Source organism: Lissotriton helveticus (genome assembly GCF_964261635.1).
Source record: "Lissotriton helveticus chromosome 1_1 unlocalized genomic scaffold, aLisHel1.1 SUPER_1_unloc_6, whole genome shotgun sequence".
NCBI classification, from domain to species: domain Eukaryota; kingdom Metazoa; phylum Chordata; class Amphibia; order Caudata; family Salamandridae; genus Lissotriton; species Lissotriton helveticus.
This window is the reverse complement of record NW_027611703.1, coordinates 153,474-225,562: the sequence shown is the minus strand read 5'-3', so window position 1 is coordinate 225,562 and position 72,089 is coordinate 153,474. Positions and strand designations below refer to the sequence as shown.

The window sequence follows — 72,089 nt, the reverse complement described above, 5'->3', positions numbered from 1 at the left end:
AATGCTTTCGAAGTCCCAATCATCAGCAAATGAGTTTGGTTTTGCAAAGTCACTCAAGGAGATCTTAATTTGGTGTGGATATTTCAGGATCTCGACCGGACCATACATTTCATAGTCAGTGTTGTCCCAGGCTACCCCACCAGGTATCGGATTGGCTGTGAAGTTGGCTGAAGAAAGTTCTCTTTTCTCGACGTGTGAAGATGTGTGTGGTTTGAGGACCAAGTTGATGTTCTGACTTGCTGTGTCCATTTTAGCATATTTTCCCTCAATGAAGCGTCCCAAAGTTAATACCATGATGAGCCAAAGTATGAGGATAAATGCACCAAAACCCACCCAAAATTCAATCCATGGAGAAATCAGATATGTTTCTTTCAGTTGGTTCAAAAGTTCTTTAGCTTTGTCTTTAAAGGATTTCGATGATGGCTGTGTCTTTGATTCACTGAGGCTTTCAGAGGAATCATTGAAGTTGATGAAGTAGCCGGATGCAGTTCTGTCAATTGTTCCAATTGCTTCAGGATTTTTGTTTCTTGCATTTTCACTTGGTACTTCATTATAGATTGGTGTGTCTCTGCTAAATGTTTTTATTTGGGTTTTCAGAGGTCTGAGTTCTATTGCATTGTTGCATAGTCCTTGTTGTTCTTCTGTAGGCGTTTCGAATGTGATGAGCCTCTTCGTTAGGACCTCTGTACTGGTAGCAAACCTTGGTGTTCTGCTACTTATTGGGAGTCCACTTGGCCTACTGTTTGTTATCGGCCACATGTTGTGGTTTTACCAGGTCGATGGATACAACTCGGTTCTCCTTTTTTCCAGCAAGTGGCGGTAGTACAACTGATCTTGTCCCGTTGATAGACAAGACAGGAACTGCTTTTCTGTAAGAAGGCCCAAATTCCTTCTTTACCGCGATCTTCTCCCTGACTAGATCCCCGACTTTTGGAATCCAGACAGGTCTTGCTGGGACAGGTGGTGATTCTTCAGTGGTTGTTGGCTGTTGTTTCAACTGTATGTTGCTCAGGTCTTTTCTTATTTTGTTTAAGTCCTGCAAAATAGCCAAACGGTCTTTGACATCAAAGCTTTTTTCTTTAACCACTGAAGTCTGACTGTCGAGGTCAGAGATAATCATTCTAGTTCCAAATAATAATTCGTACGGACTGAATCCCTTCAGAGAATTTCTTGGCAAGTTATTTAGACTACGTTGGACACTTATTAGATGTTAGACCCACCCAGCTCCCGAACCTAATATCCTTTCCATTATAGATTGCTTTCTGCCTTGGTTTTTTCTTTACACCATCCCGTACCCTCAGGAAGGAAGTGAGAAGATTCCCGCTGGGCTGTGCTCATTTGGCCATGTTTCCCCCCAGGCTGGTGTGCCTGAGTGAAAACAATGGTCGAACGTAGCATGCTCTTAGCGTATATGCCATTTAGACTTGCAAATCTCTGTATAATAGTCCGGACGTCAGCCGAGTGCTGGTGATCTACATTATAAGTGGAAACTAGCCTGTATATGTTAATCGCAAGCCATTCTTTTTACTGGTGATGTTATCTGCAGTCAGATTCCACCGTATTATATTTTTTCTCTCCCCACTGCGATTTCTGTTGCAGTTTGGGCAGTTTTTTACAAACATGGTATGATGTAGGCTCATGCCTGGCCACCAGTACCGTAATTGTAATTCTTCCAGAGAATCTTTTAGTTTGAGGTGTCTGAGACCCTCGCCCATATGTGCGTCTGTGATTAACAAGCTTCTCCTGTCCATGTTTGGAATCACTCTATCCCCCACTCCAGGGATTCGAGCAAAAGGGACGGAGTTTGCATCGATTATGTATGTATAATTGAGTGGATAGTTGATCGGTAACGCTGAGCAGTCGCCTTTTGATGACGTTTTCACCGCCAGCACTGTTTCACCGTCAATGTATTTTAATGTACGCTTTTTTCGAACTACGGGAGCCGATTTAGTGGCTGCCTCTGCGGCTGTTTCAGCCAATGAATTCCCTACAACGTGAACGCCATCACGCTGATGACTCAGTGAGTGAGTCACGTGAGTCTTTGGTAGTTCTTTTTGTAAAAGAGCTATTTGTTCCCAGAGCAGTTTCTGCTTTATTGGGGCATCTGTATCATCTTTGTAACCGTTTTGAATCCATGTCTGCAAATCGCTGTTATATGATTTGACGCAGTAATATGAATCTGACACTATAAGTGTCGGGAATTCGCGATCCGCATTATCTAGCGCCATTTTCAATGCTATTATTTCAGTTTGTTGTTCTGAATTAGTTTCAACTGAGGGTTTTTTTGTTAATAGAGGTCTTAGTTTACCTCCGCGCCACACTTCTTTTGTAATCTCACATGTGGGGTTGTATGCTTGTTCTCCCCAAACGGAGGGTTGAGCATGTCCGTCTGTATAGATTACACAGGCGTAATGTCGTAGAGGCAGAATGTCGATTGGCAGAGGATATGTTTTTTCATATTCTAGATTTTTTAATTCTTCTAGTTCTGGATCAAAGTAGTGGTATACTTTGTCCGTTGTGATTGAATTCACCCATTGTATCCATTCCGGATTCAATGTTGTTGTTGGTAAATTACACGGTGTTGTTAGTGCCTCAAAGGCTGATTCAGCTGTTCTGACTGTGATATGTCTACCGTCAGCTATGTCTTTTTCTCTAGCTATTGCGGTTTGAACTGCGCGAATGATTTTTTCTGTATTACTGAATTTCTGTTCAGCTTTCGTGTACAAGTGTGATTTGAATGCAATTGGTACCTTTTCTCCCTCATTAGAGGTCAGGTATGTGAATCCGCATCTCCCTGGGATGACTCGAATCACAAGATTGCGTGTGTTATCACGTGTTTCTAATTTTGTTTTAATTAGCATGTCTGTTTGTAAGGATCTCAAAATTTCTGTGTGTGTTTGAGTCCAATTGGATCTTTTAAAGTCTGGTTTAATTAGATCATAAAGGGGTTTGACCCTTTCTGCGTAATTTGCAATGTATGTTCTTCCGAAATTTAGGAAGCCTAGAATTGACTGTAGGTTTTTTAGTGTTTTAGGAGCTTGGATTACGGCACATTTCTCTAGGAAATTGTCTGCCAGGCTTTTACCTTCACTTGATAACTCATATCCTAAGAATAGGACTGTCAGATGGGCAATTCTGGATTTTTTGAAGTTGAATTTGTAACCCTCTGCTGCTAACCCAAGTATTATGGTGTTCACTCTTTTCAAGTGAGTCTCCAAGTCATCGTCTGTTAAGTAAATGTCATCTACATAAGATAATGCTTCATCATCATATAGTTGTAGTAATTCTGTTACTCTCGCTGAGAATACCCCCGGGCTGTTCTTGTACCCCTGGGCTAACCGACAGAATTGTTTTTGAGTGCCATTTACTGAGAATGCAGTTAAATATCTGCTCTCTGGTGCTATATTTTGACAAAAGAATCCGTTGGAGATGTCCAAGGTAGTTTTGTATTTTTTGCGCACTATGTTATTCATTAGTGCAGCACTGTGTGAGTTTTGCACTGCAAAGGTTTTGCAACATGTGTTAAGGTGTCGGTAATCCAAAACTAGACGATATGAATTGTCTGGTTTGGAGACCGGAAACAAAGGATTGTTCATTTGTGAGGTGCAAGTTTCAATCACCCCCTGGTATTCTAGCTGATCTAGTATTTCATTTACCTGTTTTTTAGCTTCTTGCTTAATTGGGTACTGCCTTTGTGCAGTAGGTTGTGATTTTAACTGGATTTTGTGAGGAGGAGAGTCCTCATCCCATCCCACGTGATTTTTATATAAAGCAGGAGCTAGAGCCACTGCCCATTTTCTGGCAAGTGTGTATTTTTTATGAATTGGAATTTGATTCGAGAAGGCAGGCATAATTACTTCTTCGCCATGAGGGCACTCCCTGACAAACTCTGGTGGCCAGTCTTTTTCAGCTAGGAGGATATCATAGCCCTTGGAGAGATTATCCCAAAATAGTCCCCTTATTTTCCTAGTCTTATCTCCCTCTATACGTAATGTTATCTCGTATATCTTGTGGGGTTTGCTAACTCTGGTGTCTGCAGTTTCCACTTGAAGATATTCATTCGTGTCCACTGTCTCCAGATGATTCATAAGGACTTTGCGAGCTATGCTCACCTCTGCTGCACTGTCTAGCATTGTCTGAGCCCACTCTCCGTTTTTCAGTTGTGTCCTCAGTATTCTCAGCATTGTTAACTACCTTGATACTGGCTACCTTCTTTTTTGGAAATTGTAATTTCTTTTTTAGTTGAGCAGGTTCCTTGTCTTTGGACTTGGCGTGCTCTTCTCTTTGTTCTGATCGTCCTCTTCTTTCCGATTTCTGCGAGGAATTCTGAAAAGATTGAGAGGGACGTGTATCAATGTCTTGATATCTATCAGGTTTTTTAATATTATCCCTATTTCTAAGGTTATATCTTTTCCCAGAGTGGTCACTCTGGGGTGACCTGTGTTTCTGGTTCGGAGATTTCTCCCTTCGCCTAGGAGACCTTCCTCTGGACTGGAATTTCTTTTCTTTAGGATTGGATTGTTTATTTCCATCCCAGTTCTTTTTTGGTGAATTGTTATTAAAAAATATTTTTTCTGGACTTTCAGTCAGTTGCGGTTTTACTGGTATTCCACCTAAACTATCTCTACCTAGTTCTTCATAGGATTTTTCTATGATTCTGGCAATCTCAGCTGGTTGGTCTGCTATATCTGTCTCTTTTAACCTCTGGCGGATCGCCACGTTTGCTGCTTCACCTTTTATATTGGCTAATAATATAGCCGAGACCTGCTTGAAGTCTTTTAGTAATTTCATACCAAGAGTTAAAGCAGGTTCTGGACCATATTCGTCTTGAATTTGTTTTAGCACATCTGGTATCACCGAAATGGATGGAACACCGTGCGTTTTTGTGTAGATGGAAGCAAAGACTGTACCCCAAGTGTCACAGTCCTCTATGTGTGGTGCAATTCCCATTGGGAGACATATAGTCAGAATCCTGTGTTTTTCTAGCGGGGTGGTGTCAGGAAACACCGCCTCTATTTGGGTGATTTTCTGTGCCAACCAGAATGGTATTTGTTCCCATTTAGCCGGAACTTTACCTAGGCAGGATTGGATGTTCTGTGGTGTAATCTTATTTGTGTTCCCCTGGTGAGGGGTCAGCTGTGGAAGTTTAATCGCTGGCTGAATTGTTGAAGTCCGCATTACATACTGGACTAATTGTCTATGAATTTTTAGTAATTGTTTTAGCTGTATTAACAGCTCTCCTGTAGACATCCCTTCGATGTCTGGGTGTGGTGTGTATCCGGCTAAGACCGGCCACGTTGCTCCTGGTCTACCTAAAGGACCGAGCCTGGTGATGTGATTATTGTGTTTTAGGGCGCCATCAAATAAGAGCAAATGCTCTTGGAATTTGAGTGGTACTTCCACCTCCTCGAAAGGAGTGTACTCATTAGGAGGTTCCTCTATTTTGTAATAGTGGAAGTACTTTGTTACAGCATTTGCTGCTGGAAAATGTATCCATGAATAGTATACCTCTGTCTGCCGATATTCGTGTGCCTCAATTACGAATATGACTGTGCCACCTCTAGGTGTCAGTCCATTTTCTATAAGTTTTAGGGTTATAGATCTCATTTTGATGACCGGGATGAGTATTATATCCCCGTCTGCAGCCTGCATGGTAGCATCAGCTGCTGCGAGTTCAGTTGCTAATCTAACTGCCTCTCTTTCTTCATCACTTTCTGACATTTTACTGTTAGAAAGGTTATTCTTTTTGTTTGCAGATCAGGTTTCTTATGGAAACAGAGATTAGATGCACAATATTTTGGAACAGTGTATCCTTCAACGTTGACTATACCAAGAACCATACATAGGAGTTCCCTCCTGCGAGGTTTTAGAGGATATTACCTTTCACCCACTCCAGACGTCTTTGGAGTATTTGGGAAAAGGGGTCTGAGTGAGAAAGCACGACGGAGTTACTCTAAATGTCTTACGTTAGTTTTATCGCCCTTTCCAAACGCGTTGGGCGCCATGTAGTGTAGTTCCTATCTTCCCAATAGGCTCTGCGCATTGGAATAATACCTACAGCAGTAAAGGCCTAGGCCAGACGTTAACTAGGTCTACTACTGTCGATACTAGACTTAAGTTTTGGGTTTGCCAGCGTAGCTCAGAGTTCGCTAGAAACTTTCTCGAATGTTCAGGAAAGAATTAACTCCCCTGATTAGACAAGAAGGGATTTAGTTTCTGACAACCATAGAACATGACAACTTTGCTCTCCCCTAATCAAGAGTCAATCTCAAGAGTCGTGTGAGCACAAGGCAACTATTTTACTCAGTCAGTACGTGCATTCTTAGTCTCATCAGATTGTAGAGAAAAGGAAGAGACGGGCGTATTCAATAAAAAGGTGTTATTTATTGATCAGTCTCTTTTCTCGTACAAGAGAAATGGATCGATATTATTGCAATACTTATAGTTAAGTAAAGTGCATACATTAAAAGCAATAGTATAAAATAATACTGTAAAAACATTGATATGGTTTCTGAGCCATATGATGTTTAAAATGATTAAAATATATTTACATACACATATACATTTGACTAAACGTACTCAACTGGTGTTTCTAAATACGCCTACCCCGTGTACCTGACCTAAGTCTAATGCGTGGGCGGGAATAGAAAGTTACAGTTTAAGTTAAGTTTGTTTTTGCCAAGTGAATAACTAAAGAATTCTCTGTGAGGGGTTATTCAGTTCTGTACCTGGAAGTTAGGATGAATGAGGAATGGTATCTCTTTCTCTGCTCTCGATATTCCAGGCTGCCTGCGAGGGCTGCCCGAAAGCGTCGGTGCTGGGTCTCTCGGCAGGAGATAGCAGCGCGTCTCTCAGCGCGTCAGGAAGGCGGGGCTGCTGCCAGCGGGGTCTGCTCTGCTTCTGGGCTTCGGCAAGTATGGCTGCTCCGTCTCGTCACCACGCGTGTGTTTGCATAGGGCAAGATCGGCAATATTTATACCTTAAAGGTGCCGAGATTGACGTAAGCATGGACATAGATACGTCAATAAAGATGTCATACAACTTGCTCGTTAGCACATTCTTTACTAAAGTTCTCTGTGAAATCAAAACAATGGCCGCACGGATTTTCCAGGTTGTCATAGGTTTGATTTGTTATGAGAACGTCGTATGCCTTATCAGGGGCTGGAGGAATGTCGCTTGTCTAATTAGATCTCAAGCGTTATGACCTAATCAGATAACACGTTCCTGTGCCGTAGTGTAACTGCGTCAGATAACGGTATCTGCATCATGGGGGCTTTTCTTGCCTCATGGGCTGACTGTTAGTTAACTTGATAGTTAGTTTAACCAGAATAGGGTCAGGAATAGGGGGATTGATTCAGAACCTATAGGAATACATGACAAGCTTTGTACTGGCTTGTGCTTGTTATGTTTATCGTTGCCTTGGCGTGTAATTGTTGCTAAAGTCACTTCGATTCATCACACTTCTTGGTGCTTGTATCAGTGCTCGATGGTGCTCAAGGTCGTCTTTGTTGGTTACTTGTGCTTGCTCGTGCTTGCTTCATCTGTATTTCTTGCCTTTACCAATGCTTGTCGTGCTTACTGTTGTCCTTGTTTGCGCCTGTTTACATATTGCACTTCTGGCATTTATTCGTGCTTGCTTGTGTTGGCTCTTGTGTTTGCTCGTTTAGCCTCTTGCATTAGCTTGTGCTTGTGTTTCTTATTTCACCTCTTACATTTGCCAATGCGTGTTCTTGTATCTTTGCCAGGGCTTGTTCCTTCACGCTTGTCAACGTTCGTGCATTTGCCTTTGCCAGTGCTTGTTTGTTTATGTTTATCAATGTTTGTCCCTTTCCATTCGCCAGTGCTTGTTTCCTTGCTTTCTCTCTTACAGTTGCATGTGCTTGTTTCTCTCCTTGCCGCCTGACCTTAAAATGGCCGCTCACAGTCCTCACATAGGAGATGTCGGTGGCTGCCTGACCTAAAGATGGCCGCCGCTGTGAAGTCTTGGCTCTCACGAGACTTGGCTTTCTCCCCAGTGTTTCAGTCTCTCGGCCCCCTCGCCACACTCACCGGGTGCAGGGGCTTCCTTTTGGATGCAGAGGCTGTCGCTGCCTCCGCCGCAGCAGCGAACGGCACAGGTACGACCGGGGTGAGCTCCCGACGTCGCGTCCTCTGTCCCTTCTAAGACTCACGCTTCGGGGGTGAGCTTTGAATTTCTTTTGGCGCGCGATCGCGCTAGCTGCATTCTTCACGGCACTCACTTGCAGCGCGCCACGCTCCACGCAGCCTCCACAGCCACGAGGCTTCAGGACACGCAGGCAGTGTTCCTGGTGGCTCAGTCTTCGCCGCGGTGCTTCCTTTCGTCGCGGTGGTCGCGAGGGCAAAGTTCTCACTCGCGCCACCGGGGACAGGGTCATGCAGCGTCACGGGATCATCACTGATTGCACGATGTGCCCGATCCCACCCTCGTCGCCAGCTGTAGTATCCTACTACAATAATGACGCTACACATGTATATATATAAGAGCTCTTTATTAAGCTTCCTCTATGGTCCCTGTCCCTACTCTAAGTGTGTCAGTTCCTGTCCCCCGGCTCCTCCCGTTCCTGTTCCTCCCCTTAACTCCACCCTAACCACTAGACTGTATCACGCTATCACACATATGAACGGAAGTGACGTGCTCTCTTTATAAATGCATTTCCATGTAACCAGAAAAAGCATAGGGCAGACACTTGATGAATTTTAGCATAGAGTGAGAGCCGTCGCATGTCGAGTTTGTTGGCCTAAGTGCTGTCAGTATAATAAAGCATAGTTTCGATTTGTTAGGTCGGAGAAACATGTAAACATCAAAGCAGTCATAAATGACCTAAGTCGTTATTTGTGCTTGTACTAGCTTTATTTCTTTTAAGGGGCGTTGAAGGCAGCGTGTCCTTTTTTTACCCGTTAGGCTCATACGATCCTATGTAAATATGGAAGCGCTCGGACTCTACAACAGTGGTTTGCATTACTTGGTAAAGCCGTTGAATACACGATGCCGTGTCTCAGTGGCACCCTTATACTGGCATATTGAAAAAAATGCACCATCCACGACTAAAACAATGGAGGTCACTTGCCCGCGCTCACCAAAGCCTTTACTTTGCATTTTTTCTGTATGTTTCAGATGTTCTGGATTCGTAACATTATATGCTGTAGCTCACAAACTACCCCACCACATCCACCAACACCACCACATCCACCAACACCACCACATCCACCACCACCACATCCACCACACCCACCACCACCACATCCACCACCACCACATCCACCACTTCCACGACATCCACCACCACAACATCCACCACCACAACATCCACCACCATAACATCCACCACCACATCCACCACCAAATCCACCACATCCACCACCACCACACCCACCACCACCACACCCACCACCACCACATCCACCACCACATCCACCACTTCCACGACATCCACCACCACAACATCCACCACCACAACATTCACATCCTCCTCCACATCCACCACCACATTCACCACCACATCCACCACCACATCTACCACCACCACATTTACCACCACCACATCCACCACCACAACCACATCCACCACCACAACCACATCCACCACCACCACATCCACCACCACCACATCCACCACCACATCCACCAGATCCACCACCCCCACATCCACCACATCTATGTGTGTGTGTGTGTGTGGCTCTGTGGGTGAGGCTCTGTGCGTGTGGCTCTGTGCGTGTGGCTCTGTGTGTGTCGCTCTGTGCGTGTGGGTGCAAATGCAATAGGTCTCGCATTTGCGAGAGATTAAGCTATTGGCATTGTAAATGACAATGCCATTTATTTATCTGTTTTCAAAACCAGCACATTAATAAAAAAAATTGTCATTTACAATGCCAATAGCTCTAACTTTTGCAAAGGCTAGACCGTTGCATTGTATATGCTTGTTTACATTGCGGCGGATGATACAGCCAGCAGCACCTGCTGCAATGTAAAAGATAGGCACTGCGAATGCCATAGTGGTGGTCGCATTGTAATGCCTATCGTGGGGCCGCCACGTTGAAGGCCAGCGGTCCCATTCCTCGATTCAATGGCAGACAGACTGAAGTCTGCTTGCTATCATAATCAGCCCCTAAGTTTGCAAACTTCATGGTCTCTGCTTCATGCCCAAGCACTTTTAACATGTGCAGCCTGCTTTCGAACCACTGGAGTTATGCAGCAATGGAGGCCAAAAAGATGTTGCAGTGTTGACTAAATTATGTAACAATAAAAAGGCTGCAGCGTAATGCAGTGCATTTTATGATAATTTATTATTTTCACATATTTATACATACTAACAGCCTCTGCAAAGCTTTTGCCTCATTAGTACCTGTGTAACATACAAATGCAGCAGTGGAAAAAGTGACCAGTCAACCTTTGCAAAGGGCCTTACACTTCACAGCAACATAAGTCACATTTATCTTATTAATTTTTGATCCGTTTGAGCAACAAAATTGTTTTGGGTCAAATCGTTAGATTAAGCAGCAGATTATGTATTATGTGGCAAATATGATATAGCCATAGTTAAGTGAAAACATTTTTCCACTTAACTTAATTTTGCCCCAGCATTGTAGTTAATCAATTTGCAAGTTCCCCAAACCCAAAAGTCGAGTTTGGGCACAATTTGCATTTTAAAAGCAGTCCTACAACAAAGGGCTACTTTTAAACTGACCTCAGGCTTCAGCAGTGCACACATGCAAATGCAGAAAGGGCTGCTGGCCTCAAATCTGCCATGCCCTATTATATTCTAGGGACTTAAAGGTAGTTCGAATCCCCTGCCCTTGTACTAGGGCCTTATAGGAGAGGCCATGCCAATCATAGGAGTACCCTAACCCATAGTGCACCCTAGTGTATGTAGGTGTTTTCACAGTATCTTTAGGTGTCTCTTTCAGAATAGCACTGGCCCTGTGCCTGTTCAGGCAGAGGACAGGGTCAGTCAGGGTCAGGAGTGCCCAGGGCAGAGGATGGCTTTGCAACACTAAAGAAGCACAAACTCAGAATTTAAAACATAACACCATGGTTGTGGGGTTCCCTTTAATAATCAGAATTGATTTCTATACTAATGAACCAATTTTGCAACATTAGGATAAGGAAAGACTGGGGGAAAATCATAACGTTCTAATCTATACCTTGAAGTTTTCATGCAGTTCTTTGATGATGGTTAATAGCTCACTGTTTTATGTTAGGATTTTAACTTATAAACTGCAAATACCAAAAGAATCTCTCAGACAAAAGCAGTAACTCACTGACCTATTTACATGATATACATTTTGTGATCTACGTGGTACACGTTCTTTGCAGCAGGCATATTAACACATTGTGGCTACCTTACTAAGAGTCAAAACTTCCACTAGACAAACCTCCGATCTCTCTCAATAAAGGACATTGATCACCAAAGTTATCTTCACATTTTTATTGTTGCCTGAAAATTGCTGGAGACCAGATTCATATACATGTTTTTTTAACATTTGGCCTGATTACTATATGAAATAACAAAGAAGCCTACATGCACACTGTGACAACATACCTGCTTTTCTTAATATTTCACTTTGAAAGTATGCGATTGTATTTGTTGAACGGGCGGTGTTTTGTATAGGGTCAATGGGAAGTCCACAAGGCTGTGCCTGTCCCCCCCAGAATTTTAGTGTCTCCTACGCCCCTGGATTGGAGGACAATATGAATGCGGAATATTAAACCTCAGAATAAACCTTTGAAAAGGTTTCACTTTAAACATATTTATGAGGCAGCATAACTGGTGGTAAGTATTCTTTTTGACATGATCCCACCCGGATCATATTGGGGATATGTTACCCTCCCACTGGCCTGGATTACAGTAGGTGTATATGTTTTCTTTCCTGGCTATTATTGGTGGGATATTACCAACTCCGAGTACCAGGAAGTATCTGGTTTTGATTAGGGGTTCCTCTGTGCTCTTGTATGGATTCTGTTATGCATTGATGTGCACTCAGATGGTATTGATTGCAGTTATCACTTGCTCTGATAAATAGTTGCTTGGTTAGATAGCTCTTTGTCTTTTTCATGCATGATTATGAGTCTGGTATTTGTAAATTGTTTCACTGGATGAATAAAGGGTTTGTTTATTTGTTGTCTCTGGTTCTAGGATGGAGTGAAGCAGAGTCAAGGGCTGCAGCAGCAGGAGAGATGGCTGCATTGACGGACTGCGCTGCTATTGGCTGATGGTTGTCATGGACACGCCCCACGGACTCATGGGAGTTGTATTGTGGCAGTGTCATTTAAACTTCTGTTTTTAACTTTGAAACTGCCGTTAATAAAAAGTGAATAACGTTGTGCATAATCCTCGCCTCCGCGTTCATAACAGAAGTACAAGTTTCCTTCTCTGTAGCGAGGACATTTCTTATTTCCGTAGCAGCAAGAGAGCTGAGAGTCGAGGCAGAGCGGAAGTTACGCAAATGCCACGTCACCACGACCTCTGTCTGCGAAGTTCCTTTTCCGGGGATGCTCCAATGGCTGGGCTCTTCATGGTGGTCAGTGTCTGCGCTCCGCGCATGCGCACCTCTCCCCGACCGTGCCTGCGGTGTTCCTATTCTGCCGAATGCTCCAATGGCCGTGCTCCTCCTGGCAGTCTCTGTCTGCGCTCCGCGCATGCGCTTCGCGCCCCTCTCTGACCTCCAGGCCTCTTCCCTGTGTCTGGAGTCAGGTGCAGCCGGAGCCCCGGGGTCGGTCTGAGCCCCGAGAGAGCGGCTGGAGGCCGGGCCCGCCGGGCGAGGAGCGCCGCAGACGCGGGTGAGGAGGAGGGGGTTCCATGCGGGGGGGCCTGGAGGGGGCGGACCGCGAGAAGCGTGAGAGACAGCAGGGAAAGCAGAGCTCTTTGCCTGGCTCGGCTCTGGCTCGAACCCGGTTCCTGGCTCGACTCCTCGAGCCAAAATAAACCTCTCTCTGGCTCTCTCCCGCCTTAAAATTGCATCTGTTCAATAGAAGTTAATGGGGGACAATACATTCTCCTAATCCATATTATTATTCTTTTTTTTATAGAATCTCCCTCCTGCCTCTTAAAACGCTGCCATGTGTACATTAGTGAACTAAGAGGCCAGACCCTTCCCAGGTCAGCCCTGTGTATGGACCAGGCCGATATCAGGCGACATTGGGGCCCATGAAATCAAAGGCAGGTTGTTATCCAGCCGGTATCCTGAACTCCGTCTTTGAAGACACTTTAATCCATAATTATGAAGTAGAAGGAGTTTCGGTCAAATAACATATGTGCCTAAGAGCACACAGTTTTCGCTGGGAAGCTGCTGTTTATCCAGGATTTCTGGGTTCACTGTGTAAAGATCAGCCACTAAGTGGGTATTTATTTGTTTTTCCTTTTTAGTGTTAATGATTTGCTTTTACCTTTTTCTGCAGTTATTACATATTACATGCTCAACCCAAAGTTATGTACAGGACCACTACTTACATTACACAAGGTCACATTCATTTTTTTAGGCACAGTAAAATTAAGATCATGGCAAAATTCACCTGGAAATAGACCAAGGAAATTCTGACAACATTCGTACCTTCACCAGTATTCCTTATTATGACCAGGGACCAACTAGACAACCTAGTCATTATATTTGCCATTGTCCTGAATCAACGGGTCTTTCCTGTTTTCTACCCTATTGCTTTACGTTGCACGAGATGTTATGTATACGTGATTTACCTGCATTTATCTTTTGTATAATTAACCTCACTAATTGTAAAGCGCTCTGATATCCGCAAGGATCTTGTTCGCGCTCTATGAAACTTTCAAAATAAATAAATAAGGTATTTGCCCAGAGTCACAGGATGTTGAGCTGCTGCAGAGAGTCGCACCTGGTTCCCAAGTTTCAGAGTCACGTTCAGGGTAGAGCAAGGATGGCAGCAGAAGCCATATCCCATCCGTCGTATTACAAGTTCCATAGGCTGTGTGCACTTGTGGTATAATGAACGGGACATCTGCCATGGTCGTGACAGATATCCCATCCGTCATATTACAAGTTCCGTAGGTTGTATGCACTTGTGGTGGAATGAACGGGACTTCTGCCATGGTCATAATAGATATCCAATCCGTCGTATTACAAGTTCCGTAGACTGTATGCACTTGTGGTAAAATGAGCGGGACATCTGCCATGGTCTTGACAGATATCCCATCCGTCGTATTATAAGTTCCATAGGCTGTATGCACTTGTGGTAGAATGAACAGGACATCTACCATGGTCGTGGCAGATATCCCATCTGTCCTATTACAAGTGCCCTAGGCTGTATGCACTTGTGGTAGAATGAACGGCACATCTGCCATGTCGCTTCTCAAATGTGGTCTATTGAGTGAAGGCGCTCTGGGGTATAATAACAATAGGTCACTACCTTGGTGAAGGTTTCAGTGAGTCCCATGTGATAGGCTGAGTGACGGGCCCTATAGTATATCCCTTCCCACGCTTTGTGACTGAGTGTCCTGCCCAGTTCCCTTTCCCAGTGCGCCCGTCCGGAACTATAAGTGTGAGCATGTCTGGCCTGCAGCATCCTATATAAATCTGATATTAGCTTTTTATCTGGCGTGCGCGTAATAAGCCACAGCTCATAGGGGAGAAGATGTCTATCAGCCATAAGGCAGACTTGGTCACTGAGTTCCCAGTACCGTGCTTGCAAATACCGAAGCCTCTCTGAGTTCCTAGAAACCTCCAACCTGCTCCACCCCTCACAAACTGGCTTCCGGCCTAGACAGAGCACAGAAACTGCTCTGCTGGCGGTCGTTGAGGAAAGTAGGAAACTGCTAGATGCCGGAGGAGCAGCAGCGATCATTCTATTAGATCTGAGCGCAGCCTTCAACAAGGTGAATCACCAGGTCTTGATTCACCGCCCCGGCTAGTTAGAAGTATCTGGCACCGCCCTGAGCTGGCTGCGCTCCTTCATGGAAAGCTGTACGTCCCCGGTCTTATAAGATGGCATGAGTTCCAAACCTTGGCTCCTCCAGTGCGGCATCCCTCAGGGTTCGTCGCTGAGCCAGACACTTTTCAACGTGTTTATGGTCCCCATGGCATCTATTGTAGCTCCTTTTGGGATCCATATGGTTACCTACGCCGATGACACCCAACTGGTTGTAGCCCTAATCCAATCCGCACCTCACTCCACGACGTTGAAAGCCTGTGTCACGGAAGTGGTAAACTGGATGGGGTCCTTCCATCTGAAACTTAATGGAGGTAAGACCGAGATCATGACCCTGGGTAACTTTGATAATTCTGCCCTTAGAACCATCTGGCCAGCATGCATGGGTTCAGTCCAATCCCCCAAGCCTGAAATAAAGTGCCTGGGCATCTGGCTGGATTATAAATTGACATTCCAAGTGCAAGCCAGCAAGATAGTGGCAACCTGCTTTGGCTTAATCAGAATGGCTAGGAAAGTGCTCCCCCTGCTTCCTCCCCAAGCCAAGAAAACCATGGTCCAGTCCATTCTGCTCTCCAGACTGGACTATGGTAATGCGCTCTACCTAGGATCCCCCACCTCGGTAATCCACAGACTGCAGGTTATCCAGAACTACGCAGCCAGACTATTGACGGGAATGCCAAAACTGTCCTCCGCAAAACCCGCTCTCCGTCTCTTGCACTCTCTGCCAGTGAAAGAGCGAATCAGTTTCAAATCCCCGTGTATTGTTCATAAATCACTTCAGGGGCTAGACCCGCCTCTGATCTCAGCCATGGTTCAAGCCTTACAAAGCTACGAGACAGCTGCGCTCGGGTGCCCTTCATGTCATCGTAACCCCTAGAATAAAACGTGCTAGAAGTGGTGGCAGACGCTTTTCCCTGAATGCAGGCAGACTCTGGAACGCTCTGCCTCTCTACCTCCGGACCGAATGCAGTCACCACTCCTTTAGGAAACCGATAAAAACCTTCCTATTTCCTTAAAGCATTCATTTGCTCTGTCTTCTGGACCAGTAGGTTAGCCTAGCGCTGGGAGGCTCCCGGGTAGCCATGTGCTCTATAAATTCCCATTCATTCATTCATTCATTCATTCAGGTGTTCTGGTTGTGATGACCCTAAACGATGCAACTGGATGTTTAAGGGGAGCAAATTGATTTCAATCAAGTTGAAGATGATGAGGTTATATTTCTTTAGACCCTTGATAGGACCTGCTGATATGAGTAGGATACCCTCATGCGGGACTAGCATGGCGTTTGGGAGGCCATCAAGGAGCGCACTGCAGCGTGCACAACCACCATCCGGACGGTTTGAACAGCTGTCCTGAAATTGTGTTCAGGGAGAGTGGTTTATCTTTCTTTAGTAGAGGGAGATGGTACCAGGCTTTTTTTGCTTTCTTAGCAGTGTGTTCCTTGAGGGTGACATTGATGGTTAGGGTGCATCTAAGTGACCTGGCATTCAGTGAAAGTTGGGGTTTACATCAGTTCAGATTCATGTCTCTTGATACAATGGCTTTGTCATATTCCTACCCTCCCTCTGGTCTCTCCTCAAGACCCTCCTCTGCCTGACTAGATAAGTTGCAGGCAGTGTTTGAGGTGTAGGGTGGCTGGAGCAGAGGAGCCTTTCAAGTAGAGTTGAGTATCATTGACATATTGGTGACTCTTGATGCTGTTATAACTAATTATAGCCCCGAGAAGCTCCACGTCGAGGCTGACGATCACAGGAGGCAAGTGGGGTTGAGCTTCAGCTAAAAACTGGACAAGATTGACACCCAGATTAAACCCCATTTTATAAAGTACTAGAAAGCCGTATTTAAATTAAGAGTACTGTATTCACAATAACAGCTGTTCAGTCAGTGTCTCCCACCTGAATCTCAACTGACATTCCAACCGTCAGTGGAAACTTGGTAAGTACCAAGACATAGCAAGAGCGGGGAAGCAGAGTGAAGCAGAAAGGAACAGGAAGAAATGGAAAGGTGATAGCATATAATGGTTGCTAAACTATAAATTACAACACCCCACAAGACCTTACTCCTGCCCCTTAGCCTCCGACTGCTGCCTTACCTTCCTTCCTGCCTGTGTTTGTATTCTCCTGTCACCCTTTTATCCTTTCTCTCCTTCTTTCATTCCACCCTTTTGAGCCCACTTTTTAGGTCTCGTCTAAGCCATCGCGTTAGCGATGCTTTGGCGAGATAAGGGGCTTTCAAAAGTGCTCCCAAAGGCTAAAGGCGGATGAGGTACAGTGCCTGTGCGCCGGGCGCGCGCACCATTTGTCCGACTTCAGCCTTTGTAATCACTTTTGCGGCCACTTTGATGTTCTCAGTGAGCCGCGTGGCCCTTCCTTTTCCCACTTCCTGCAGTCATTCAGCATAACTTTGTCTTACCACCAGATGGATGTTTATTCTGAGTTAATCAAGGCATAGTACACTGTATAATGTATCTGAGCGCTTGGCCTTTCCTTCCTGCCTTGAAGTCGGTGCGCTTTTAGACCATCGAGTTCCTCTACAGTTCCCACACTAATGAAAAAGTGAATAGTGTTTGCGAATCGCCTCCAGTTTGACAGGAAAAACATTGTGCTCTGAAGCAGTCTCTGAACTGGATCAAACGTTCACAGAAATGAAGATCCTCAATATTAATATATTTCTGTATCTTTCGGGACGTGTGCTGGGGACAATACACGCAGGTATAAGAAATCTGGTATCACTCGATTTCTCCGCTGATGTTTTTGAGACTGAATTCTTGCCATTAATATAAACGTGATGCGTTTTGTGAAACATCACTTTCAATGATACATGAAGGCCGCGCTTCTCACCTGTCCTAATAGCACTGCTGACTATCCAAATGCACGTAAGATTTTTATGCTTCATGCTTGCTGGCTCTAGACATGTAAAAGACCCATTCCACTCCAATTCATAGACCGTATGCTGCCCAAGTGACCACTGTTTGAGCCTAAACCTTCATTTCCTGGTGAGAAGGCCCTTTATGCATTATCTGTGGCGACGACAAAGAAGCAGCATTTCAAAGGAACTGCTACTGGCACAAGTGGGCCTAGGAATAGGTTATGATAGCGGATTACTAGATGGAACGCTGTCTTTGTTAACTGGCAAATGCATTATAGCACACTTTGATGCAGGCCCTTAGGGCACCTCTCTGGTGTGCTGTAGGACACTTAAAGCAACCTAAATAACAATCGTAGTGTTTTAAGTGCCTAGAAGCACAAAGTGACCGTGTGAAAGGTACTAAGTTTCTTCATGCTGAACACAATAAGTAGGCTTCAGAGCCTCACGAGACTCCCATTTGGCAGATAATTTCAAAACTGATTGTTTTAGATCTCATGAGATTTCATGTACGGGGAGTAAATATTTTTGAAGAATGAAGGAGTGGGTGCGTAGCAATGCTTTGATTAAGAGGATGTATACAGCCTAGTTTCATAGACAAAGCTATTATGCTGGACAACTGTTTCGTTAACTTGATACTGCCAGTTTGACTCACAACTCCGTTTTAGCTTTATGCAAATAAAATGAAGACCCCAGTACTAACAAGCACCACCATCGGTTCTTAATTCTCATAACGTAACTATATCGATTGGCTTGGATGCCACCTGTAGAACATATTGTATATTCCTCGATCGAGTCCAACGAGTGCTGCCACCGCTCCATCATTAAGGGCTGTTAGAAGCTCCTCGGAAAATGCTTACTGCTCTAATTAGCGACAGTGTGTTTGCTCCACATGTGTATCATTAGGTGCCACTGGGGACGCACTGTGACATATCTGCCTGTCAGACCCCGTCCGCGTGCTTTGTGTGTGTGTGTCAGTTTTTGACTCGATTAGTGTGTTCTGGGTGTGCATCAAGTGCACTTGTGTATTTTTGAGGGGCCCGAATCTGTGCAGCTGCTCCATATGCATGCGCGTCTCAGTACATTTTATTGTGAGCGCGCAGCGGAGTTCACATTTTGCATTTGGACGTAGGGACGTAGGTTCACCTAAGTGGATACGTCAAATTCACACAAACATGTTGTATCGGTGCACATGAGCACACTTCACCCCACCGCTCCCTACTCAGATTCCCTTAGTCTGTTGAGTTGCACAGGAAGCCCTACATTCCTGCTTACTGGATCAGATTTTCTTTATTTTGCTCCGGGCCATGGGGCAGGGATCGTGTTGGAATCTGATTCTTCTTTTACCGAATGCTGCCCATCCCCCATTCTGCCACTTATGGGTTCACGCGCTCATATGGCCACCTCGCAGCATGCAGTTGGTGTTGGAAGAGAGGGGCAGATGATTTTTATGTTCTCCATGCATTTGTACGCTATGGGGAGCTATTTTAACACAGCTTCACTCAACTGCGAACCAGATGACTTGGACGCCAGGAATGTGCCGTTCCGCCTACAAGTAGGGTGAAGAGAGTCCACCGTTGAATGATCTGGATACCTCAGCGCAACTCATTCTTCTTTGAAGTCTATTACGTAGTTGCCAACTGGAGGTCTGTCATATGTGAGACCTCCATCCTTTTAGACAACAGCGCTTTGTCCACATGTTTTTTTGAGCACCTACATAGATGACAAATTAAACCACACGTCCCAGAATGCATTCTGCTGCATGGTAAAAAGCCCAGACTGGCTGAAAGTGTTGCACTTGTCCAGGGCCGGATTTAGCATTGGTGGCGCACATCAATTAAGTAGTGATTCAGAAAAAGGGGTGGTGATGAACAGAGTGTCTGAATTAAGCAGACCACTCTTACCTAGTCCAAAGATCAGGGCTTGATCCATCACCGTTATTTATCTCACTGCCCCATCCCAGCTCAGAACCTGGCTATATGCAAATTAGTCTGTCCCTGGCCCAGTGCATCATGGGAACAGGGCAGACCAAACTACCAAGCCAATTCTTCACCAGAAAGGAGACAAGCTACCGGGGACCGGTTTCTGGCATTTCAGCCTCTTCGGCCCGGCTTGCTTGAATCCTGATGGAGCAGTGAGAAAGGGACTCATGTCTGAGTATACCCTGCCACACCTATAGTGGCCAAAAACGATTCAGAAAAGGGGGTGGTGATGAACAGAGTGTCTGAATTAAGCAGACCACTCTTACCTAGTCCAAAGATCAGGGCTTGATCCATCACCGTTATTTATCTCACTGCCCCATCACAGCTCAGAACCTGGCTATATGCAAATTAGTCTGTCCCTGGCCCAGTGCATCATGGGAACAGGGCAGACCAAACTACCAAGCCAATTCTTCACCAGAAAGGAGACAAGCTACCGGGGACCGGTTTCTGGCATTTCAGCCTCTTCGGCCCGGCTTGCTTGAATCCTGATGGAGCAGTGAGAAAGGGACTCATGTCTGAGTATACCCTGCCACACCTATAGTGGCCAAAAACGATTCAGAAAAGGGGGTGGTGATGAACAGAGTGTCTGAATTAAGCAGACCACTCTTACCTAGTCCAAAGATCAGGGCTTGATCCATCACCGTTATTTATCTCACTGCCCCATCCCAGCTCAGAACCTGGCTATATGCAAATTAGTCTGTCCCTGGCCAAGTGCATCATGGGAACAGGGCAGACCAAACTACCAAGCCAATTCTTCACCAGAAAGGAGACAAGCTACCGGGGACCGGTTTCTGGCATTTCAGCCTCTTCGGCCCGGCTTGCTTGAATCCTGATGGAGCAGTGAGAAAGGGACTCATGTCTGAGTATACCCTGCCACACCTATAGTGGCCAAAAACGATTCAGAAAAGGGGGTGGTGATGAACAGAGTGTCTGAATTAAGCAGACCACTCTTACCTAGTCCAAAGATCAGGGCTTGATCCATCACCGTTATTTATCTCACTGCCCCATCCCAGCTCAGAACCTGGCTATATGCAAATTAGTCTGTCCCTGGCCCAGTGCATCATGGGAACAGGGCAGACCAAACTACCAAGCCAATTCTTCACCAGAAAGGAGACAAGCTACCGGGGACCGGTTTCTGGCATTTCAGCCTCTTCGGCCCGGCTTGCTTGAATCCTGATGGAGCAGTGAGAAAGGGACTCATGTCTGAGTATACCCTGCCACACCTATAGTGGCCAAAAACGATTCAGAAAAGGGGGTGGTGATGAACAGAGTGTCTGAATTAAGCAGACCACTCTTACCTAGTCCAAAGATCAGGGCTTGATCCATCACCGTTATTTATCTCACTGCCCCATCCCAGCTCAGAACCTGGCTATATGCAAATTAGTCTGTCCCTGGCCCAGTGCATCATGGGAACAGGGCAGACCAAACTACCAAGCCAATTCTTCACCAGAAAGGAGACAAGCTACCGGGGACCGGTTTCTGGCATTTCAGCCTCTTCGGCCCGGCTACACCAGACCAGACTACAAAAGCCAATTCTTACACTGGGAAGGAAACAAGCTTCCGGGGACCGGTTTCTGCCATTTCAGGCGTCTTCGGCCCGGCTTGCTTGAATCCTGATGGAGCAGTGAGAAAGGGACTCATGTCTGAGTATACCCTGCCACACCTATAGTGGCCAAAAACGATTCAGAAAAGGGGGGGGATGTGAGTCCCTTGCTCATTGCACCATCAGGATTCAAGCAAGCCGGGCCGAAGACGCCTGAAATGGCAGAAACCGGTCTCCGGAAGCTTGTTTCCTTCCCAGTGTAAGAATTGGCTTTTGTAGTCTGGTCTGCCCTGTTCCCATGATGCACTGGGCAAGGGACAGACTAATTTGCATACAGCCAGGTTCTGAAACTGGGATGGTGCAATGAGCTAAAAAACGGTGTTGGATGTAGCCCTGATCTCTTGACTGGGTGAGAGTACTCTGCTTAATTCAGAGACTCTGTCCATCACCACCCCTTGTTGTAAATAATTTTGTCCACCCTAAGCGTGGAAGGGTATACTCAGATGTGAGACCCTTGCTCATTGCACCATCAGGATTCAAGCAAGCCGGGCCGAAGACGCCTGAAATGGCAGAAACCGGTCCCCGGAAGCTTGTTTCCTTCCCAGTGTAAGAATTGGCTTTTGTAGTCTGGTCTGCCCTGTTCCCATGATGCACTGGGCCAGGGACAGACTAATTTGCATACAGCCAGGTTCTGAAACTGGGATGGTGCAATGAGCTAAAAAACGGTGTTGGATGTAGCCCTGATCTCTTGACTGGGTGAGAGTACTCTGCTTAATTCAGAGACTCTGTCCTTCACCACCCCTTGTTGTAAATCATCAATTAAGTAGTGGCAATTTTAAAAGGCTACATTCTATGCTGCTCGGGTGTATGTGACACATGGAGGAGGGATTTGAAGTGTGATACTTCATGTTAAAAGTCCCCCCCTCCAACCACAAATGGAGCAGTGGGTTTCTTAGGACACATGTTTATTTATGTTTCCATGCTCGAGTTCCAATCTCTACTCCATAATTTTTAATTTATATATAGTATTCATATATTAATTCTATATGCGTGCTACATGGCAAAATAATTACAAGGTCCCAAAGGCGAGACCTATTGGCTATGCCAATGCTTGTTCTCCTCACTCTTAATCATGTACAGCTCCCGTTCTTTCTTCCATATTATCTGACACCCCCTTTACCTTTATTATACCCTTTCTCCCTCTTTGTTCTCCTTTAAACCTTACCTCTCTCTAGCTCTCCCCTTTATCCCTTCTGACCTGTTGCAGCCACCTTCTCCCCTACATCCGGTTTACTTTTCTTTTTTTCTTTCTCTCTTTCTCTCTTTCTTTCTTTCTTTCTTTCCTTCTTTCTTTCTTTCTTTCTTTCCTCTCTTCTACATCTCTCAAGCCCCTCTGCCCAGGGCCTCCACTCTTCATCCTCTTCTAGCACTTTTCTCTTTTTTACTACTTCAAAAGTACAACTCCATTTTCAGTTTTCACTTTTGTCCCTTCCTCTCTCCTTCTGAGCCTCTCTTCACTCTCCTCCCATCTTCTCCTCAGTCCACCGTTCTCTGCATTCTGCTCCCACTCTTTCCTTCCTCTTGACACAGTCCTCCTTCCTTCTTTCCCTTCTGCCTCTTCCAGGGCCCTGCTACGTTTACCGTACCTATCTCCTAATCTGCTCCCATACCTTCCGTCACCCCTTTCACTGCCTGCTCTCGTTTCTACCCTTTCATGTGTGATCCTGAAGCCACCAATTTCCTCTTCTGCATGAATTCCTCACCTCTCTCCCTCACTACTCTGCTCTCACCTACCCACTTTCCCTCTGTTCCTTCCCCTGACTACCTACAAACACTGCACCGTTGTAGCCATCTGACCCCTTTCTTCTATCCTCCACTCTCACTGATTGCTGTACCTCTGCTACTTGCATTTCCCCTTCCCTCCTGCACACAGCTTAGCTCTCGCTTGATAAAAGGAATCTTCTTTCATCACCACATCTCTTTCCCTCTCACCCCTTCACTCTCCTCTTCTCCTGAACTCCCTGTCTTTCTACTCACACCGTATATCTTGCTGCACATTGCTAATCAATGACGTCTCTGCAAAGGCCACACACACACAGATGTAGCTCCTCATCCCTTGCCCGGCTTCCATCTCCCTCTTCTCTAAATGTTTCTTTTTCCATAGAGATGAATGAAAGAAGTATCCTTTGCATCCCAAAGCCACTGTCCCCAGGAATGGCCAATGCATGATCTAACGTTGCTTAAACAACACCAGAATCTGTACATTACTGGCTGCCTTGTGTCCACTCCCTTGGCCCTTGTGGTCTGTTGCACACTGTGTCACCACAAACTACCTGCAAAACAGCTCAAACATTCTCTGCTTCCATTCAAAAAATGACAGCTCAATGCATTGAATCAGCTTATAATATTTCTTTTTGCCAATTTAATTTTATTAACTACTTTCATTTAATTCTACAGGGTGGTAAAGTATCACTGCTTAATAAAGCTCCAAAATGAATGTAGAAAACGCTTGACTCACAAAATAAAGAACTGCAGATAAGAATCCACCTGGCCATAAGGAGACTGTAACCTGTGAGAGACGTCATTCAAGGTGCAATAGGAATGCTCAAGGAAGGTTTGTAGGATGACTAAGCTAAGCTGCCTATTGAGATGACAACATATGAGCTCTGGACAGAAGTGTTAAGAACAGGGCGTACAGTCTATGTGAGAGGTTAATTGTGAACTTTATCTAAACCTGTCCTGGCACTGGCTCAATTTCTTACTTAATATGGCAAATTCACAAGATAAAAACCAATGTGAAGACAATTCCAGAACGAAATCTTGTATGTGTATTAAATATGAGAACAATTTTAGTCATCAATCCAGTCTCATTCAACATGAGAGAATCAACACTGGGGAAAATCCTAATCAGTGCTGTGAATGCCAGAAAAGCTTCAGTCAGAAAGTCAGTCTTACTTCCCATATGCAAACTCACACTGGACAAAAACCTTATCAGTGCTCAGAATGCCAGAAAAACTTTATCCAGAGAGTTAGTCTCACTCGCCATGAGCGAATCCACACTGGGCAAAAGCCTTATCAGTGCTCGGAGTGCCAGAAAAGCTTCAGTCAAAAAAATAATCTCACTCAACATGAAAGAATACACACTGGAGAAAAGCCTTATCAGTGCTCTGAGTGCCAGAAAAGCTTCAATCTCAAAGTCAATCTCATTCAACATGAAAGAACACACACTGGAGAAAAGCCTTATCAGTGCTCTGAGTGCCAGAAAAGTTTCAGTCAAAAAAATAATCTCACTCAACATGAGAGAACACACACTGGAGAAAAGCCTTATCAGTGCTTGGTGTGCCAGAAAAGCTTCAATCTCAAAGTCAATCTCATTCAACATGAAAGAATACACACTGGACAAAAGCCTTATCAGTGCTCTGAGTGCCAGAAAAGTTTCAGTCAAAAATCCAGTCTCATTAAACATGAGAGAACACACACTGGAGAAAAGCCTTATCAATGCTCGGAATGTCAGAAAACTTTCACTCTCAAATCCAGTCTCATTCAACATGAAAGAACACACACTGGACAAAAGCCTTATCAGTGCTCGGAGTGCCAGAAACATTTCCGTCAAAAATTCATTCTCACTGAACATGAGAGAACACACACTGGGCAAAAACCTTATAAGTGCTCTGAGTGCCAGAAAAGCTTCAGTCACAAAGTCAGTCTCATTCGACATGAAAGAACACACACTGGAGAAAAGCCATATAAGTGCTCTGAGTGCCAGAAAAGCTTAAGTCGCAAAGTCAATCTTATTCGACATGAAAGAACACACACTGGAGAAACCCCTTATCAGTGCTCTGAGTGCCAGAAAAGTTTCAGTCATAAATTCAGTCTCAATCAGCATGAGAGAACACACACTGGAGAAAAGCCTTATCAATGCTTGCTGTGCCAGAAACATTTCAGTCAAAAAGTCCATCTCGTTCAACATGAAAAACTACACACTGAACAAAAGCCTTATCAGTGCTTGGAGTGCCAGAAAAGTTTCAGTCAAATATTTAGTCTCACTAAACATGAAAGAACACACACTGGAGAAAAGCCTTATCAATGCTCGGAGTGCCAGAAAACTTTCAGTCACAAATCCAATCTCAATCGGCATGAGAGAACACACACTGGAGAAAGGCCTTATCACTGCTTGGTGTGCCAGACACATTTCAGTCAAAAAGTCCATCTCATTCAACATGAAAAAATACACACTGGAGAAAAACCGTATCAGTGCTCGGAATGCCAGAAAACTTTCAGTCTCCGATCCTGTCTCAATCAGCATGAGAGAATGCACACTGGAGAAAAGCCATATCAGTGCTCTGCGTGCCAGGAAAGCCAAACTTACTCGAAATGAAAGAACACACAGTGGAAACAACCCTTATGAGTGCTCTGAGTTCCAGAAATCTTTCAGTCATAAATTCAGTCTCACTAAACACGAGAGAACACACACAGGAGTAAAGCCTTATCAATGCCCGGATGCCAGAAAGCATAATCTCAAATCCAATCTCAATCAATATGAGAGAACACACACTGGAGAAAAGCCTCATTAGTGCTCGGAGGGTAATCTACCTTTACTTAGTGGGCACTAGTACGCATTACCATTAGTACGCATTTACCGTTACTTCACAAAGTACTTTACTTTTGCAAACTATATACATCGTTGTTTGGAAAAGGAGGCGCTTCCGTTTCCAAACAAGAATATGCAATTATGATGACGCTTTTAGCAGGATAAGAGAGGAACCACGGATGAAGGGGAAGAGAGAGACCACGAGGAGAGAGAGGTAAGGGGGTTGTGTATTTTTTAGGGTTGTGCAAGGGGTAGTCTTTTAGGTTGTAGTGTTTTGTTTGTGTAGTGTTTTTTTTGTTTTTGGGTTTAAAGTAGTGTCGGGGTCATGAAGGGTAGTGTTTAAGAGAAAGGACAGGACAGGGAGTCAGGGGAGGGATGTGTAAGGGGTAGTGATTTAGGGTTTACGGTAGTGTAGAGGTGTTTGAGTAGTGTAGGTAGAATTTTAGGGTTTAGGGTAGCGTCTGGGTCATACTGTGTAGTGTAAGAGTGTAGGGACAGGACTGAGGGAAGGGGGAAGGACGTTTAGGGGGTAGTGATTTAGGCTTTAGGGTAGTGTAGAGGTCTTTGAGTAGTGTAGGGTAGAGTTTTAGGGTTTAGGCTAGTGTCGGGGGGTCTTGCAGTGTAGTGAAAGAGTGTAGGGACAGGACTGTGCGGAAGGGGGAAGGGCGTTTAGGGGTAGTGATTTAGGGTTTAGGGTAGTGTAGAGGTGTTTGAGTAGTGTAGGGTAGTATAGTGTTTGAGGATTTGTGTAATGTAGTGTTCCTATTTGTAAATGTGAATGTGTTAAAAAAGTGGAAGGAATCACCCACCCAAAAGACATATTTAATTTATTAAAAGCATTTTAAAAACATTAAAATACATTAAGGATTACTTGACTCATTTTTAAATTTAAAATGGTTTTTAATTACATTTGCTATACTCCCCCACCAAAAAACCATAATTCACTGTCATCCTGTCCCAGGGGATAGGTTAGTATTAGAGATTTTTTGCACTTAATACGTGCAGTAAAGGAGTTTACATGGTATGAGTATTAATTAAATAAAGTGAAAACGCATTTTAAGTACATTTCAATGCATTCGCAATGTAAATGATTTTGCAGAATAAACTTGCGAAGTAATGGTCATTGCGAAGTAGCGTCATATATTCGCTCGGAGTGCCAAACAAGCTTCAGTCTCAAAGTCAGTCACATTCGACATAAGAAAACACACTGGACAAAAGCCATGTTAGTGCTCGGAGTGCCAGAAAAGTTTCAGCCATAAATTCAGTCTCACGCAACATGGGAAAACACACACTGGAGAAAAGACTTATCAGTGCTCGGAGTGCCAGAAATGTTTCAATCTCAAATCCAGTTTCATTCGACATGAGAAAACGCACACTGGAGAAAACTTTGTCAGTGCTTGAAATGCCAGAAAAGCTTCAATCACATAGCCAATCTCAATCAGCATGAAAGAATACAAACTGGACAAAAGCTGTATCAGTGCCCTGAATGCCAGAAAGTTTCATTCAGAAATCTGGTCTCATTCACCTTGAGAGAAGACATAGCGGGGAAAAGCAGTGTTCTAAATGCAAGAAAAGATTCCGTCAAAAAATTCATCTTACTAAACATGAAGAAAGAGCGCACAGAAAAATATGTGTTTGTCCTCTGAATTCCAGAAAAGCTTTTAACATAAACTGGACCTGACTGTATAAGAAAACATGTATAATTGTAGTTGCAACAGGATTAATTAAGAAAAGCATGCAGGATATATTAGACAGACTGCCTACATAGTGGGCCGCATAACATTTGTAGAGAAATGCCTCAGCCTGAAAATCTAACAAAGTGAAACTAGAATCACAGTTTGGTAACATAGTTAATAGAAAAAACACAGAGAAGGTGATGCGAGCAATGTTTGCAAATAGGCTCCCACAGGCAGGTGTTCGGAATAACAGTCAAACTCATTACTTTTTTCACCCCATGCCATGCCATTGCTTAGTATATTAGCTGAATATGACTGAACAACACATTTAATTGCAACGCTTGCAGTTACAATGCGTACATTACAATGTGAAAGCCAATACCACGCATAACCTTTTCAGAGCATGCCTATACAACGAATTTCATTGTAAAAGCATAAATGTTAAAGGCATGTGCGTGGTAAAGGTTTTCCGTGACCCCCACCCTGAGCACTAAAACTGGACCCCGGCGAGAACCCCCGCCCATTTACAAACCTCCCAGCCCCTGCCCTTAGCCCTAAAACCAGACCCTGGCACGACTCCCCCACACAATTCCTGGCCCCTGCCCTGAGCCCTAAAACCAGACCCCAACGCGACCCGCGCTCGCGCCCAGTCCTTAAAAGAAAAAACCTCTAGCCAAAAGCCCTAAAGCCGTACCCCCACCTCATGCCCAATTCTCCTTACCTCACTACAAGGCAGCTCTGTAAGGCTGAGGCACGATGCATATCATAAAGAGGAAGCGAAAGGGTCTCTTTGTTTCATCTAACTACATTTATTGGCAGACAAATGCCTTCACCACAGTAACCACACTTATGCCCATACTAGCAGTCTCATGCATATACCTTTACCATTCATACCTTTACAACATAATGCATTGTAAAAGCATTCGGAGTAAAAGCGTATGTGTTGTAAAAAAATGCGTGGTAAATACTATGCATGGTAACGGTACACATGTTGTAACGCAAGCGTGGTAAAGGCTATGCATGATAACAGCCACATTGTAATGGCGGTTTCCCAAAATTAGCATGATGTGATGCAGCACTACTGCGGCAGAGTCAATGACATTCATGAGGGAACTCGGGATGTTACTGACTTTGTTAAATATTGTTGTTTCAGGTTCAAGACAGAGATAATCCTGTTCCTCAGAGCTAATCTTAACATGTGACCGAATATGCCCCCTACTGCTTTTCTTTCTGACACTGGTTTAATGTGTGTCTGAATCCGACACCTAAGTTCAAAGGTGACTTATTCATACCCAGCCCTACATGCCTCTGACAGGTGATCCTTCACGTGCAATGGAGCAGAATTATCGAAGGTCCCGGTTTTTACTTATCTGGGGGTCCTTTTTGATGAGAAGGGAAATTGGGGCCCACAACTCAAGCTCAAGGGTAATGTTGTTGCAAGATCCACAGCAGCACTCCTGGGCTTCTCAAAGAGGTTGGGAGCAAGACCTATGGAGGCAATGTTATAAATCTACAATTCTAAGTGCCTAGCGATTGCCTCGTATGGGGCAGATCTATGGGGCTATACTGCTCTGAATAAAATCCAAGTCGCAGAAAACAGGTTCTTAAGATCACTCCTGTCACTTCCCCAGTCGACTCCGACCTACACCCTACACACTGAACTAAGTATGGGTTATATTTCAGACCACCTAAAAATGGCCCCAATAATATGCTGGGTAAAATCGTGGTTAAATGAAGAAATCACACTAAGCCACTTGATTTTAAAAGATTGTGTAGCCCTGGATAGGGCAAACAGTATTCCATGGCTGAGTTACGTTAGAGCGGCGTGCTTCAGGCTTGGGCGTCCTGAACTGTACATATCACCTGAGAGCCTACAAACAGAGGACATAGGTTGGATTAAACGTAATTTTTTGAATCTGTTAGTGACAGACCGGGAAGAGCAGGAGCTAAGGAAACCAGGGGTTAGAAACAACTATTTGTTAGCCACCTCCCCTGCTATTGAACTGTACTTAAAATCTGTAACTAAGCCTTTCCATCGCTTCCTGTTGGTTAGATTCCGGTTCAATCAAATTTATTTAACCTTGGGTACCTTCCCAAGGTAGGGTAAACCGGAAAATTCAGCTCCCTGTTCTTGTGATATGTTTTCCACACAGGACACTCTACATTTCGTGATGTTTTGTGAGCATTATTTAGAGCCAAGGAAAACCTTTCTATATCCCTTATTGCGTGAGGTCGGATTCGTACAAGTGAGGCCGGCCCTGCTCTATCTAAAAATATTCAGTAGTATGCAAGTCACTTATAGTGTAGCGTGCTTTCTGGTGGCCGCTGTCCGGATCCATAATAGAAAGAGAGTGTGTATGTAATCGACTAGTAGGACTTATAGTGGGAAACTTGTTGGTTATTAATTATACTTGATAATAGTATACAATTAATTTTTGTATTGTAAATAGTCGGTTGCTGAATTGGAATAATCAAACGCATATTAATTCTTTTATATATTTTAATTTGTTTTTAGGATGTATGTGTTTTTATTGCTCTTTTGTGATTTTAATTAATCGAAATAAAGAATCTTTGACTGACTGACTGACTGACCAATTTTAATGAGTTATGAGTTGAGACAATGCCGCCCGCCCTTCTAAAGCTGCAATATTTGAATGACAGATCTGTGACTGATCACATTGTTAAATCCTTGAAAGGGGTGGTTAGACAACAGCTGACAATGGATTGTCCCACTCTTTCTTAAAATATCATTTGAATTTGTATTTTGTATACATACATGAAATGCATGTTTTTTATTGTGTATTGTGCTTTTATGGTTTAACATCTTCTTAAATCGAATAAAGCGTATTCTGATCTGATCTCGCCTCCTTTGGAGGTAGAAGGTGGGAAGGGTGACAGATCGCCTCAGATGGAAAGAGGTCACCACATTGGGAAGGAGAGGCGATGTAGTTCTGAGGAATAATTCCTCAAGGAAGAAGCATGTGAAGGGCGGCCGCATGCTCAGTGCCTGTAACTCACTGATGTGCCGCAACGAAGTGATGCTATAAAGAGAACAAAGGTATGCCCAAACTGCTAGAGCAGGAACCTGGGGGAACAGCAGATAACAAGTAGCAATGCTTCGCTGTAGACTGATTTCTGAAAAATATCAATTCAATGACTGTGTGGATGCCGCCGCTCTCCATGAGCGGTCCATTAACCAGAAATGTACAGTTTTAACATTTGCTGACATGACTTCGACAATTTGGAAAATACATTTGAAAAACAACGATAGAACAATCACACTTGATTCAATCTATTCACGGAATTTAGCAAATGAAGTCAGCTTTAATAGTGAAATAAAGTGCTCAAGATGTGAACAGCTGCTCATGTGAATGAAGAAGTGAGGGGTGCATCGAGACAAAGTGAAGACGTATGACTTGACTCCTCGAGTGACTTCCAGGCACTATAGACACTCCATTTCGTTCTAAGGTTTGTAAACTGTCTTAGTTCATAATAAGTCTACAGTGAAGCATGGTTGTTTGTTGTATATCATCAAAATAATTGCAATAAAAAACGGTGTACAGGATCAGTAACCATAGCTGGTATTTGTGGAAGGGCTCAGAAATGTGAAAACAAGCCCATTGACAGATAAGAAAGGACATAGAGCACAATGGAAACCTTCTGAAAGAAGAGCCTTCGAAGGGTCCATGTTATGATTAACAGGTCAGACAATGTATGAGTTTTACCTTCCAGAATAGACTGACTAGGTGGAGGGGCAACAAGCTGATAGAATTATATCGACCACCTCCATTGGCAGCTGGAAGGAGCTCTGATGCCCCTTTCAATCTGCAGACATGAAGGTGGAGGCTCTGCAGTGGGAGGTGCCGGTCCCGCCCCTCTCAGTCTCCAGACATGAAGGTGGAGGCTCTAGAGAGTGGGGTGCATATCCTGCCCCTCTCGATCTCCAGACTTTCCAATCTGCCTCTCAGAGCGGACCTTGAGAAAGAAGGTCCACTCTGAGAGGCAGATGTAGAGGGTGGTACAAAGAGAGGCGCAGATGGTCCACGTACCAAAGCCTTTTGACCAGTCATGGGTGGTAAGAATTGCTTTGCACCAGTCATGGTGAATGTTCCTGAAAACTGGAGGAATTAAGGATATAGGAAGAAAGGTGTAGTGAAAAGGAAAACTCCACCTCAACCGAAATGTGTCCCCCAACATTTCCCATAGTGTAAACTGGAGGACACTCAATTGTGGACAATGGGCGTTATCACAAGTTACAAATCGGTCAACCTGAGGGCGGTCCCACAGGGCTTACATGTTCTTCACCAGAATCCAAAAGGAGATGCAGTTCGTGGTTGGCAAGATGAAACCAACTCAGGCTGAGAGCTGACCAGATGGTTGGCACCTAGCCAGGTCCCAAGCTGGTGCAAGTGGAACCCAGAGACTGGCACTTTTGTGCCACCAGAATTTCACTTTTTTGATCTTCCAGTGGCACAATGTGCCACTGCATATTTATAAGGCCATGTGAAGCTTTTCATGGCCTTATAAATATGTGCCCCTTCCACGCAGAACACTGCATGAAACGGGCGTTCCATGGGTGTCACTGTGGGTGTTTCCACACAACACTCATAGAACCTGACGCAATCTCAGATTTCTGATACATTGTGAACCTGGGAATATGTCAGAGTCTAACGTCACCCCAGGGGTGCATTAGGGAGGCACAACAAGGAGATTTGTTTTTATGTCTCCCTGTACTTTCCTTTTTCTATTAGTGCTGCATTCTGCAGCACACATAGATAAAGGAAATTTCCTCTTGTGATTGACTTTGTGCAGGAAGGTCTCCCTTCCTGCACAAGATCAATCGACCCTGCAACGCAGACACCCTTGCATTGCACCATGGAGAAAGGCTGCCTGCATTGGCGCATGGCAGCCCATTGAGCGCCCAGGAAAAGGACAGGAATGCGCTGTTTCACATAGATACAGCTCATTCCTGCCCTTTTGTTCTGGTGTAGAGCAGTGCAGCAATATTCCTTGTAGTGCTGCCCTACCCACAACCTCATAAATGAGGCCCAGAGTCTCTGGGCTCCCCGACTGAGGAGGAGAGACCTGCAGCAGGACGGCGTTGGATTGACTGAATCCAGTCAAGCGTGAACTAGAAAAAGAAGAGATCACAATCTTTGGCCACATTTACACCGACACAAGATGTTTGGAAGAAAGTGCCAGACCACCCGTAGAATCATGAGACCACCGTGAGCCAGACCACCCGTAGGATCATGACAACCACCATGAGACAGACCACCCGTAGGATCATGAGACCACCATGAGCCAGACCACTCGTAGGATCATGAGACCACCATGAGCCAGACCATCCCTAGGATCATGAGACCACCATGAGCCAGACCACCCGTAGGATCATGAGACCACCATGAGCCAGACCACCCATAGGAGCATGAGACCACCATGAGCCAGACCACCCGTAGGATCATGAGACCACCATGAGCCAGACCACCCGTAGGATCATGAGACCACCATGAGCCAGACCACCCGTAGGATCATGAGACCACCATGAGCCAGACCACCCGTAGGATCATGAGACCACAATGAGCCAGACCACCCGTAGGATCATGAGACCACCCTAAGCCAGACCACCCGTAGGATCATGAGACCACCATGAGCCAGACCACCCGTAGGATCATGAGACCACCAAGAGCCAGACCACCCGTAGGATCATGAGACCACCTTGAGCCAGGCCACCCGTAGGAGCATGAGACCACCATGAGCCAGACCACCCGTAGGATCATGAGACCACCATGAGACAGACCACCCGTAGGATCATGAGACCACTATGAGCCAGTCCACCCATAGGATCAAGAGACCACCATGAGCCAGACCACTCGTAGGATCATGAGACCACCATGAGCCAGACCACCCGTAGGAGCATGAGACCACCATGAGCCAGACCATCCGTAGGATCCTGAGACCACCATGAGCCAGACCACCCGCAGGACCATGAGACCACCATGAGCCAGACCACCCGTAGGAGCATGAGACCACCATGAGCCAGACCACCCGTAGGATCATGAGACCACCATGAGCCAGACCACCCGTAGGATCATGAGACCGCCATGAGCCAGACCACCCATAGGATCATGAGACCACCATGAGCCAGACCACCCGTAGGATCATGAGACCGCCATGAGCCGGACCACCCGTAGGATCATGAGACCACCATGAGCCAGACCACCCGCAGGATCATGAGAACACCATGAGCCAGACCACCCGTAGGATCATGAGAACATCATGAGCCAGACCACCCGTAGGAGCATGAGACCACCATGAGCCAGACCACCCGCAGGATCATGAGACCACCATGAGCCAGACCAGATTACCCCCCACCCGTAGGATCATGAGACCACCATGAGCCAGACCACCCGTAGGATCATGAGACCACCTTGAGCCAGACCACCCGTAGGATCATGAGACTACCATGAGCCAGACCACCCGTAGGATCATGAGACCACCATGAGCCAGACAACCCGTAGGATCATGAGACCACCAAGAGCCAGACCACCCGTAGGATCATGAGACCACCATGAGCCAGACCACCCATAGGATCATGAGACCACCATGAGCCAGACCACCCATAGGATCATGAGACCACCCTGAGCCAGACCACCCGTAGGAGCATGAGACCACCTTGAGCCAGACCACCCGTAGGAGCATGAGACCACCATGAGCCAGACCACCCGTAGGAGCATGAGACCACCATGAGCCAGACCACCCGTAGGATCATGAGACCACCCTGTGCCAGACCACCCGTAGGATCATGAGACCACCATGAGCCAGACCACCCGTAGGATCATGAGACCACCACGAGCCAGACCACCCGTAGTATCGTGAGACCACCATGAGCCAGACCACCCGTAGGATCATGAGACCAGCATGAGCCAGACCACCCGTAGGATCATGAGACCACCGTGAGCCAGACCACCCGTAGGATCATGAGACCACCAAGAGCCAGACCGCCCGTAGGATCATGAGACCACCAAGAGCCAGACCACCCGTAGGACCAATGACCACCATGAGCCAGACCACCCGTAGGATCATGAGATCACAATGAGCCAGACCACCCGTAGGATCATGAGACCAGTATGAGCCAGACCACCCGCAGGATCATGAGACCACCATGAGCCCGACCACCCGTAGGATCATGAGACCACCATAAGCCAGACCACCCGTAGGATCATGAGACTACCATGAGCCAGACCACCCGTAGGATCATGAGACCACCATGAGCCAGACCACCCGTAGGATCATGAGACCGCCATGAGCCAGACCACCCGTAGGATCATGAGACCACCATGAGCCAGACCACCCATAGGATCATGAGACCACCATGAGCCAGACCACCCGTAGGATCATGAGATCACCATGAGACAGACCACCCGTAGGATCATGAGATCACCATGCGCCAGACCACCCGTAGGATCATGAGAACACAATGAGCCAGACCACCCATAGGATCATGAGAACACAATGAGCCAGACCACCCACAGGATCATGAGACCACCATGAGCCAGACCACCTGTAGGATCATGAGACCACCACGAGCCAGACCACCCATAGGATCATGAGAACACAATGAGCCAGACCACCCACAGGATCATGAGACCACCATGAGGTAGACCACCCGTAGGATCATGAGACCACCATGAGCCAGACCACCCGCAGAATCATGAGACCACCATGAGCCAGACCACCCATAGGATCATGAGACCACCCTGAGCCAGACCACCCGTAGGATCATGAGACCACCCTGAGCCAGACCACCCGTAGGATCATGAGACCACCATGAGCCAGACCACCCGTAGAATCATGAGACCACCATGAGCCAGACCACCCATAGGATCATGAGACCACCCTGAGCCAGACCACCCGTAGGATCATGAGACGACCATGAGCCAGACCGCCCGTAGGATCATGAGACCACCATGAGCCAGACCTCCCGTAGGATCATGAGACCACCATCAGCCAGGCCACCCGTAGGATCATGAGACCACCATGAGCCAGACCACCCGCAGGAGCATGAGACCACCATGAGCCAGACCACCCGTAGGATCATGAGATCACCATGAGCCAGACCACCTGTAGGAGCATGAGACCACCATGAGCCAGACCACCCGTAGGATCATGAGACCACCCTGAGCCAGACCACCCGTAGGATCATGAGACCACCATGAGCCAGACCATCCCTAGGATCATGAGACCACCATGAGCCAGACCACCCGTAGGATCATGAGACCACCATGAGCCAGACCACCCATAGGAGCATGAGACCACCATGAGCCAGACCACCCGTAGGATCATGAGACCACCATGAGCCAGACCACCCGTAGGATCATGAGACCACCATGAGCCAGACCACCCGTAGGATCATGAGACCACCATGAGCCAGACCACCCGTAGGATCATGAGACCACAATGAGCCAGACCACCCGTAGGATCATGAGACCACCCTAAGCCAGACCACCCGTAGGATCATGAGACCACCATGAGCCAGACCACCCGTAGGATCATGAGACCACCATGAGCCAGACCACCCGTAGGATCATGAGACCACCAAGAGCCAGACCACCCGTAGGATCATGAGACCACCTTGAGCCAGGCCACCCGTAGGAGCATGAGACCACCATGAGCCAGACCACCCGTAGGATCATGAGACCACCATGAGACAGACCACCCGTAGGATCATGAGACCACTATGAGCCAGTCCACCCATAGGATCATGAGACCACCATGAGCCAGACCACTCGTAGGATCATGAGACCACCATGAGCCAGACCACCCGTAGGAGCATGAGACCACCATGAGCCAGACCATCCGTAGGATCCTGAGACCACCATGAGCCAGACCACCCGCAGGACCATGAGACCACCATGAGCCAGACCACCCGTAGGAGCATGAGACCACCATGAGCCAGACCACCCGTAGGATCATGAGACCACCATGAGCCAGACCACCCGTAGGATCATGAGACCGCCATGAGCCAGACCACCCATAGGATCATGAGACCACCATGAGCCAGACCACCCGTAGGATCATGAGACCGCCATGAGCCGGACCACCCGTAGGATCATGAGACCACCATGAGCCAGACCACCCGCAGGATCATGAGAACACCATGAGCCAGACCACCCGTAGGATCATGAGAACATCATGAGCCAGACCACCCGTAGGAGCATGAGACCACCATGAGCCAGACCACCCGCAGGATCATGAGACCACCATGAGCCAGACCAGATTACCCCCCACCCGTAGGATCATGAGACCACCATGAGCCAGACCACCCGTAGGATCATGAGACCACCTTGAGCCAGACCACCCGTAGGATCATGAGACTACCATGAGCCAGACCACCCGTAGGATCATGAGACCACCATGAGCCAGACAACCCGTAGGATCATGAGACCACCAAGAGCCAGACCACCCGTAGGATCATGAGACCACCATGAGCCAGACCACCCATAGGATCATGAGACCACCATGAGCCAGACCACCCGTAGGATCATGAGACCACCCTGAGCCAGACCACCCGTAGGAGCATGAGACCACCTTGAGCCAGACCACCCGTAGGAGCATGAGACCACCATGAGCCAGACCACCCGTAGGAGCATGAGACCACCATGAGCCAGACCACCCGTAGGATCATGAGACCACCCTGTGCCAGACCACCCGTAGGATCATGAGACCACCATGAGCCAGACCACCCGTAGGATCATGAGACCACCACGAGCCAGACCACCCGTAGTATCGTGAGACCACCATGAGCCAGACCACCCGTAGGATCATGAGACCAGCATGAGCCAGACCACCCGTAGGATCATGAGACCACCGTGAGCCAGACCACCCGTAGGATCATGAGACCACCAAGAGCCAGACCGCCCGTAGGATCATGAGACCACCAAGAGCCAGACCACCCGTAGGACCAATGACCACCATGATCCAGACCACCCGTAGGATCATGAGATCACAATGAGCCAGACCACCCGTAGGATCATGAGACCAGTATGAGCCAGACCACCCGCAGGATCATGAGACCACCATGAGCCCGACCACCCGTAGGATCATGAGACCACCATAAGCCAGACCACCCGTAGGATCATGAGACTACCATGAGCCAGACCACCCGTAGGATCATGAGACCACCATGAGCCAGACCACCCGTAGGATCATGAGACCGCCATGAGCCAGACCACCCGTAGGATCATGAGACCACCATGAGCCAGACCACCCATAGGATCATGAGACCACCATGAGCCAGACCACCCGTAGGATCATGAGATTACCATGAGACAGACCACCCGTAGGATCATGAGATCACCATGCGCCAGACCACCCGTAGGATCATGAGAACACAATGAGCCAGACCACCCATAGGATCATGAGAACACAATGAGCCAGACCACCCACAGGATCATGAGACCACCATGAGCCAGACCACCTGTAGGATCATGAGACCACCACGAGCCAGACCACCCATAGGATCATGAGAACACAATGAGCCAGACCACCCACAGGATCATGAGACCACCATGAGGTAGACCACCCGTAGGATCATGAGACCACCATGAGCCAGACCACCCGCAGAATCATGAGACCACCATGAGCCAGACCACCCATAGGATCATGAGACCACCCTGAGCCAGACCACCCGTAGGATCATGAGACCACCCTGAGCCAGACCACCCGTAGGATCATGAGACCACCATGAGCCAGACCACCCGTAGAATCATGAGACCACGATGAGCCAGACCACCCATAGGATCATGAGACCACCCTGAGCCAGACCACCCGTAGGATCATGAGACGACCATGAGCCAGACCGCCCGTAGGATCATGAGACCACCATGAGCCAGACCTCCCGTAGGATCATGAGACCACCATCAGCCAGGCCACCCGTAGGATCATGAGACCACCATGAGCCAGACCACCCGCAGGAGCATGAGACCACCATGAGCCAGACCACCCGTAGGATCATGAGATCACCATGAGCCAGACCACCTGTAGGAGCATGAGACCACCATGAGCCTGACCACCCGTAGGATCATGAGACCACCCTAAGCCAGACCACCCGTAGGATCATGAGACCACCATGAGCCAGACCACCCGTAGGATCATGAGACCACCCTGAGCCAGACCACCCGTAGGATCATGAGACCACCATGAGCCAGACCACCCGTAGGAGCATGAGACCACCATGAGCCAGACCACCCGTAGGATCATGAGACCACCCTGAGCCAGACCACCCGTAGGATCATGAGACCACCATGAGCCAGACCACCCGTAGGAGCATGAGACCACCATGAGCCAGACCACCCGTAGGATCATGAGACCACCATGAGCCAGACCACTCCTAGGATCATGAGACCACCATGATCCAGACCACCGTAGGATCATGAGACCACCATGAGCCAGACCACCCCTAGGATCATGAGACCACCATGAGCCAGACCATCCGTAGGATCATGAGACCACCCTGAGCCAGACCACCCGTAGGATCATGAGACCACCATGAGCCAGACCACCCGTAGGATCATGAGACCACCATGAGCCAGAACACCCGTAGGATCATGAGACCACCATGAGCCAGACCACCTGTAGGATCATGAGACCATCATGAGCCAGACCACCCGTAGGATCATGAGACCACCATGAGCCAGACCACCCGTAGGATGATGAGACCACTATGAGCCAGACCACCCCTAGGATCATGAGACCACCATGAGCCAGACCACCCATAGGATCATGAGACCACCATGAGCCAGACCACCCGTAGGATCATGAGATCACCATGAGCCGGACCACCTGTAGGATCATGAGACCACCATGAGCCAGACCACCCGTAGGATCATGAGACCACCATGAGCCAGACCACCCGCAGGATCAGGAGACCATCATGAGCCAGACCACCCATAGGATCATGAGACCACCATGAGCCAGACCACGCCTAGGATCATGAGACCACCATGAGCCAGACCACCCGTAGGATCATGAGACCACCATGAGCCAGACCACCCGTAGGATCATGAGACCTCCATGAGCCAGACCACCCGTAGGATCATGAGACCACCGTGAGCCAGACCACCCGTAGAATCATGAGACCACCATGAGCCAGACCCCCCATAGGATCATGAGACCACCATGAGCCAGACCACCCGCAGGACCATGAGACCACCATGAGCCAGACCACCCGCAGGACCATGAGACCACCATGAGCCAGACCACCCATAGGATCATGAGACCACCATGAGCCAGACCACCCGTAGGATCATGAGACCACCATGAGCCAGACCACCCGTAGGAACATGAGACCACCATGAGCCAGACCACCCCTAGGATCATGAGACCACCATGAGCCAGACCACCCCTAGGATCATGAGACCACCATGAGCCAGATCACCCGCAGGATCATGAGACCAGCATGAGCCAGACCACCCGTAGGAGCATGAGACCACCATGAGCCAGACAACCCGTAGGATCATGAGACCATCATGAGCCAGACCACCCGTAGGATCATGAGACCACCATGAGCCAGACCACCCGTAGGATCATGAGACCACCATGTGCCAGACCACCCGTAGGATCATCAGACCACCATGAGCCAGACCACCTGTAGGATCATGAGACCACCATGAGCCAGACCACCCGTAGGATCATGAGACCAGCATGAGCCAGACCACCCGTAGGAGCATGAGACCACCTTGAGCCAGACCACCCGTAGGATCAGGAGACCACCATGAGCCAGACCACCCGTAGGATCATGAGACCACCAAGAGCCAGACCACCCGTAGGATCATGAGACCACCATGAGACAGACAACCCGTAGGATCATGAGACCACCATGAGACAGACAACCCGTAGGATCATGAGACCACCATGAGCCAGGCCACCCGTAGGATCATGAGACCACCCTGAACCAGACCACCCGTAGGAGCATGAGACCACCATGAGCCAGACCACCTGTAGGATCATGAAACCACCATGAGCCAGACCATGCGTAGGATCCTGAGACCACCATGAGCCAGACCACCCGCAGGACCATGAGACCACCATGAGCCAGACCACCCGTAGGAGCATGAGACCACCATGAGCCAGACCACCCGTAGGATCATGAGACCACCATGAGCCAGACCACCCGTAGGATCATGAGACCACCATGAGCCAGACCACCCATAGGATCATGAGACCACCATGAGCCAGACCACCCATAGGATCATGAGACCACCATGAGCCAGACCACCCGTAGGATCATGAGAACATCATGAGCCAGACCACCCGTAGGAGCATGAGACCACCATGAGCCAGACCACCCGTAGGATCATGAGACCACCATGAGCCGGACCACCCGTAGGATCATGAGACCACCATGAACCAGACCACCCGCAGGATCATGAGAACACCATGAGCCAGACCACCCGTAGGAGCATGAGACCACCATGAGCCAGACCACCCGTAGGATCATGAGAACATCATGAGCCAGACCACCCGTAGGAGCATGAGACCACCATGAGCCAGACCACCCGCAGGATCATGAGACCACCATGAGCCAGACCAGATTACCCCCCACCCGTAGGATCATGAGACCACCATGAGCCAGACCACCCGTAGGATCATGAGACAACCATGAGCCAGACCACCCGTAGGATCATGAGACCACCTTGAGCCAGACCACCCGTAGGATCATGAGACCACCGTGAGCCAGACCACCCGTAGGATCATGAGACCACCAAGAGCCAGACCACCCGTAGGATCATGAGACCACCATGAGCCAGACCACCCGTAGGATCATGAGACCACCATGAGCCAGACCACCCGCAGGACCATGCGACCACCATGAGCCAGGCCACCCGTAGGATCATGAGACCACCATGAGCCAGACCACCCGTAGGATCATGAGACCACCAAGAGCCAGACCACCCATAGGATCATGAGACCACCATGAGCCAGACCACCCGTAGGATCATGAGACCACCCTGAGCCAGACCACCCATAGGATCAATGATCACCATGAGCCAGACCACCCGTAGGATCATGAGACCACCATGAGCCAGACCACCCGTAGGATCATGAGACCACCCTGAGCCAGACCACCCGTAGGATCATGAGACCACCTTGAGCCAGACCACCCGTAGGAGCATGAGACCACCATGAGCCAGACCACCCGTAGGAGCATGAGACCACCATGAGCCAGACCACCCGTAGGATCATGAGACCACCCTGAGCCAGACCACCGGTAGGATCATGAGACCACCATGAGCCAGACCACCCGTAGAATCATGAGACCACCATGAGCCAGAACACCCATAGGATCATGAGACCACCCTGAGCCAGACCACCCGTAGGATCATGAGACCACCATGAGCCAGACCGCCCGTAGGATCATGAGACCACCATGAGCCAGACCACCCGTAGGAGCATGAGACCACCATGAGCCAGACCACCCGTAGGATCATGAGACCACCCTGAGCCAGACCACCAGTAGGATCATGAGACCACCATGAGCCAGACCACCCGTAGGATCATGAGACCACCCTGAGCCAGACCACCCGTAGGATCATGAGACCACCATGAGCCAGACCACCCGTAGGAGCATGAGACCACCATGAGCCAGACCACCCGTAGGATCATGAGACCACCCTGAGCTAGACCACCCGTAGGATCATGAGACCACCATGAGCCAGACCACCCGTAGGAGCATGAGACCACCATGAGCCAGACCACCCGTAGGATCATGAGACCACCATGAGCCAGACCACCCCTAGGATCATGAGACCACCATGAGCCAGACCACCCGTAGGATCATGAGACCACCATGAGCCAGACCATCATGAGACCACCATGAGCCAGACCACCCGTAGGATCATGAGACCACCATGAGCCAGACCACCCCTAGGATCATGAGACCACCATGAGCCAGACCACCCGTAGGATCATGAGACCACCATGAGCCAGACCACCCGTAGGATCATGAGACCTCCATGAGCCAGACCACCCGTAGGATCATGAGACCACCATGAGCCAGACCACCCGTAGAATCATGAGACCACCATGAGCCAGACCCCCGTAGGATCATGAGACCACCATGAGCCAGACCACCCATAGGATCATGAGACCACCATGAGCCAGACAACCCGCAGGACCATGAGACCACCATGAGCCAGACCACCCGCAGGACCATGAGACCACCATGAGCCAGACCACCATTAGGATCATGAGACCACCATGAGCCAGACTACCCGTAGGATCATGAGACCACCATGAGCCAGACCACCCGTAGGATCATGAGACCACCATGAGCCAGACCACCTGTAGGATCATGAGACCACCATGAGCCAGACCACCCGTAGGATCATGAGACCACCATGAGCCAGACCACCCGTAGGATCATGAGACCACCATGAGCCAGACCACCCCTAGGATCATGAGACCACCATGAGCCAGACCACCCGTAGGATCATGAGACCATCATGAGCCAGACCTCCCGTAGGAGCATGAGACCAGCATGAGCCAGACCACCCGTAGGAGCATGAGACCACCATGAGCCAGACCACCCGTAGGATCATGAGACCACCATGAGCCAGACCACCCGTAGGAACTTCAGACCACCATGAGCCAGACCACCCGTAGGATCATGAGACCACCATGAGCCAGACCACCCGTAGGATCATGAGACCAGCATGAGCCAGACCACCCGTAGGAGCATGAGACCACCATGAGCCAGACCACCCATAGGATCATGAGACCACCATGAGCCAGACCACCCGTAGGAGCATGAGACCACCATGAGCCAGACCACCCGTAGGATCATGAGACCACCATGAGCCAGACCACCCCTAGGATCATGAGACCACCATGAGCCAGACCACCCGTAGTATCATGAGACCACCATGAGCCAGACCACCCGTAGGATCATGAGACCACCTGAGCCAGGCCACCCGTAGGATCATTAGACCACCATGAGCCAGTCCACCCGTAGGATCATGAGACCACCATGAGCCAGACCACCCGTAGGATCATGAGACCACCATGAGCCAGGCCACCCGTAGGATCATTAGACCACCATGAGCCAGACCACCCGTAGGATAATGAGACCACCATGAGCCAGACCACCCGTAGGATCATGAGACCACCATGAGACAGACCACCCGCAGGATCATGAGACCACCATGAGACAGACCACCCGTAGGAGCATGAGACCACCATGAGCCAGGCCACCCGTAGGATCATGAGACCACCATGAGCCAGACCACGCCTAGGATCATGAGACCACCATGAGCCAGACCACCCGTAGGATCATGAGACCACCATGAGCCAGACCACCCGTAGGATCATGAGACCTCCATGAGCCAGACCACCCGTAGGATCATGAGACCACCGTGAGCCAGACCACCCGTAGAATCATGAGACCACCATGAGCCAGACCCCCCATAGGATCATGAGACCACCATGAGCCAGACCACCCGCAGGACCATGAGACCACCATGAGCCAGACCACCCGCAGGACCATGAGACCACCATGAGCCAGACCACCCATAGGATCATGAGACCACCATGAGCCAGACCACCCGTAGGATCATGAGACCACCATGAGCCAGACCACCCGTAGGATCATGAGACCACCATGAGCCAGACCACCCCTAGGATCATGAGACCACCATGAGCCAGACCACCCCTAGGATCATGAGACCACCATGAGCCAGATCACCCGCAGGATCATGAGACCAGCATGAGCCAGACCACCCGTAGGAGCATGAGACCACCATGAGCCAGACAACCCGTAGGATCATGAGACCATCATGAGCCAGACCACCCGTAGGATCATGAGACCACCATGAGCCAGACCACCCGTAGGATCATGAGACCACCATGTGCCAGACCACCCGTAGGATCATCAGACCACCATGAGCCAGACTACCTGTAGGATCATGAGACCACCATGAGCCAGACCACCCGTAGGATCATGAGACCACCATGAGCCAGACCACCCGTAGGAGCATGAGACCACCATGAGCCAGACCACCCGTAGGATCATGAAACCACCATGAGCCAGACCATGCGTAGGATCCTGAGACCACCATGAGCCAGACCACCCGCAGGACCATGAGACCACCATGAGCCAGACCACCCGTAGGAGCATGAGACCACCATGAGCCAGACCACCCGTAGGATCATGAGACCACCATGAGCCAGACCACCCGTAGGATCATGAGACCACCATGAGCCAGACCACCCATAGGATCATGAGACCACCATGAGCCAGACCACCCGTAGGATCATGAGACCGCCATGAGCCGGACCACCCGTAGGATCATGAGACCACCATGAGCCAGACCACCCGTAGGATCATGAGAACACCATGAGCCAGACCACCCGTAGGAGCATGAGACCACCATGAGCCAGACCACCCGTAGGATCATGAGAACATCATGAGCCAGACCACCCGTAGGAGCATGAGACCACCATGAGCCAGACCACCCGCAGGATCATTAGACCACCATGAGCCAGACCAGATTACCCCCCACCCGTAGGATCATGAGACCACCATGAGCCAGACCACCCGTAGGATCATGAGACAACCATGAGCCAGACCACCCGCAGGATCATTAGACCACCATGAGCCAGACCAGATTACCCCCCACCCGTAGGATCATGAGACCACCATGAGCCAGACCACCCGTAGGATCATGAGACAACCATGAGCCAGACCACCCGTAGGATCATGAGACCACCTTGAGCCAGACCACCCGTAGGATGATGAGACCACCGTGAGCCAGACCACCCGTAGGATCATGAGACCACCAAGAGCCAGACCACCCGTAGGATCATGAGACCACCATGAGCCAGACCACCCGTAGGATCATGAGACCACCATGAGCCAGACCACCCGCAGGACCATGCGACCACCATGAGCCAGGCCACCCGTAGGATCATGAGACCACCATGAGCCAGACCACCCGTAGGATCATGAGACCACCAAGAGCCAGACCACCCGTAGGATCATGAGACCACCATGAGCCAGACCACCCGTAGGATCATGAGACCACCCTGAGCCAAACCACCCATAGGATCAATGATCACCATGAGCCAGACCACCCGTAGGATCATGAGACCACCATGAGCCAGACCACCCGTAGGATCATGAGACCACCCTGAGCCAGACCACCCGTAGGATCATGAGACCACCTTGAGCCAGACCACCCGTAGGAGCATGAGACCACCATGAGCCAGACCACCCGTAGGAGCATGAGACCACCATGAGCCAGACCACCCGTAGGATCATGAGACCACCCTGAGCCAGACCACCCGTAGGATCATGAGACCACCATGAGCCAGACCACCCGTAGAATCATGAGACCACCATGAGCCAGAACACCCATAGGATCATGAGACCACCCTGAGCCAGACCACCCGTAGGATCATGAGACCACCATGAGCCAGACCGCCCGTAGGATCATGAGACCACCATGAGCCAGACCACCCGTAGGAGCATGAGACCACCATGAGCCAGACCACCCGTAGGATCATGAGACCACCCTGAGCCAGACCACCCGTAGGATCATGAGACCACCATGAGCCAGACCACCCGTAGGATCATGAGACCACCCTGAGCCAGACCCCCCGTAGGATCATGAGACCACCATGAGCCAGACCACCCGTAGGAGCATGAGACCACCATGAGCCAGACCACCCGTAGGATCATGAGACCACCCTGAGCTAGACCACCCGTAGGATCATGAGACCACCATGAGCCAGACCACCCGTAGGAGCATGAGACCACCATGAGCCAGACCACCCGTAGGATCATGAGACCACCATGAGCCAGACCACCCCTAGGATCATGAGACCACCATGAGCCAGACCACTCGTAGGATCATGAGACCACCATGAGCCAGACCACCCGTAGGATCATGAGACCACCATGAGCCAGACCACCCGCAGGATCATGAGACCATCATGAGCCAGACCACCCGTAGGATCATGAGACCACCATGAGCCAGACCACCCCTAGGATCATGAGACCACCATGAGCCAGACCACCCGTAGGATCATGAGACCACCATGAGCCAGACCACCCGTAGGATCATGAGACCTCCATGAGCCAGACCACCCGTAGGATCATGAGACCACCATGAGCCAGACCACCCGTAGAATCATGAGACCACCATGAGCCAGACCCCCGTAGGATCATGAGACCACCATGAGGCAGACCACCCATAGGATCATGAGACCACCATGAGCCAGACCACCCGCAGGACCATGAGACCACCATGAGCCAGACCACCCGCAGGACCATGAGACCACCATGAGCCAGACCACCATTAGGATCATGAGACCACCATGAGCCAGACTACCCGTAGGATCATGAGACCACCATGAGCCAGACCACCCGTAGGATCATGAGACCACCATGAGCCAGACCACCTGTAGGATCATGAGACCACCATGAGCCAGACCACCCGTAGGATCATGAGACCACCATGAGCCAGACCACCCGTAGGATCATGAGACCACCATGAGCCAGACCACCCCTAGGATCATGAGACCACCATGAGCCAGACCACCCGTAGGATCATGAGACCATCATGAGCCAGACCTCCCATAGGAGCATGAGACCAGCATGAGCCAGACCACCCGTAGGAGCATGAGACCACCATGAGCCAGACCACCCATAGGATCATGAGACCACCATGAGCCAGACCACCCGTAGGAACTTCAGACCACCATGAGCCAGACCACCCGTAGTATCATGAGACCACCATGAGCCAGACCACCCGTAGGATCATGAGACCAGCATGAGCCAGACCACCCGTAGGAGCATGAGACCACCATGAGCCAGACCACCCATGGGATCATGAGACCACCATGAGCCAGACCACCCGTAGGATCATGAGACCAGCATGAGCCAGACCACCCGTAGGAGCATGAGACCACCATGAGCCAGACCACCCGTAGGATCATGAGACCACCATGAGCCAGACCACCCCTAGGATCATGAGACCACCATGAGCCAGACCACCCGTAGGATCATGAGACCACCATGAGCCAGACCACCCGTAGGATCATGAGACCACCTGAGCCAGGCCACCCGTAGGATCATTAGACCACCATGAGCCAGTCCACCTGTAGGATCATGAGACCACCATGAGCCAGACCACCCGTAGGATCATGAGACCACCATGAGCCAGGCCACCCGTAGGATCATTAGACCACCATGAGCCAGACCACCCGTAGGATCATGAGACCACCATGAGCCAGACCACCCGTAGGATCATGAGACCACCATGAGACAGACCACCCGCAGGATCATGAGACCACCATGAGACAGACCACCCGTAGGAGCATGAGACCACCATGAGCCAGGCCACCCGTAGGATCATGAGACCACCATGAGCCAGACCATCCCTAGGATCATGAGACCACCATGAGCCAGACCACCCGTAGGATCATGAGAACACCATGAGCCAGACCACCCGTAGGAGCATGAGACCACCATGAGCCAGACCACCCGCAGGATCATGAGACCACCATGAGCCAGACCAGATTACCCCCCACCCGTAGGATCATGAGACCACCATGAGCCAGACCATCCCTAGGATCATGAGACCACCATGAGCCAGACCACCCGTAGGATCATGAGACCACCATGAGCCAGACCACCCGTAGGATCATGAGACCACCATGAGCCAGACCACCCGTAGGATCATGAGACCACCATGAGCCAGACCACCCGTTGGATCATGAGACCACCAAGAGCCAGACCACCCATAGGATCATGAGACCACCATGAGCCAGACCCCCCGTAGGATCATGAGACCACCATGAGCAGACCACCCGTAGGACCATGAGACCACCATGAGCAGACCACCCGCAGGATCATGAGACCACCAAGAGCCAGATCACCCGCAGGATCATGAGACCACCATGAGCCAGACCACCCGTAGGATCATGCGACCACCATGAGCCAGACCACCCGTAGGATCATGCGACCACCATGAGCCAGACCACCCGTAGGATCATGAGACCACCATGAGCCAGACCACCCGCAGGATCATGAGACCACCATGAGCCAGACCACCCGCAGGATCATGAGACCACCATGAGCCAGACCACCCGTAGGATCATGAGACAACCATGAGCCAGACCACCCATAGGATCATGAGACCACCATGAGCCAGACCACCCCTAGGATCATGAGACCACCATGAGCCAGACCACCCCTAGGATCATGAGACCACCATGAGCCAGACCATCCATAGGATCATGAGACCACCATGAGCCAGACCACCCGTAGGATCATGAGACCACCATGAGCCAGACCACCCGTAGGATCATGAGACCACCATCAGCCAGGCCACCCGTAGGATCATGAGACCACCATGAGCCAGACCACCCGTAGGATCATGAGATCACCATGAGCCAGACCACCTGTAGGAGCATGAGACCACCATGAGCCTGACCACCCGTAGGATCATGAGACCACCCTAAGCCAGACCACCCGTAGGATCATGAGACCACCATGAGCCAGACCACCCGTAGGATCATGAGACCACCCTGAGCCAGACCACCCGTAGGATCATGAGACCACCATGAGCCAGACCACCCGTAGGAGCATGAGACCACCATGAGCCAGACCACCCGTAGGATCATGAGACCACCCTGAGCCAGACCACCCGTAGGATCATGAGACCACCATGAGCCAGACCACCCGTAGGAGCATGAGACCACCATGAGCCAGACCACCCGTAGGATCATGAGACCACCATGAGCCAGACCACTCCTAGGATCATGAGACCACCATGATCCAGACCACCGTAGGATCATGAGACCACCATGAGCCAGACCACCCCTAGGATCATGAGACCACCATGAGCCAGACCATCCATAGGATCATGAGACCACCCTGAGCCAGACCACCCGTAGGATCATGAGACCACCATGAGCCAGACCACCCGTAGGATCATGAGACCACCATGAGCCAGAACACCCGTAGGATCATGAGACCACCATGAGCCAGACCACCTGTAGGATCATGAGACCATCATGAGCCAGACCACCCGTAGGATCATGAGACCACCATGAGCCAGACCACCCGTAGGATCATGAGACCACTATGAGCCAGACCACCCCTAGGATCATGAGACCACCATGAGCCAGACCACCCATAGGATCATGAGACCACCATGAGCCAGACCACCCGTAGGATCATGAGATCACCATGAGCCGGACCACCTGTAGGATCATGAGACCACCATGAGCCAGACCACCCGTAGGATCATGAGACCACCATGAGCCAGACCACCCGCAGGATCAGGAGACCATCATGAGCCAGACCACCCATAGGATCATGAGACCACCATGAGCCAGACCACGCCTAGGATCATGAGACCACCATGAGCCAGACCACCCGTAGGATCATGAGACCACCATGAGCCAGACCACCCGTAGGATCATGAGACCTCCATGAGCCAGACCACCCGTAGGATCATGAGACCACCGTGAGCCAGACCACCCGTAGAATCATGAGACCACCATGAGCCAGACCCCCCATAGGATCATGAGACCACCATGAGCCAGACCACCCGCAGGACCATGAGACCACCATGAGCCAGACCACCCGCAGGACCATGAGACCACCATGAGCCAGACCACCCATAGGATCATGAGACCACCATGAGCCAGACCACCCGTAGGATCATGAGACCACCATGAGCCAGACCACCCGTAGGAACATGAGACCACCATGAGCCAGACCACCCCTAGGATCATGAGACCACCATGAGCCAGACCACCCCTAGGATCATGAGACCACCATGAGCCAGATCACCCGCAGGATCATGAGACCAGCATGAGCCAGACCACCCGTAGGAGCATGAGACCACCATGAGCCAGACAACCCGTAGGATCATGAGACCATCATGAGCCAGACCACCCGTAGGATCATGAGACCACCATGTGCCAGACCACCCGTAGGATCATCAGACCACCATGAGCCAGACCACCTGTAGGATCATGAGACCACCATGAGCCAGACCACCCGTAGGATCATGAGACCAGCATGAGCCAGACCACCCGTAGGAGCATGAGACCACCTTGAGCCAGACCACCCGTAGGATCAGGAGACCACCATGAGCCAGACCACCCGTAGGATCATGAGACCACCAAGAGCCAGACCACCCGTAGGATCATGAGACCACCATGAGACAGACAACCCGTAGGATCATGAGACCACCATGAGACAGACAACCCGTAGGATCATGAGACCACCATGAGCCAGGCCACCCGTAGGATCATGAGACCACCCTGAGCCAGACCACCCGTAGGAGCATGAGACCACCATGAGCCAGACCACCTGTAGGATCATGAAACCACCATGAGCCAGACCATGCGTAGGATCCTGAGACCACCATGAGCCAGACCACCCGCAGGACCATGAGACCACCATGAGCCAGACCACCCGTAGGAGCATGAGACCACCATGAGCCAGACCACCCGTAGGATCATGAGACCACCATGAGCCAGACCACCCGTAGGATCATGAGACCACCATGAGCCAGACCACCCATAGGATCATGAGACCACCATGAGCCAGACCACCCGTAGGATCATGAGAACATCATGAGCCAGACCACCCGTAGGAGCATGAGACCACCATGAGCCAGACCACCCGTAGGATCATGAGACCACCATGAGCCGGACCACCCGTAGGATCATGAGACCACCATGAGCCAGACCACCCGCAGGATCATGAGAACACCATGAGCCAGACCACCCGTAGGAGCATGAGACCACCATGAGCCAGACCACCCGTAGGATCATGAGAACATCATGAGCCAGACCACCCGTAGGAGCATGAGACCACCATGAGCCAGACCACCCGCAGGATCATGAGACCACCATGAGCCAGACCAGATTACCCCCCACCCGTAGGATCATGAGACCACCATGAGCCAGACCACCCGTAGGATCATGAGACAACCATGAGCCAGACCACCCGTAGGATCATGAGACCACCTTGAGCCAGACCACCCGTAGGATCATGAGACCACCGTGAGCCAGACCACCCGTAGGATCATGAGACCACCAAGAGCCAGACCACCCGTAGGATCATGAGACCACCATGAGCCAGACCACCCGTAGGATCATGAGACCACCATGAGCCAGACCACCCGCAGGACCATGCGACCACCATGAGCCAGGCCACCCGTAGGATCATGAGACCACCATGAGCCAGACCACCCGTAGGATCATGAGACCACCAAGAGCCAGACCACCCATAGGATCATGAGACCACCATGAGCCAGACCACCCGTAGGATCATGAGACCACCCTGAGCCAGACCACCCATAGGATCAATGATCACCATGAGCCAGACCACCCGTAGGATCATGAGACCACCATGAGCCAGACCACCCGTAGGATCATGAGACCACCCTGAGCCAGACCACCCGTAGGATCATGAGACCACCTTGAGCCAGACCACCCGTAGGAGCATGAGACCACCATGAGCCAGACCACCCGTAGGAGCATGAGACCACCATGAGCCAGACCACCCGTAGGATCATGAGACCACCCTGAGCCAGACCACCGGTAGGATCATGAGACCACCATGAGCCAGACCACCCGTAGAATCATGAGACCACCATGAGCCAGAACACCCATAGGATCATGAGACCACCCTGAGCCAGACCACCCGTAGGATCATGAGACCACCATGAGCCAGACCGCCCGTAGGATCATGAGACCACCATGAGCCAGACCACCCGTAGGAGCATGAGACCACCATGAGCCAGACCACCCGTAGGATCATGAGACCACCCTGAGCCAGACCACCAGTAGGATCATGAGACCACCATGAGCCAGACCACCCGTAGGATCATGAGACCACCCTGAGCCAGACCACCCGTAGGATCATGAGACCACCATGAGCCAGACCACCCGTAGGAGCATGAGACCACCATGAGCCAGACCACCCGTAGGATCATGAGACCACCCTGAGCTAGACCACCCGTAGGATCATGAGACCACCATGAGCCAGACCACCCGTAGGAGCATGAGACCACCATGAGCCAGACCACCCGTAGGATCATGAGACCACCATGAGCCAGACCACCCCTAGGATCATGAGACCACCATGAGCCAGACCACCCGTAGGATCATGAGACCACCATGAGCCAGACCATCATGAGACCACCATGAGCCAGACCACCCGTAGGATCATGAGACCACCATGAGCCAGACCACCCCTAGGATCATGAGACCACCATGAGCCAGACCACCCGTAGGATCATGAGACCACCATGAGCCAGACCACCCGTAGGATCATGAGACCTCCATGAGCCAGACCACCCGTAGGATCATGAGACCACCATGAGCCAGACCACCCGTAGAATCATGAGACCACCATGAGCCAGACCCCCGTAGGATCATGAGACCACCATGAGCCAGACCACCCATAGGATCATGAGACCACCATGAGCCAGACAACCCGCAGGACCATGAGACCACCATGAGCCAGACCACCCGCAGGACCATGAGACCACCATGAGCCAGACCACCATTAGGATCATGAGACCACCATGAGCCAGACTACCCGTAGGATCATGAGACCACCATGAGCCAGACCACCCGTAGGATCATGAGACCACCATGAGCCAGACCACCTGTAGGATCATGAGACCACCATGAGCCAGACCACCCGTAGGATCATGAGACCACCATGAGCCAGACCACCCGTAGGATCATGAGACCACCATGAGCCAGACCACCCCTAGGATCATGAGACCACCATGAGCCAGACCACCCGTAGGATCATGAGACCATCATGAGCCAGACCTCCCGTAGGAGCATGAGACCAGCATGAGCCAGACCACCCGTAGGAGCATGAGACCACCATGAGCCAGACCACCCGTAGGATCATGAGACCACCATGAGCCAGACCACCCGTAGGAACTTCAGACCACCATGAGCCAGACCACCCGTAGGATCATGAGACCACCATGAGCCAGACCACCCGTAGGATCATGAGACCAGCATGAGCCAGACCACCCGTAGGAGCATGAGACCACCATGAGCCAGACCACCCATAGGATCATGAGACCACCATGAGCCAGACCACCCGTAGGAGCATGAGACCACCATGAGCCAGACCACCCGTAGGATCATGAGACCACCATGAGCCAGACCACCCCTAGGATCATGAGACCACCATGAGCCAGACCACCCGTAGTATCATGAGACCACCATGAGCCAGACCACCCGTAGGATCATGAGACCACCTGAGCCAGGCCACCCGTAGGATCATTAGACCACCATGAGCCAGTCCACCCGTAGGATCATGAGACCACCATGAGCCAGACCACCCGTAGGATCATGAGACCACCATGAGCCAGGCCACCCGTAGGATCATTAGACCACCATGAGCCAGACCACCCGTAGGATAATGAGACCACCATGAGCCAGACCACCCGTAGGATCATGAGACCACCATGAGACAGACCACCCGCAGGATCATGAGACCACCATGAGACAGACCACCCGTAGGAGCATGAGACCACCATGAGCCAGGCCACCCGTAGGATCATGAGACCACCATGAGCCAGACCACGCCTAGGATCATGAGACCACCATGAGCCAGACCACCCGTAGGATCATGAGACCACCATGAGCCAGACCACCCGTAGGATCATGAGACCTCCATGAGCCAGACCACCCGTAGGATCATGAGACCACCGTGAGCCAGACCACCCGTAGAATCATGAGACCACCATGAGCCAGACCCCCCATAGGATCATGAGACCACCATGAGCCAGACCACCCGCAGGACCATGAGACCACCATGAGCCAGACCACCCGCAGGACCATGAGACCACCATGAGCCAGACCACCCATAGGATCATGAGACCACCATGAGCCAGACCACCCGTAGGATCATGAGACCACCATGAGCCAGACCACCTGTAGGATCATGAGACCACCATGAGCCAGACCACCCCTAGGATCATGAGACCACCATGAGCCAGACCACCCCTAGGATCATGAGACCACCATGAGCCAGATCACCCGCAGGATCATGAGACCAGCATGAGCCAGACCACCCGTAGGAGCATGAGACCACCATGAGCCAGACAACCCGTAGGATCATGAGACCATCATGAGCCAGACCACCCGTAGGATCATGAGACCACCATGAGCCAGACCACCCGTAGGATCATGAGACCACCATGTGCCAGACCACCCGTAGGATCATCAGACCACCATGAGCCAGACTACCTGTAGGATCATGAGACCACCATGAGCCAGACCACCCGTAGGATCATGAGACCACCATGAGCCAGACCACCCGTAGGAGCATGAGACCACCATGAGCCAGACCACCCGTAGGATCATGAAACCACCATGAGCCAGACCATGCGTAGGATCCTGAGACCACCATGAGCCAGACCACCCGCAGGACCATGAGACCACCATGAGCCAGACCACCCGTAGGAGCATGAGACCACCATGAGCCAGACCACCCGTAGGATCATGAGACCACCATGAGCCAGACCACCCGTAGGATCATGAGACCACCATGAGCCAGACCACCCATAGGATCATGAGACCACCATGAGCCAGACCACCCGTAGGATCATGAGACCGCCATGAGCCGGACCACCCGTAGGATCATGAGACCACCATGAGCCAGACCACCCGTAGGATCATGAGAACACCATGAGCCAGACCACCCGTAGGAGCATGAGACCACCATGAGCCAGACCACCCGTAGGATCATGAGAACATCATGAGCCAGACCACCCGTAGGAGCATGAGACCACCATGAGCCAGACCACCCGCAGGATCATTAGACCACCATGAGCCAGACCAGATTACCCCCCACCCGTAGGATCATGAGACCACCATGAGCCAGACCACCCGTAGGATCATGAGACAACCATGAGCCAGACCACCCGCAGGATCATTAGACCACCATGAGCCAGACCAGATTACCCCCCACCCGTAGGATCATGAGACCACCATGAGCCAGACCACCCGTAGGATCATGAGACAACCATGAGCCAGACCACCCGTAGGATCATGAGACCACCTTGAGCCAGACCACCCGTAGGATGATGAGACCACCGTGAGCCAGACCACCCGTAGGATCATGAGACCACCAAGAGCCAGACCACCCGTAGGATCATGAGACCACCATGAGCCAGACCACCCGTAGGATCATGAGACCACCATGAGCCAGACCACCCGCAGGACCATGCGACCACCATGAGCCAGGCCACCCGTAGGATCATGAGACCACCATGAGCCAGACCACCCGTAGGATCATGAGACCACCAAGAGCCAGACCACCCGTAGGATCATGAGACCACCATGAGCCAGACCACCCGTAGGATCATGAGACCACCCTGAGCCAAACCACCCATAGGATCAATGATCACCATGAGCCAGACCACCCGTAGGATCATGAGACCACCATGAGCCAGACCACCCGTAGGATCATGAGACCACCCTGAGCCAGACCACCCGTAGGATCATGAGACCACCTTGAGCCAGACCACCCGTAGGAGCATGAGACCACCATGAGCCAGACCACCCGTAGGAGCATGAGACCACCATGAGCCAGACCACCCGTAGGATCATGAGACCACCCTGAGCCAGACCACCCGTAGGATCATGAGACCACCATGAGCCAGACCACCCGTAGAATCATGAGACCACCATGAGCCAGAACACCCATAGGATCATGAGACCACCCTGAGCCAGACCACCCGTAGGATCATGAGACCACCATGAGCCAGACCGCCCGTAGGATCATGAGACCACCATGAGCCAGACCACCCGTAGGAGCATGAGACCACCATGAGCCAGACCACCCGTAGGATCATGAGACCACCCTGAGCCAGACCACCCGTAGGATCATGAGACCACCATGAGCCAGACCACCCGTAGGATCATGAGACCACCCTGAGCCAGACCCCCCGTAGGATCATGAGACCACCATGAGCCAGACCACCCGTAGGAGCATGAGACCACCATGAGCCAGACCACCCGTAGGATCATGAGACCACCCTGAGCTAGACCACCCGTAGGATCATGAGACCACCATGAGCCAGACCACCCGTAGGAGCATGAGACCACCATGAGCCAGACCACCCGTAGGATCATGAGACCACCATGAGCCAGACCACCCCTAGGATCATGAGACCACCATGAGCCAGACCACTCGTAGGATCATGAGACCACCATGAGCCAGACCACCCGTAGGATCATGAGACCACCATGAGCCAGACCACCCGCAGGATCATGAGACCATCATGAGCCAGACCACCCGTAGGATCATGAGACCACCATGAGCCAGACCACCCCTAGGATCATGAGACCACCATGAGCCAGACCACCCGTAGGATCATGAGACCACCATGAGCCAGACCACCCGTAGGATCATGAGACCTCCATGAGCCAGACCACCCGTAGGATCATGAGACCACCATGAGCCAGACCACCCGTAGAATCATGAGACCACCATGAGCCAGACCCCCGTAGGATCATGAGACCACCATGAGGCAGACCACCCATAGGATCATGAGACCACCATGAGCCAGACCACCCGCAGGACCATGAGACCACCATGAGCCAGACCACCCGCAGGACCATGAGACCACCATGAGCCAGACCACCATTAGGATCATGAGACCACCATGAGCCAGACTACCCGTAGGATCATGAGACCACCATGAGCCAGACCACCCGTAGGATCATGAGACCACCATGAGCCAGACCACCTGTAGGATCATGAGACCACCATGAGCCAGACCACCCGTAGGATCATGAGACCACCATGAGCCAGACCACCCGTAGGATCATGAGACCACCATGAGCCAGACCACCCCTAGGATCATGAGACCACCATGAGCCAGACCACCCGTAGGATCATGAGACCATCATGAGCCAGACCTCCCATAGGAGCATGAGACCAGCATGAGCCAGACCACCCGTAGGAGCATGAGACCACCATGAGCCAGACCACCCATAGGATCATGAGACCACCATGAGCCAGACCACCCGTAGGAACTTCAGACCACCATGAGCCAGACCACCCGTAGTATCATGAGACCACCATGAGCCAGACCACCCGTAGGATCATGAGACCAGCATGAGCCAGACCACCCGTAGGAGCATGAGACCACCATGAGCCAGACCACCCATGGGATCATGAGACCACCATGAGCCAGACCACCCGTAGGATCATGAGACCAGCATGAGCCAGACCACCCGTAGGAGCATGAGACCACCATGAGCCAGACCACCCGTAGGATCATGAGACCACCATGAGCCAGACCACCCCTAGGATCATGAGACCACCATGAGCCAGACCACCCGTAGGATCATGAGACCACCATGAGCCAGACCACCCGTAGGATCATGAGACCACCTGAGCCAGGCCACCCGTAGGATCATTAGACCACCATGAGCCAGTCCACCTGTAGGATCATGAGACCACCATGAGCCAGACCACCCGTAGGATCATGAGACCACCATGAGCCAGGCCACCCGTAGGATCATTAGACCACCATGAGCCAGACCACCCGTAGGATCATGAGACCACCATGAGCCAGACCACCCGTAGGATCATGAGACCACCATGAGACAGACCACCCGCAGGATCATGAGACCACCATGAGACAGACCACCCGTAGGAGCATGAGACCACCATGAGCCAGGCCACCCGTAGGATCATGAGACCACCATGAGCCAGACCATCCCTAGGATCATGAGACCACCATGAGCCAGACCACCCGTAGGATCATGAGAACACCATGAGCCAGACCACCCGTAGGAGCATGAGACCACCATGAGCCAGACCACCCGCAGGATCATGAGACCACCATGAGCCAGACCAGATTACCCCCCACCCGTAGGATCATGAGACCACCATGAGCCAGACCATCCCTAGGATCATGAGACCACCATGAGCCAGACCACCCGTAGGATCATGAGACCACCATGAGCCAGACCACCCGTAGGATCATGAGACCACCATGAGCCAGACCACCCGTAGGATCATGAGACCACCATGAGCCAGACCACCCGTTGGATCATGAGACCACCAAGAGCCAGACCACCCATAGGATCATGAGACCACCATGAGCCAGACCCCCCGTAGGATCATGAGACCACCATGAGCAGACCACCCGTAGGACCATGAGACCACCATGAGCAGACCACCCGCAGGATCATGAGACCACCAAGAGCCAGATCACCCGCAGGATCATGAGACCACCATGAGCCAGACCACCCGTAGGATCATGCGACCACCATGAGCCAGACCACCCGTAGGATCATGCGACCACCATGAGCCAGACCACCCGTAGGATCATGAGACCACCATGAGCCAGACCACCCGCAGGATCATGAGACCACCATGAGCCAGACCACCCGCAGGATCATGAGACCACCATGAGCCAGACCACCCGTAGGATCATGAGACAACCATGAGCCAGACCACCCATAGGATCATGAGACCACCATGAGCCAGACCACCCCTAGGATCATGAGACCACCATGAGCCAGACCACCCCTAGGATCATGAGACCACCATGAGCCAGACCATCCATAGGATCATGAGACCACCATGAGCCAGACCACCCGTAGGATCATGAGACCACCATGAGCCAGACCACCCGTAGGATCATGAGACCACCATGAGCCAAACCACCCGCAGGATCATGAGAACACCATGACATGAGCCAGACCTCCCGTGGGATCATGAGACCACCATGAGCCAGACCACCCGTAGGATCATGAGACCACCATGAGCCAGACCACCCGTAGGATCATGAGACCACCATGAGCCAGACCACCCGTAGGATCATGAGACCACCATGAGCCAGACCACCCGTAGGATCATGAGACCACCCTAAGCCAGACCACCCGCAGGATCATGAGACCACCATGAGCCAGACCTCCCGTAGGATCATGGGACCACCATGAGCCAGACCACCCGTAGAATCATGAGACCACCATGAGCCAGACCTCCCGTAGGAGCATGAGACCACCATGAGCCAGGCCAGATTACCCCCCACCCGTAGGATCATGGGACCACCATGAGCCAAACCAGATTACCCCCCCCACCCGTAGGATCATGAGACCACCATGAGCCAGTCCAGATTACCCCCCACCCGTAGGATCATGAAACCACCCTAGCGTTTGAGCAAGAAGCAGCAGCTAAAACGCAGACACTAGCTGTATCTGAAGTCGACAGTGATGGGTCGAGGAGATGCGGTCATGGAGTGACTCGTGCGTATTCTCTTCCTTTAGCGTTCTCTTTTTTGTGTTTTCTTTCCTTTAATTCTTCTCCTTCCTGTCTGTTTTTCTTCTTCCCTCACCCCACCAGATTGCCCTAAATTCTTTAATTTATCAAAGAAGGGGTGAGATGTTGATTAGAGCTTAATTTGAGCCGGTGGTCGCAGGTGGGGCCCATCAGCACTCTCCTTTTGAGGGCCGGCACTTATTTTTCCTCATCAGACTTTTACACATAACAAGGGAGTGAAAAACACACAAGGGGGAAGAAAGGGGAAGAGAAAGATGAAACAAAGTGACAAAGGGAGAAAGCAGGGACCTACAGGAGTGAGATAAAGGAGCCGAGAGTGTCTGGGGTGGATTAAAGAGCCATGAGGTGGAATCAAGAGTCAGATAAAGAAGCCGGGAGTGGCTGGTGGTGGATTAAAGAGCCATGAGGTGGAATCAATAGTGAGAGAAAGGAGCGACCCCTGACCCTGATCCAGGCAGGTCGCTCCCCACGGCGCACAGCTCTACCTGTCTGTGCCCATGTCCCTGCTCCCTGATTTTGCTGCTGCCGCGAGTTCAAGGTCCTCCTCCACCCACAGGCTCCCACCTGCGCCTTATCCCTGGTGGCCCAGTGGTGAGCCGTAAGTATCTGTGTGCTCGCTCTGTTCCTTTTTCCCTGTTATTTGTCTGCTGTTGTATTACTTTTTGCGGTATCTGTTACCCACTGTTGTATTACTACTTTGTATTCTGCTGCTGTATTATTTTGTGCCCACTGTTGTATTCCTTTTCTTTGTATTCTGTGCTTCCGCCCGTTTATCGCTCTATAGCTCTCCAGCATTCCAGCCTTTCTCTCCCCTTCCCGCTGCTGCGTCCCCTGCTCCTCCCTCCCACCTCCCCTTCTAATGGCGTCCATACCAAAAGCACGCCAAATGCAAACCTGCCTGCACTCGTCCGTGCCTGACCCGCGCCCAGCGCCAGACCCCCTGGCCCCCCCGAACGCCACTACGACGCCAGCACCCTCCATGCACACCTGCTTCCTGGCCACCCCGAAGCACACCCAAGTACACTTCTCCTGCCAGATCTGCAGCTTCACCAGCCTCCAAGCCGCCACCTCGCCCACCGGGGTAGGACGCCACCACCTCAGATGCATAAAACTCAACACCCGCTCTGCCGGCAAGCACGCCATCGAACTCTGGGACCTACCCGACTCATCCTCCCCCGGATGACGCCTTCCTGACGGAGACCTGGATGAACCCCTCCTCTGCACCCGACATCGCCATAGCCATCCCGGAAGGCTACAAGATCACCCGCAGGGACCGTACCAACAGTGCAGGAGGAGGAATCACCATCAGCCACAGGAACAACCTCAGAATCTCGACCAGCACCGACGACACTCTCAGCGCCGCCGAACACCAGCACTTCCAGATCCACATCGACCCCAATACCACCCTCAGAGGAACCCTCGTCTACAGACCCCCCGGCCACAGTGAAGCGGCTCCATCCCCGACTTCGTCAGCACGCACGCCCTTGCATCCACAGACTACATCCGCCTCAGAGACCTGACCTTCCACCTCAACATCAACTCTACCACCCTGCTCGACAACCTCGGACTCAAACAGCTAGTCACGACTCCCACCCACTCCGCCAGACACATGCTCAACAGCATCTTCTCCGCCAGCAACTACGTCACCTTCAACCACACCACCGAACTCCACTGGACCGACCACCACTTCACCTTCGAGAAACCCACTATGCACCACCACACACAACGGACCCCCCGCTACAGCTGGAGCAAAAGTCATCAAAGACCAGCTAATCGCCACCCTTGCCCGAAACCCACCAACTGACACCACCAACACCGACACGCAACCTCAGGCAATGGATCGACGACTGTGCCAACACTCTCGCCCGATCAAGAAACCCTCAAACAGACTCACCAACAGAAAAGCCATCTGGTTCACCGCCGACCTCCAGGCATCCAAGCAGACCTGTCGAAGGCTCGAGATGAAGTGGCACCACGAACAAACACCGGGCAGCAGTGCAGCCCAAAAGAGCGCAGACACCACCAACTCATCCAAACTACCAAAAGGACATCCTTCAAGGAACGCTTTATGACAACGCACACAACAGCAAAGAGCTCTTCAACATCATGAAGGAACTCTCCAACCCCAGCTCCAACTGATCCTCTCCCTCACCAAGGCCCCCACCACCGCCAAAACCAACCTCCACGAAGGAATGAAGGCCGTCGCCAAATGTATGAAGAACAGCCGCCTGAAACTGAACTCGGACAAAACTGCTGCACCCCGTCCACCTGGGACAACGCCTGATGGCCGGCCACACTGGGAGCTTCATCGACTTCCACCGACCCCGCACGCAATCTGGGGTCCATCCTGGACTCATCGCTGTCAATGACCCAGCAAGTCAACGCCGTATCCTCCTCCTGCTTCAAAACCCTCTACATGCTCTGCAAGATCTACAGATGGATCCCCACCGGAACCAGAAGGACAGTCACCCCGGCCCTCGTCACCTTCAGGCAGGACTATGCCAACACCATCTACGCAGGAACCTCGGCCAAACTCCATAAAAGACTTCAACGCATACAGAATGCCTCTACATGCCTCAGCCTCGACATCCCCAGCCACAGCCACATCACATCCCACCTGAGAGACCTGCACTGTCTCCCCGTCAACAAGAGGATCACCTTCAAGCTCCTCAACCACGCATACAAGGCACTCCACAACACCGGACCAGCGTACCTCAACAGACAACTCAGCTTCTACACCCCGAACCGCCATCTTAGCTCCGCTGACCTCACCCTCGACACCGTCCCTGTGTGGGTCAAATGCCCCCTAAGTCCTCAAACCCCATTCACTGAGTGAGAGACCGCTGTGTGGGTGAAATACCCCCTGCATCCTCAGACCCCGTCCACTGAGTAAGAGACCCCTGTGTGGGTGTAATACCCCCTCCATCCAAACTTTGCCTCAGGGGGTTCGGGGTGGTGGAGTTGTATAATTTCTTTGACCCTCTCCCCTGTGAATAGTGAGTTTTAAAACATATGCCTTTTGTAGCAGGCCCCCTTCCAGTAACATTCATCTTAGAAAGGGGCTGTAGGTTAGTAAGTTTGCAGGGGCTATGTAGAAGCTTGAACGTCTTTCCAAAGCTTATTACTGTTTTAAAGGGCGTAGTAATTTCTGATATTTCGCTTTTTCCATGGACTTATGTATTTGGTTTTATTTCAGGGGGAAAATGTCTCTGTCACTGAGAGCTGCAGCCATGCTGCTGTCTCCGGTTAGTGGCCTTCCTTTCATTTCTGCTGCTTTGCTGCAGTTTTAAGACCTTGTTAGAGTTTCTTGTTGCTGAAATGGGGGTAATTTCTGATATTTATCTGTTTCCCTAATCTTCATTACTTGATTTTGCCCGCCGCAAGTCAGTGTCACTCATAGTCATTGAAATGTCACTCATAATTTCACTGAAATTATGAAAATGTCACACATAGCAATCTGAAACCTTGGCAGCTATGGTTTGAGGATTCACGGCCCTGTCAAATATACAGAATCACCTCCAGTAATAGGAACATTAGAAACGCTGCTCAGCCTCATTGCAGCAGCTGTGTCTACATTGCACACATTGAATGAAATACAAGTCGTCATTTAAATTCACTCATGAATGTCATGTCTGTTCCTTTGCAGGCGCCAATGCTTGTTTCCCATACAAGACCCTGTCATGGACTGTGAGTGTCCACACCTCCGTGACATTTAAAAACCCAGGTCTTTACAGTCACCAAAGCTTGTTTCCCTGCTGGAGCCTGGAGGCGGCGGTTCGGTCAGCGGCCACCAGAGGGCGCTTCTCGCCTGCTGATGAAACCCACTGAGCTGCAGATTGTATGGAAGGGAGAAGAGTTTCCTCTTCCGGGTCAGCGGCGGCAGAGACAGCACCAGCAGCGGTGATGACATCACTTCCAGCCTCTCCTGGTGTGTGCAGCCTGCAGCAGAGGAGGAAGGAGTCCTGTCTGTCTGTGCTGCGACCTTCATCTTCAGACCCCAGATCTGCCCCCCAGGAGGAGGAGAGAGCCCGGACAAGTTTCTGCTCAGGTAGGAGAGCTGCCAACTCACTTGGCTGCAATGTATGAATCCATTGATCAGACCCCCCCCCCTGTCCAGAGGGTGCAGAGGAAGTAAGATCTGTCACGTGCTGGGGGTTTCAGAGGAGTTGAGGTCTGTCTAGGGTTTTGCTGTGGGGTGGGGGGTGAGAGAAGGTGAGGCCTCTCCGGGGGTTTATGCAGATTGGGTCAGAGGAGGTGAGGCCTGTCTGGGGGTGCAGAGGAGGTGAGGTCTGTCCAGGGGTGCAGAGGAGGTGAGGCTTCTCCAGGGGTGAAGAAGAGGAGTGGCCTGTCCAGGGGTACTGCGGAGGTGAGGCCTGTCCAGGGGAGCAGAGGAGGAGAAGCCTGTCCTGGGGAGCAGAGGAGGTGAGGCCTGTCCAGGGGTGCAGAGGAAGTGAGGCCTGTCCAGGGGAGCAGAGGAGGTGAGGCCTGTCCAGAGGAGTGCAAAGGAGCTGAGGCCGGTCCAGGGGTGCAGAGGAGGTGAGGCCTGTCCAGGGGTGCAGAGGAGGAGAGGCCTGTCCAGGGGTACAGATGAGGTGAGGCCTGTCAAGGGGTGCAAAGGAGCTGAGGCCGGTCCAGGGGTGCAGAGGAGGTGAGGCCTGTCCAGGGGTGCAGAGGAGGCGAGGCCTGTCCTGGGGTGCAGAGGAAGTGAGGCCTGTCCAGGGGAGCAGAGGAGGTGAGGCCTGTCCAGGGGAGCAGAGGAGGTGAGGCCTTTCCAGGGGTGCAGAGGAGGCGAGGCCTGTCCAGGGGTGCAGAGGAGGAGAGGCCTGTCCAGGGGTGCAGAGGAGGAGAGGCCTGTCCAGGGGTGCAGAGGAGGAGAGGCCTGTCCAGTGGTGCAGAGGAGGTGAGGCCTTTCCAGGGGTGCAGAGGAGGCGAGGCCTGTCCAGGGGTGCAGAGGAGGAGAGGCCTGTCCAGGGGTGCAGAGGAGGAGAGGCCTGTCCAGTGGAGGGGCAGAGGAGGAGAGGCCTGTCCAGGGTGCAGAGGAGGAGAGGCCTGTCCTGGGGAGCAGAGGAGGTGAGGCCTGTCCAGGGTTGCAGAGGAGGAGAGGCCTGTCCAGGGGTGCAGAGGAGGTGAGGTCTGTCCATGGGGCAGAGGAGGAGACGCCTGTCCAGGGGTTCAGAGGAGATGAGGCCTGTCCAGAGGAGGGGCAGAGGAGGTGAAGCCTGTCCAGGGGTGCAGAGGAAGTGAGGCCTTTCCAGAGGCGTGAGGAGGAGGAGAGGCCTGACCAGGGGTGCAGAGGAGAAGAGGCCTGTCCAGGGGTGCAGAGGAGGAGAGGCCTGTCCAGGGGTGCAGAGGAGGAGAGGCCTGTCCAGGGGTGCAGAGGAGGAGAGGCCTGTCCAGTGGAGGGGCAGAGGAGGAGAGGCCTGTCCAGGGTGCAGAGGAGGTGAGGCCTGTCCTGGGGAGCAGAGGAGGTGAGGCCTGTCCAGGGTTGCAGAGGAGGAGAGGCCTGTCCAGGGGTGCAGAGGAGGTGAGGCTTGTCCAGGGGTGCAGAGTAGGTGATGCCTGTCCAGTGGTGCAGAGGAGGTGAGGCCTGTCCAGTGGTGCAGAGGAGGCGAGGCATGTCCAGGGCTGCAGAGGAGGTGAGGCCTGTCCAGGGAGCAGAGGAGGAGAGGCCTGTCCAGGGGTGCAGCGGAGGAGAGGCCTGTCCAGGGTTGCAGAGGAGGAGAGGCCTGTCCAGGGGTGCAGAGGAGGTGAGGTCTGTCCAAGGGGCAGAGGAGGAGAAGCCTGTCCAGGGGTTCAGAGGAGATGAGGCCTGTCCAGAGGAGGGGCAGAGGAGGTGAGGCCTCTCCGGGGGTTTATGCAGATTGGGTCAGAGGAGGTGAGGCCTGTCTGGGGGTGCAGAGGAGGTGAGGTCTGTCCAGGGGTGCAGAGGAGGTGAGGCCTCTCCAGGGGTGAAGAAGAGGAGTGGCCTGTCCAGGGGTACTGCGGAGGTGAGGCCTGTCCAGGGGTGCAGAGGAGGTGAGGCCTGTCCTGGGGAGCAGAGGAGGTGAGGCCTGTCCAGGGGTGCAGAGGAAGTGAGGCCTGTCCAGGGGAGCAGAGGAGGTGAGGCCTGTCCAGAGGAGTGCAAAGGAGCTGAGGCCGGTCCAGGGGTGCAGAGGAGGTGAGGCCTGTCCAGGGGTGCAGAGGAGGAGAGGCCTGTCCAGGGGTACAGATGAGGTGAGGCCTGTCAAGGGGTGCAAAGGAGCTGAGGCCGGTCCAGGGGTGCAGAGGAGGTGAGGCCTGTCCAGGGGTGCAGAGGAGGCGAGGCCTGTCCAGGGGTGCAGAGGAAGTGAGGCCTGTCCAGGGGAGCAGAGGAGGTGAGGCCTGTCCAGGGTTGCAGAGGAGGAGAGGCCTGTCCAGTGGTGCAGAGGAGGTGAGGCCTTTCCAGGGGTGCAGAGGAGGCGAGGCCTGTCCAGGGGTGCAGAGGAGGAGAGGCCTGTCCAGGGGTGCAGAGGAGGAGAGGCCTGTCCAGTGGAGGGGCAGAGGAGGAGAGGCCTGTCCAGGGTGCAGAGGAGGTGAGGCCTGTCCTGGGGAGCAGAGGAGGTGAGGCCTGTCCAGGGTTGCAGAGGAGGAGAGGCCTGTCCAGGGGTGCAGAGGAGGTGAGGTCTGTCCATGGGGCAGAGGAGGAGACGCCTGTCCAGGGGTTCAGAGGAGATGAGGCCTGTCCAGAGGAGGGGCAGAGGAGGTGAAGCCTGTCCAGGGGTGCAGAGGAAGTGAGGCCTTTCCAGAGGCGTGAGGAGGAGGAGAGGCCTGACCAGGGGTGCAGAGGAGAAGAGGCCTGTCCAGGGGTGCAGAGGAGGAGAGGCCTGTCCAGGGGTGCAGAGGAGGAGAGGCCTGTCCAGGGGTGCAGAGGAGGAGAGGCCTGTCCAGTGGAGGGGCAGAGGAGGAGAGGCCTGTCCAGGGTGCAGAGGAGGTGAGGCCTGTCCTGGGGAGCAGAGGAGGTGAGGCCTGTCCAGGGTTGCAGAGGAGGAGAGGCCTGTCCAGGGGTGCAGAGGAGGTGAGGCTTGTCCAGGGGTGCAGAGTAGGTGATGCCTGTCCAGTGGTGCAGAGGAGGTGAGGCCTGTCCAGTGGTGCAGAGGAGGCGAGGCATGTCCAGGGCTGCAGAGGAGGTGAGGCCTGTCCAGGGAGCAGAGGAGGAGAGGCCTGTCCAGGGGTGCAGCGGAGGAGAGGCCTGTCCAGGGTTGCAGAGGAGGAGAGGCCTGTCCAGGGGTGCAGAGGAGGTGAGGTCTGTCCAAGGGGCAGAGGAGGAGAAGCCTGTCCAGGGGTTCAGAGGAGATGAGGCCTGTCCAGAGGAGGGGCAGAGGAGGTGAGGCCTGTCCAGGGGTGCAGAGGAGGTGAGGCCTGTCCAGGGGTGCAGAGGAAATGAGGTCTGTCCAGAGGCGTGAGGAGGAGGAGAGGCCTGACCAGGGGTGCAGAGGAGAAGAGGCCTGTCCAGGGGTGCAGAGGAGGAGAGGCCTGTCCAGGGGTGCAGAGGAGGAGAGGCCTGTCCAGGGGTGCAGAGGAGGAGAGGCCTGTCCAGGGGTGCAGAGAAGGAGAGGCCTGTCCAGGGGTGCAGAGGAGGAGAGGCCTGTCCAGGGGTACAGAGGAGGTGAGGCCTGTCCAGGGGTACAGAGGAGGAGAGGCCTGTTCTCAGGGGTGCGCAGTAGGAGAGGCTTGTCCAGGGGTGCAGAGGAGGAGAGACCTGTCCAGAGGTGCAGAGGAGGTGAGGCCTGTCCAGGGGTACAGAGGCAGGGAGACCTGTCCAGGGGTGAAGAGGAGGAGAGGCCTGTCCATGGGTGCAGAGGAGGTGAGGCCTGTCCAGGGGTGCAGACGAGGAGAGGCCTGTCCAGGGGTACAGAGGATGAGAGGCCTGTCCAGGGGTGCAGAGGAGGGGAGGCCTGTCCAGGGGAGCAGAGGAGGGGAGGCCTGTCCAGGGGTGCAGAGGAGGGGAGGCCTGTCCAGGGGTGCAGAGGGAGTGAGGCCTGTCCAGAGGAGTGCAGAGGAGGCGAGGCCTGTCCAGGGGTACAGCGGAGGTGAGGCCTGTCCAGGGGTGCAGAGGAGGAGAGGCCTGTCCAGGGGTGCACAGGAGGAAAGGCCTGTCCAGGGGAGCAGTGTCTCTCTTCGGGGTCTGTGCATAGCGCCCAGAGGCTCAGGGCGGAGTCAGAGGCGCTGTATGGGGTGGAATGAACTCTGGGCTCCTCTGTCCTTAATGAGAATCCTTCACCGAGAGGCCTGTCCAGGAGTGCAGCAGAGGTGAGGCCTGTCCAGGGGTGCAGAGGAGGTGAGGCATCTCCAGGGGTGCAGAGGAGGTGAGGCCTCTCCAGAGGAGTGCAGAGGAGGCAAGGCCAGTCCTGGGGTGCAGAGGAGGTGAGGCCTGTCCTGGGGGCAGAGGATAAGAGGCCTGTCCAGGGGTGCAGAGGAGGTGAGGCTTGTCCAGGGGGAGGAGAGGAGGTGAGGCCTGTCCAGGGGTGCAGAGGAGGTGAGGCCTGATCGGGGTGCAGAGGAGGTGAGGCCTGTCCAGCGGTGCAGAGGAGATGACGTCTGTCCAGAGGTGCAGAAGAGGTGAGGCCCGTCCAGGGGTGCAGAGGAGGAGAGGTCTGTCCAGGAGTGCAGAGGAGGTGAGGCTTGTCCAGGGGGAGGAGAGGAGCTGAGGCCTGTCGAGGGGTGCCGAGGAGGTGAGGCTTGTCCAGGGTTGCAGAGGAGGTGAGGTCTGTCCAGGGGTGCAGAGGAGGTGAGGCCTGTCCAGGGGTGCAGAGGAGGTCAAGTCAAGTCAAATATTTTGTATAGCGCGCTACATACCCAGAGGGTCTCAAGGCGCTTGAGGAAGGGTGTGGACTTACTTGTCGAATATCCAGGTTTTAAGTTGCTTTCTGAAGGCTAAGTGGTTTTGAGTGAGGCGGAGGTGTGTGGGGATGGAGTTCCAGGTTTTAGCTGCCAGGTATGAGAAGGATCTTCCTCCCATGGTGGTTTTGTTGATGCGTGGAACCGCAGCAAGGGCTTGGTTGGAGGAGCGTAGCTGGCGGGAGGGGGTGTAGAAGGAAAGTCGCGTGTTGAGGCAATCGGGTCCAAGATCGTAAAGTGCTTTGTGTGCGTGAGTGAGGAGGCGGAATGTTATCCTCTTATTGACAGGGAGCCAGTGGAGGTCTTTAAGGTGACCAGAAATGTGGTCTTTGCGCGTGATGTCTAGTATGAGTCTGGCTGAGGCGTTCTGGATGCGTTGGAGTTTTTTCTGAAGTTTTACGGTGGTACCGGCGTATAGGGTGTTTCCGTAGTCCAGGTGACTCGTAACTATTGCGTGGGTGACCGTTTTTCTAGTTTCGGTGGGGATCCAGCGAAATGTTTTTTTGAGCATGCGAAGAATATTGAAGCAGGATGATGAGACGGCGTTGACTTGTTTGGTCATCGAGAGTGAGGAGTCCAGGATGACGCCCAGGTTCCGTGCGTGGTCCGTTGGGATGGGTGCTTTTCCTAGGGCCTCTGGCCACCAAGAGTCGTCCCAGGCGGAAGGGGAAGTACCTAAGATGAGGACCTCTGTTTTTTCTGAATTCAGTTTAAGACGGCTGTGCTTCATCCACTCAGCTACTTCTTTCATTCCTTCATGTAGGTTGGTTTTGGCGGTGTTAGGGTCTTTGGTGAGTGAGAGGATCAGTTGAGTGTCATCAGCGTAGGAGATGATGTTGAGGTTGTGTTGGCGTGCGATGGTCGCGAGGGGGGTCATGTATACGTTGAAGAGGGTGGGGCTAAGAGAGGATCCTTGTGGCACGCCGCAGATGACCTCGGTGACTTCAGACTTGAACGGTGGGAGGCGGACTCTCTGAGTTCTTCCGGCAAGGAACGAGGTGATCCAGTCCAGTGCTTTTCCTTGGATTCCGATGTTGTTGAGGCGTTGTACAAGGGTGCTGTGGCAGACTGTGTCGAAGGCTGCGGAGTGGTCGAGAAGGATGAGGTCGACTGTGTCTCCATTGTCCAGTAGAGTTCGAATGTCATCTGTTGCTGCGATAAGGGCGGTCTCAGTACTGTGTTTGGCTCGGAAGCCGGACTGTGAGGAGTCGAGGGATTTGTTGGTTTCGAGGAAGGTGGCGAGCTGGTTGTTGACGGCTTTCTCGATGACTTTGGCCGGGAATGGTAGGAGCGAGATGGGGCGGTAGTTTTTGAGTTCGGTGGGATCTGCTGTGGGTTTTTTCAGAAGGGTGCTGAGTTCGGCGTGTTTCCAGCTTTCCGGGAAGGTGGCGGAGTTGAGGGAGGAGTTGATGACGTCTCGGAGGTGTGGTGCTATGATGGAGTCTGCTTTGTTGAAGATGTGGTGAGGACAGGGGTCTGTGGGGGATCCTGAGTGGATGGAGTTCATCAGGCGGATGGTGTCCTCGGTGGAGATTGGGTTCCAGTCAGAAAGGATGTTCAAGGAGGGTGAGGGTTCGGCAGAAGGTTGGGTACGTTGGTCTCCGGGTTGGTTGTCAAAGCTGTTGTGGATGTCGGCGATTTTGTCGTGGAAGAACGAAGCTAAGGAGTCGCAGAGGGTTTGGGAGGGAGTGATGTCGTTGGAGTTGGCAGTGGGGTTAGTAAACTCTTTGACGATGTTGAATAATTCCTTGCTGTTGTGGGCGTTGTTGTCTAGTCGGTCTTTGAATGCTGATTTCTTGGCTGTCCGGATCAGTTGGTGGTGTATACGGGTGGCGTTTTTGAAGGCGTCCTTGGTGCTAGTGTTAGGGTCTTTTTTCCAGATCTTCTCAAGGGAGCGGCAGAGTTTCTTGGATTGCTTAAGATCATCGTTGAACCAGTGGGCGTTTTTGCTGCCTAGTTTGATTTGGCGTTTTTCCAAGGGTGCTAGGTTGTCGGCGCTGCTGGTTAGCGATTGTGTGAGGTTAATGGCTGCTTGGTTAGGGTTCGATGAATAGGCAGGGGGGTTTTGAAAAAGGGATGTGGAGATCTGGTCGATGGTGATTTTGTTCCAGTTTCTTCGCAGAGTAGGTTGTGGGTGGTTGTGGGTTGTGGTCTTTTTGTAGACAAAGTGAACGCAGCTGTGGTCTGTCCAATGGAGAGCTGTGGTGTGATTGAATGCGATGTGTTTGCTGGAAGTGAAGATAGGGTCAAGTGTGTGTCCAGCGTTGTGGGTGGGGGTGTTTACAAGTTGTTTGAGTCCGAGGTTGGCGAGATTGTCCAGAAGGGTGGTGGTGTTGCTGTCGTTACTCTTTTCTAGGTGAAAATTGAGGTCTCCCAGTAGAATGTAGTCCTCGGAGGGGAGGGCGTGTGGGGTGATGAAGTCAGTGATGTCTTCACTGAATTGTGCACGGGGTCCTGGTGGTCTGTAGAGGAGTGTGCCTCTGAGTGTGGTTTTGGGGTCGGTGTGGATCTGGAAGTGAAGGTGTTCGGCGCTAGCGAGGTTGGCGTCTGAGCTGGTTGAGATGCGGATGGAGTTCTAATGGACGATGGCGATGCCTCCTCCTGTTTGGTTGGTGCGGTCTTTTCGGATGATCTTGTATCCGTCCGGGATGGCTATGGTGATGTCTGGAGCTGAAGAGGCGTTCATCCAGGTTTCTGTTAGGAAGGCGACGTCTGGGGAGATGGTGTCAAGTAGATTCCAAAGGTCGATGGCGTGTCTGTGGACCGAGCGGGTGTTGAGCAGGATGCATTTAAGGTGGTTAGTGTCGGATCTCTGTTTGGTGTTTGTGGGTGTGGTGTGGGACTTGGTGCAGTCGAACTTGCAGGAGTGGCATGTGAAGGGTCCATGGGTATGCCACGGTGAAGCTTGGGCACAGTTGGGGAGTGTGCCCGGGTTAAGTGCTAGGAGGGTGGATGAGTTGTATGTAATGCGGGTGGGCTGGGAATTGCGGGGACCAGGGGGTCTGGCGCTGGGCGCGGTCCAGGCGCGGACGGGCGTAGACGGGCTTACCTTTGGCGCGGCCGCAGCACGTGGACGCTGCGCGTTGGGTCATTGGTCATAAATGGAGAGAGGAGGGGGGGCGGAGCGTGGGAGGGGCAGCTGGGAGGCGGTAGCGGGGAGGGTAGGTGGGCCAGGGGAATGAACAAAAGGGAAATGGAGGGTGGGATAGAGAGTCAAAACGGGGGGGCAGGAGGATTGAGGGTCCGAGTAACAGCAGGGAAATATTACAAAAGTAATTCAGTTAGCATACAAATGAA

General features: G+C 51.5%; 1 pseudogene across 1 annotated transcript; it reads left to right on the top strand.

The window, feature by feature from the left end:
- Positions 1-12,682: 12,682 nt before the first annotated feature.
- Positions 12,683-26,324, top strand: LOC144806284 (uncharacterized; annotated as a pseudogene). Its single transcript, XR_013605751.1, has 3 exons — positions 12,683-12,799; positions 13,049-13,356; positions 23,762-26,324. The product of XR_013605751.1 is annotated as an uncharacterized LOC144806284 (transcript).
- The last annotated feature ends 45,765 nt before the right edge of the window (positions 26,325-72,089 follow it).